We start from the raw sequence: 55819 nt of genomic DNA, 5'->3' as shown, positions 1-55819 counted from the left end.
AAATTATGAAGAAATGAATGATAGAAAGAAGTATCTAGGTGAAATAATAATTTATGGAAGTAGGATTTTGACAAAATAGGAGGAAATGCAACAAAACAAAATAAAACCATCAACAAAACATGAAGTGCAAGTATTTTAAATAGGTGAATTCTACGGTACAGTCACCCAAATGATTTTTCCAATAAAATCAAACATTTTAAATCAGTTTGTGGAAAACCGGCTTTAAAAGTCTAAATAAAATGGAATTTATTAAAGGACCAACAGGGAAGTGTATTTTACAACCCTTTATTTTATGTCCAAACTATCAAGATATTACACTAGTTAAAGCACAAATTAGATGGTGTGATACAACGGCTGAATATTTTTTAGACAAATATTTATATGAAAGCCATGAAAATATAGATCATTTTTTATATAATGAATATAAAGGATTAGCTCAAGATTTAAGGAATAAACTTAAAGAATTAGCAAGATGAGTGAAGAAAACAATACACTCACAACTAGAGTCAAGGCTTTGCTTGACGAAACCAAGAAATTAAATGAGAGATTTGAAAAACAAATTTCTTTTCTCGAAACCTTACCTCAGATCTTTAAACAAAATAATTTATATACAAAAGATTATGAGCAAGGATTAGAAAGACCCCATGAAACCTGGGCAAATATAGAGAAAGATTTTCCGTGCTACAACAAAAATGAGAATCAGAAATATCCTCATATATATCATTCTTTTAATCCTCAGTTAAACAATATAACTGATATGATTAATTATATCATAAAAAATTGTTGTTGTAAGCAAAATCATTCTCCTCAACTTAAAGAAGGGGGGAAGAATAAGGAAAAAATTGAAGCATCTTTATTTACTAACTTTAAAAGATGAGTATAGAAGAAAACATAGAATATCAACTCGAAAAACTAGATCAACTTATGGCTACTTTAGACATAAGTGAAAAAGATTCCATTAAGGAAGAACCTGAATCTAAAGATCTAGAAGATATTATCTACGACTTTAGTTCCGATGATGATTCAAAAGACGACGGAAATTTCGTTAAAATAGAACAATTAGAAATGGGCGAAAGCTCAAGAACAAAAAGAGGACCCTCTTATAATTGGAATACAGAATTCCATAGAGAATTTTCTCAAGCTAAATTCCAAAGAATTCCTATGAGTTATGTTCCCAAACATAGTGTAAATGATGGAAGTGGAATTCTAAACATTGATTGTGTTGACAATCTAGCTCAAGCTATAAGAAGTTGGTATAATAAAAACATTATCCAAATACAGCTAGATAGTGATTTAAAAAATCTAACTCCAAAACAGATTTTTAATTATCTTTTGTGTAGAACAGAAGGTAATGCATATAAATTTTTAGCTGAGAAACCTGACGAGGAACAAACTGCAGAAAATAGTATTGGAATGATTAATAAAGTCTTTGAATGGCTTTTAAATGAGTTTAAAGGATGGCAAGATACGGTAGACTCAAATGTCGCTTTTAATGCCGAAAAATTATGGAGAATAATGAATCTATCCATATGTAATCCTTGTTACATAGAAAATTATATTTGTGAATTCTCACAATTATATTATGATCTAAACAAAGACACTAGAGAAAACCAAAAGGTTGTCGAATTATTTTACCAAAAATTACCTATGGCAATGTCCCAAATAATCCAAACTGAATTTAACAGTGCAGTATCTTCAGGAAAGGTTAAAGATACTTTAGGAGCTAGAATTTCTATCCTTAGAAATTGGATGCAAGAACAATGCCTAAAGAAACAATCAAAAAGAGATGCACGAATAGGATTGTGCTGTGATAGAATCCAAGGTAGAATTGGAGCATATGGTTGTGAAAAAACTAGGAGAAAAAGAAAATACCCTAGAAGAAAGAAATTTAAGAAATTTTCCTATGACAAAAAGAAACATAGGAAGAAAAGATTCTATAGAAAAAAGAGGGAGTATCCTAGAAAAAATAAAACCTGTCCTAAAGGTAAAAAATCATGCACATGCTGGTTATGTCATGAAACAGGACATTATGCGAATGAATGTCCAAAGAAAGTTTCTAAAGAAAAGAAACAAGTTTTAAACATGATCTATAGAATAGGTTATGAACCAGTAGAATCAGATTCAGATTCAGATTGGGAGCAACAAAGTTTCTATGAACTCTGCACAGATTCCGAAGATGAGCAAAACCAAAATTTTGAGTAAAGGAAACCCTAGTGCTACCTTTATCAAAATAAAACTTCGTAAGAAGGAAATTTTAGCCTATTTAGATACAGGCGCAACATTATGTTTTGGAAAACGAAACATATCAAAAAATTGGGAAAGATTAGGAAAACCCAAAGAAATAATTGTTGCAGATAAGTCAAAACATCAAATATGGTTTGTTTTGAGAGATATCTCAATTACTATAGAAGGTCATGAATTCTTCATACCAACAATTTATCTCCATGATTCAGGATTAGATTTAATCATTGGAAATAACTTTTTAAAATTATATGCACCGTTTGTGCAAAATGTTAAAACTATTTCTTTACTTTGGAAAAATTTAGCAAACCCCAAAGAAAAGACAAAAGTTATAACAACAAAAATTATAACTAGAAATGAGATTATTCAATTAATTTCTGAAAACCTTATAAACCTAAAGAGTATTTGGGAGGATAGAAAATTATTTTTAAATCTTGAAGAAATAGAACAAAAACTTGATGCTGTATGTTCAGAAGATCCTTTGGATAATCTGAAAAACACAAATCATGAACTTGTTACTATCAAATTACGAGATCCTAATAAGGAGATTAATGTAAAATACAAAATGCCTTATTCAGTTCAAGATAAAATAGAATTTCAAAAGGATATAAAAGAACTTCAAGAAAAGAAGTTAATTACTCCATCTGCAAGTCCACATTCAGCACCCGCTTTTTATGTGACAAATCACAATGAAATAAAAAGAGGAAAAGCTAGAATGGTGATAAATTATAAGAAACTCAATGATGCTACAATCGGAGATTCTTATAAATTACCACGAAAGGATTATATTTTGCAAAAAATAAAAGGATGTGATTGGTTTTCATCTTTTGATGCAAAATCAGGATACTATCAAATCAGACTTTCAGAAGAAACTAAGCCTTTAACAGCTTTTTCATGTCCACAAGGTCATTACCAATGGAATGTCCTTCCGTTTGGACTAAAACAAGCACCATCTATATACCAAAGATTTATGGATAATGCTCTTAGAGGATTAGAACATATATGTTTGGCATATATTGATGATATTTTAGTTTTTACAAAAGGAACTAAAGAACAACATCTTAAAGATGTAGAAATTGTTTTAAACAGAATTTCAGAAAAGGGAATTGTTATTTCAAAAAAGAAATCACAATTAGCCAAAAAGGAAATCGAGTATTTAGGCCTTATTTTTAAAGAAAATGGCACCCTCGATTTATCCCCACATGTTCAGGAAAAGATTCAAGCTTTCCCTGATGAATTGAAAGATCGAAAACAAATTCAAAGATTCTTAGGATGTTTGAATTATATTGCCAATGAAGGATTTTTCAAAAATTTGGCAACTGAAAGAAAGATTTTACAGAAAAAGATATCTGAGAAGGTTCCATGGTCATGGACTGAACAAGATACTCTAACTGTAAAAACTATTAAAAGAAAAATTAAAGTTTTACCCAGCTTATACAATCCAACAGAAAATGATTTTTTAATTGTTGAGATTGATGCTGATAAAACAACCTGGGCAGGTTGTATGAGAGCTCTACCTAATGGTAAAGCGATACTGAATCTTGATGATTCGGGAAACTATGTTGATGATGTAACCCATCAACAAGGAATGAAAGATGTTGGAGTAACCCAGTATGCTAAGTCTAGTAGCTCGAAAGAGAAATTGGACAAACTATCTGATTCATCAGAAAAATTAGTATCAAAAGATACTAAGATTGATTATTCTTATGAAAATATTAAAAATAAGATAAAAGATGAAGATCTTTTACTTTGTAAATACGTTTCAGGATCATTTACAGATACCGAAACAAGATATCCGATTCATGAATTAGAAACATTGAGTTGTGTTAAAGTTTTAACAAAATGGCAAATGGAATTAATTCCAACCAGATTTTTATTAAGAACAGATTCCAAATATGTAACCGGATTTTGGAAATATGACCTTCGTGTCAATTATAAATATGGAAGACTTGTAAGATGGCAGATGAAACTTCAACCGTTTCACCCATATATTGAATATATAAAATCTGAAAAGAATTGCTTTGCAGATGCATTGACAAGAGAATGGAAGCAGCTATAAAGACATTACAGAATTCTCTCAGGCAAAAGCAGGAGCAAATTGCCTCTGCAAAAAATCGTCTAGAAACTCTTCTTTCTGAAGACGGGGAGATGATATTAACAATTCAAAACCTTGAAAAACTGTGCAAAAAAGAAACATCAACAGTTTCAGAATCCAAAAATACTGAAAACTGGGATCTGCTAGGGCAAGATTCTGGAAAATTCAACTACTATGTAAAATATTCAGCTCCAAAAGAGTCAAATATCCCAATTGAGTCAATAGAACCAAAAGGATGGAAATCTTCAACAACCCCAGCAACTGTCCTTGCAGATTTACCAAAAACATCTTGGGCTGATAAAGTCGAAGAAGATGAAAGAAAAAATGGAAAAGAAAAAGAATCCATTGATCAACAAACAAGCCAAAAGATTGACAGTCAACTTGGAGGCAAAAAGAAAGCTTATGTGATTTTTGATGGACCTATGAAAGGTATCTACCAAAATTGGGAAACCACAAAGTTACATACAAATGGCAAAAATGTCAGATACAAAGGATACGAGACCCTTGAAGAAGCAAAAACAGCCTACAACGCTGTCTACAAGGAAGTCGCAATTGCAAGCAACATTGTCCAACCATCAAAAATGGAAACCAAGAAGAAAATATCTGTAGATAGAATCATCTATGGAGAAAGTAAATTTGTTAAAGAAGTCACCATTGGAGACTACTACAAAAACTGGAGATGGTTAACCAACTACTCAGAAGAATTAAAAACAGAATGTTTTTATCCTAGCAACAACGGGATAGAGGTAAAAGCCGTAACAGTCCCAGGCGTAGGCAAAGAGTTAGTCAGGTCATTCTATGATTGTGGAATGATTAAAACAATGTATCTTCAAGAAGATGCAGGAAGAAAAATCCATGAACTAGAACTTCTTCCAAAAGATATAGGCGAAATCGCTTATAAGTTCAACAATAGCTTCGCAAAAGGTAAAGAGTTCTTTTTATCTTTTACTTCAACCTATCCATGGTTTGAAGATGATGAAGTTATTAAAGCCAGACACTTAATCAAGATTGGCATTTCAAATCATTCATATCCAACAAATGATGGAAGAGATGTAGATCCAAGACCAGAATGTTTTCTGCATCAAATGGAGAAATTCTACGACACTCTCATCAGATTTGGAGTAAAATTACCAAACTTCAGGGTAATTACTGCAAAGGAAAGCTTTCTAGTCTATAGTGACTCAAGAAAGCAAGCAAGAGAAGAACACCTTCAGCAAATTCTAAAGTTCGAAGAAAACTTTAGCGGGCTTGAAGCAGACTTGGGCCGTTTACCCGACCCAATCCAACAAGAGTGTTGCCGACACTTTCAAAAATACAAAGGACACCAATGCAAGTGGTGCGCAAAGGACATGAATAACGTGGCAGACAAAGAATCATTGTATGACAGTGACGTTTCACCAAACAACGAAGAAAATGTAGAAAATTAGTGGGCATGGGACCCATTTAGAGATAAGCCTTATCTCTAAGGCAATTATGTAACCTATTTTCTTTTTCTTTCTGTCATGTCATTTCTTTTCCGTGTGCTGTAAAGGAAAGGGACGTTGTGCCAACTATGAAGGCCAACTTGTGAGTCTCTCATCCTATAAATAAGGGCCTCGAAGCTCATTTGTATTCACCATGTTTTAAAGCAATATAAGTTATATCGTTTGATATGAGCTTGCCTCTTAGTTTTTAGAACTAGTGGTCCTATAGTGGTAAAACACTATAGCTGAGAATTCTTGAGGTAATACTCTGGAGGAATTCGCCCTGAGTTGGGAAAAACTCAACACAAGCAGAAAAAACTGCTGAAGAAGATCAGATTGCTGAAGCAAAACAACCCATATTTCTGAAGAAAAATCAGGTATGAATTTATCAAGAATTACTATAAAATATGTCTGAAGTTTCATATTTTGAAGGAACATCTAGTTATCATGCTGATAGCATAATAGATAATAAAATCGAAGAAGCAGATTTGTCTTTAACTGCTGAAGAAAATTTTAAAAGAAAGTTTAGTAAACTTAAGGAACTTCTGTCAAGAAAAAATATTCTAAAATTCGGAATAATGGTAGGAGAGGAAGCAATTCCAATCGAAACAACTAATGGAAAAATAGTTATATCAACTATAGATAAACAACAAATCGATAAAAGACTTGGAAAATTTTCTGAGAACGAAAGAAAAAAGATTGGTTATATTCATATATCAACCATTCAAATTCTAATCAAAAGTACCTTCATGAAAGGTATTGATTCACCTCTAGAAATAGCTCTAGAAGATTCTAGAATTAGAAATAAGAAACAAGCAGTAATTGCAAAAGGAAAATGCAATCTAAAATATGGAAAGATAAAATTTGATATAAATTTACAGATGGGATTATCCCTAAAAGATATAGATTTAAATAAATCTATAGTTTTTCATTATAAACTAAAAGATTCAACATTTATGAAAGAGGGTAATCATCCTTTTACAATTTACTACAGAATTAATTATGCTTTGAGTAATTCACATCATAGCATAGAATTCATAGGGAAAGAAACAATTCATATTGATGAATTATTTACACCATTAATTACTTTGGAAACACCAATATTTAAAGATATCACAAGAAATAGTTTTTCTTTGATAGAAGCAGAAAAGAATATGTTTGAAGAAACAGAAAAACCATTGTTTAGAAGCCAAAGTCTTCGAATAACATCACCAAACAGAGATCAAAAGGATTTTAATAAATCATTAAGTTCTCGAACTATATTTGAAGATGATGTCTCATCCTCAAATAACACTTCATTCGAACCCCCTAGGAAGGATTTCGAAATAAGCAGAGAAAAAGAGCTTAAGGATCTGCATGATTCTATAAAAACTCTATCAATACAGGTTAATAAGATTAATCAAAGACTATAAAAAGTCAAAATGCCTGGATTAAATCTAAAAACAGAGTTACAACTTTATAAGCAAAAACTAGAAGAAATAATTTCTGAAATAAATTATCAAAATACAAGAATTATGTTAAAACAAATTCTTTTTGCTTCACAAGATTTAATAATCTACCATGTAGATTCTATTTCTAAGTTATTAGAAGAAATAGAAGATTTGAATACTCTTACAAGTATTCAGCAGGAAAAAGCAAAAATGCTTTTAGAACCCTTTCAAGGTCTAGAAAAAATCGAAAAAAATGTTAAAACAAATAAAAACTGATCAAATGTTAGAACAAGAAAACCTCCGCTGGAGAATTAACAACTAGATATGCCTGGATTAGATCTTATAACAGAATTAAGACTCTTCAAGAAAAGGCTAGAAGACATAGTCTCTGAAATAGAATTGTATTATGAAAGAATTGTCTTTAAACAAACTCTTTACAATTCTAGAGAATTTGTTATATATCATATAGAATATATTGAAGATCTATTAAAAGATACAGAAGATTTAGAAAATCTTACTCAGATACAAAAACAAAGAGCTAAAACACTCTTAAAACCTTTTCAAGGATTATTTAAAATCGAACAAATGTTAAAAGAAGTTCGAGAAAATTCCGCAGAAAACCCCAATCCAAACCTGGTATCAGAGCCGGAAACACAATCCTAAGGGATAAACATGAAAATAAAAATAAAAAAGAAATTAAAAAATATTTTTTATATAAAACAAAAGCTTTTTAAAATCGTTTTTCCAAATAACCGATTTAAAAAGACATCCACGTGGCACTCTCCCATTAAGCCACATAAGCGACTTTTCCAGAAAAGTCATAAAAACAACTGCACCATAGCAGTCCCCTTTTAAATAATAGGAATCTAATATCAATACTTTGATTTATACAACAGTAGATCCAAGCTGCACAATACTAAACTATACATATGCTTCGAAATATGCACTTGAGCTATAATAAGTGGTCGAATCAGAATGTAAAAATGGAAACATAAAGAGAGAAATAGTACTAAGTTGTCAACTTTCAATGTGATGAAAAGTTTCTTCTTAATTTATAGTACATACTGAAATTAAAGTGATTTCATCAGGCCAGGAAATTGTAAAGCTAGTTATAAAAATAGAGATATTCCCATCATCAAAATTTGAAGCGAGCATAGATGAAAATATTGTTTGGTGTGTTCAGTTCGTTAACTTGATTGATTGGTATAGAGACACTTATGTAGATCTGTTGGAAAATATAAGAGAAAAGCAATAGAAATTATCAAACCCTCGTTGAGGTCCAGAAATAATGCAAAATAAAAAAAGGGGCGTACCAACGAAGTCGACAAATAGAATAATCAAGGCTGAGATGACGTTGGATTGGAGACCGGAATGATGATTCAGTGTAGCATAATCAAACTGGGTGTGGTCTAGCATGAAGAAATGAAGGGTGTGTTTGTGACAAAGGATCTAATGGCGCGACATTCATGAGGATGGATCGACGTTGAACGAAGGGCGAGACGACATTGAAAGGGAAGAACGATTCATGATGGTCATACGCAGCTGAATGAAAATTTGAAAATTGTTGATCTAAGAGAGTGTGGCTTTTGATTTAGGAGGATGGATTCTTTGGTTTGTTCTCGCATGGCTGTAACTATATTCTGCAGAGAGATGAGTCCAAGAGGGAGGGACCATTTCTTCTCATTTTGACAACTTCACCTCTCAGTGTTTTTTTTTTCTTTCCAAATTCAACCTCTCTTCTCTCTTCTCTGCTACCACTCCATCTGTATCCTTCCCCTAATTCTCATATCTTTCATTTCTTTCTTTTCTTATTTCAATTCACCAAATATTCTTATTCAGCAACATATATAAATGAGTGAGGGAGCATTTCCAAATTATTTATGTAGTTGCTCTTAGGGTGAACATGAGTCTGTTAGAACAACTTATTTGAATTTACCATGTCATAAGCACTTGTGAGATTAATTGAGAGAGCTTATGTATACATGCAATTTATAACATACTCATAGACTCTCCATAATAACTTATGTGTATGTTTGAGTCCATTTTTGAGGAGGCAAAAATCGATTCTAGAGGTGTAGAATTGATTGGCTGGTTGATTGGTTGTTTGATCAGCTGATGAAAGCAGTCTTCATTTATTTTTTACTTGTCCTTGTAGAAAAAACAATTGTAATATGTCTGATATGGCTCTTTCTATCAGCACAGTGTTGGGTAAAGGTTTGGATTGCAGTGGTACTATTTTTCGAGTATTGCAGTTATAGTCTAATGGTGATTCAACGCTCTTTGCTTGTGTTTTACAGAGTATTTGGAAACAACGCAACAATAGGGTTTTGGAATGATGTTATGGATGCTCGATGCTTGGTTTTAGAACGAGCATCATCCTTATTATTTGAATGGGAGGAAGCTCGAGAAACTAGGGTAAGCCAAAAATCTGTTACGAACCATGAGAATAAAGTTGGTATCGGAATATGTATTAGGGATGAGGATAGACGGAATGGCATAATACTAAGTGTGATCTGCACGTGGGAGAGACCTTGGGCTTGTTGTCGGCTCTTCAGTGGGTTCATGAACTAAGCTTAGGACCTATAGATTTTGTGGTAGATTCAAATAAAGTGGTTGATAGTGTTGCTTCCAATAAGCATGAATATGCGACAAAATTTGGTTAGCATTATAGGACCTATAGATTTTGTGGTAGATTCAAATAAAGTGGTTGATAGTGTTGCTTCCAATAAGCATGAATATGCGACAAAATTTGGTTAGCATTATATATGAATGTAAAACTTTGCTTAGTTATTTTTATGAAAACTCTAGTGTTGAGTTTGTGCGGTAGCCAAGTAAATGCGGTTGCCCATGAGTTAGCTAACACTGTCACATTCGGAGCTAGCTTCTACATCTTGGTTAATCCACCAAATTGTAATGAACACTTTTATTAATGCAATGACAAAAAATTTCTTCGATAGAAAATAACTTGCTATAACAGGTTAATTCAAACTTGTAACATTACGAATGAAAGTTGCAAAAATAGGTCAATCAATTCACGAGGTCCAACAAATAACCTGGAATCATATTAAAGTTGGGGACCCCTAGACCAAAGTCCCGGATACACCATTGTTTGATTTTCTAACCAAACTATTATGTTTTATTATTATTTCTTAGATTTCACATTTAATTAGTAGCATTTTATTATAATATTTTATATTTATATAATTTTCATAGTTACATATTTTTTCTTTCATCTCAGGTTATGTATTTGTTTTGTATTTGTTTTAAAAGTAAAAAAATCTATAGTTTATCTCTTTTTTTTTTGTTTAAAATTCTTTTAGCAAAATTAGTTATAAAGTTCTAAAAAGTTGTTACTAATTACTTGTCAATTTTTTTTTTTTTGAAGAATACTAATTACTTGCCAATTGCCACTAGGTCTACGAACAAAAAAACTTGTAGATTTTTTTTTTTTTACAATTAAAAAAACCTATAAACTATAAACTTGTTAATCATATCATGTTTGGAGATTGAGGTACTTCTTAGTAATGCTTTCGTTTGTAACTTTGTTTGCGTTTAGGGCTGTAATGCATGGTAACGAATTAAAGTCTAAAGTCTCACACTACAACATATAATTGAGATCTAGTAACAATTTTAACTAATCATGAAAAATGTTCTTTCAACAAACAAAAAAAAAAAAAAACTAAATCAAGAAAAATGTTAAAGATTAAAGTACATATAAACAATTTATAGATAAAGTACATGTTACTAAAGAGCTTCAGTAACAATTTATAGTATTTTTTAAAGAGTAACAGTTTATAGTACTATTAGTAACGGGTGAGCATAGCTCAGTTGATTGCCGGGGTTCAAACCCCGACCACTACCGGAAAAAAAATGTTACATATTTATATTACATATTTATACTTTTGTAACACTTTTTGCATGACCAGTAACAATAAAATATTGTGAAATTTATAATTTTCGAAAAGATGCAAAAACTGTCGAAAAGTAATCTAGACTTTCAAACTTGCACTTCCTTAGACTTCATTCATTTTTAAATTATCCAACAATATGTGAAGATCAAACTTCATTCTAGATTTGCAACCCCAAACATAATGGAAATGAACTATGCAACACAATTTCTATTACAAACTAAAACTATTACAAGTTTTCATCCAATAAAGCATGTAAAGTTAAGAAGAATAATGTATAAGAAACCTTCATTATGTAGGTATCAAAACTATATATCTAGGTACAAATGTAACCCAAAAAAAATCTATATATCTAGGTTCTGTTTTAATTTCCATTATGAAATATGCATTGATAAGACTAGTTTCACAAACTGCTCATCAAAGAACAGTATTCCCTTTGAATAATTTTCACCGAGGAAAATAAATATTGTACGAGCAAGTTATGGTCTCTGGAGATGAAAAAAGAACTCAATTGTAGACCATGTATTTGGAAGTTTCACCCTTTGATGACTCTATTCACTGCATCAAGTATTTCTCTTTTACAATCTTCCTTCGAGCACAGATAGCATACAAACCTATTTCAGTGCAAACACTCCTTGAAAGAACAAAAAGTTTGTATATTGCCGAGAAAAGAAAGCAAGTTGCAAAAATTCCTCAAAACCAGAACACATTTTGCCTAGAAAAGATATATAAGCCAGAATACTTAAATACTTACAAAAGATTGATGGTCAGAAGGTAAAAGCTAAATTAAAAACTGTCTAGTTAAGATGTTCTTACCAATGGAGTTTGGGAAAAGCCGGGATTGGAGCTCAAAACGGATATCCCTTTCCCAGTTTATGGTTCTTGTGTGTATCTTGAATATTTTTGTCCTGCTCTAAATTAGGAAGGCCAAATTAAACTTGATGATCTAATCTCCGAGGCCGCAATAGTGCTGGATGTCTGGCCGAAAAATAGTGCACAAAAAGCCATTAGCTATATGGTCAATCATACCATGAAACAAAAGTGTACAGGGACCACACCGAAAGAGAACACGTAACAAAACTGCAACATAGATCACTGGACCCTCTTCTACATGACAGAAAAATCTATAATTGCTGAGCCAAACAAACGATAGGCTGCACTTTACCTCTACCTCTGCTATCACAATCTGCATCACCGGTTCTGCTGCAATTTTGGGCAGAATTCAAACTTTCCCACATTGATTGTATCTGGTTGCAGATTTGAGCCGCAATTGACTGTTATTGGTTAAAGTGTTTTGTGTTTTGCCATATATACCATGAATAAGAATCAAAACACGACTAACATGAGAACTAAATAATAAAAACATGAGAATAAACCTTTCAATTTTTAATTGAAACACAGCATGCTAGTGTAATATAGTTCTATTAGCTGAAAACAAATCTCAAATCAATTTTATCAAAAACAAAACCATATCAATTAAGAGAGGCAACAACAACCAATCATTTCATGCCACGTGGCACCAATACCAATATTTGTCCAAAGTGCAGGGACCAATACCAATATTTTTACAAAGTGCAGGGACCAATGCCAAACAAAAAAAAGTGCAGGGATCAATGCCAATATTTTTACAAAGTGCAGGGACCAATGCCAAACAAAAAAAAGTGCAGGGACCAATGCCAAAATCTGTTGAAAGTGCAGGGACCAATTACACATTTAAACCTTAAATATATAAGCATTTATAGACTATGAGAATAAAAGGAAACATGCATTTCATTTATAATTTTTGGATTGAATTCCCAGGTATGTTAGATATGAGGACGGTGGTCAACTAACTGAAGATGTAAGGAGAATGACGTACAGTGTGGTGCTTTTCTATGAAGTAAAGAAAACACACACATCTATGTTCAACACACTTTTGCAAGTCTCTTATTTGATGGGAAACTAACTGATGGACAAGAAAGAACTATGAATATTTGAAATACTGTGATTATCATAACTTAAAACCATGGCACTGAGCATGTAATAAGTGGTCTATCAAGAAAATGTACCATGCAAGCTGCTCACGGCCGGGTAATGCAAGAAGTAAGAAGGCATTTCAGGCCAAAATTGTTGGATAGACTCGACGAAGTTGTTGTACTTGAAATGCCTTCTTACTTCTTACTGAAAGGAATTGAATTGATAGTGACACATGCAGCATATGATTTTATACTTACTGAAAGTTATGATGCGGTAGGTGGTGTTACATTATATCTATCATTTTGTTATAGGATACCCCAGAAAATATAGTAAGTGGCTAACAATACTAACTACTTATGTGTGGTGCTAAACTAATTTGAAGGTGTATAGAGAAGAAGGGGGTGACAATGACATAGCTGTCTAGGATGCTCATATGGGAAGAAATTATTGAGAATGCAATGGTTTATATAAATGTTGGTAAGTAAAGTAACTTGGAATACCATATAGAAAATAATGTATGGATTGTTAATGGTGAAACTGGCGTAAAGTCAGGTATTTTGATTCATATACCAAAAAGTGAGGTTTTTTAGGCAGTCGAGAAAAGTAAAATAGAGGAAATACATGATGATGAAATGGAAGAGTGAATTTAGTGTAACTGTAATGAAGTTTTTATTGTGGATATAATTATTCGTATTTAACTTTGTGTTGTTTCCTTCTAAGAGGGTGTGATGGAATGGATTTGGTGTAGTTTAAGTTTTATCAATCTAAAAGGGAAACTCAAATTAAATTGGTTTTCTTTTCTTGACATGTTAGTAGTTAGTTGTTAAATTAATTTTACTCATTTGTCTGGATTTGAATCCAAAACTCCAGCTCTTTATCCCTTAGTTGAAACCAGTTGAGCTACCCAACCTCCTCCATGTTAGTGGGATTTGTATTTTCAAGACAAAAGTTTCTTTTATGCATTCCTTAAACAATGTCAATGGACACGTGTTAGCAAAACCCTTTATTTTATTAGTAAAAAATAGGTTTGATTGCAATATTGATCCCACTATTTTCATCGATTTGAGGAATTAGTCCTCCACTTAAAATCACCAAGTTACGGTCCCTCCATCAGATTTTTTTATTACATTTTTTTAATTAAAATTGATGTTTTGACATATTTTAATGAGGTGACATACGACATGATGATAGCAAATTGTCAATACTCATGAAGTACAAAAATCTCATGGAGGAATGACGTAACTAATGATTTTAAAAAAGGTTAGACCACTCACTACAAGAAAACTGCGTTTTAGCGTCGGCCTAAATCCCACTCTAAGTGGGTGAAAACCGACGCTAACACTGGTTTAGAGTCGGATTAGCGCCGGTGTCGGGGGCAGGCTAAAAAACTCGAAGCAAATGGATAGCGTCCGCTGTTTGACCTCCGAGACTAGGCTAGCGTCGGTTAAGCCGAGTTAAAATCCGACTCTACAGTGATCCGAGGCTAATAATTCCAACATCTGAAAAGTCAACCAAATCATGTAGAGTGAGCTAAACCGACGCTAAATGATTCATTTAGAGTCGCACACGCAAACTCTAAAGTCAACATTTAAGTAGTCAACGAAATTTTATAGAGTCGGCCACTCCGATGCTAAAGTCAATTTTCAAAAGTCTATAAAAATTCATAGAGTCGGTTTGGCCGACGCTAAATGATTTACAGAAAATTTGAATATTTCGTTGACTTTATTCCCTCATTGTAATAATAAACCAGTTAACACATCAGAGCTAACACCATTATCCAACAATTGTAATATCATAAAATCAAATGTCTGTTGGAGCACTTAGGAAGAGAATTTTTTATCACAAAAATAACACATGCTAGGGAAACTTTTTATACTCACATTTTTCTGTTTTGCATTTCAGCACTGGAAACTCTTTATATTCACGTTTTTCTGTTTGTCGGTAAAAGGTGCAGTGCTAGGGGTTTGAACAAATGTTTACTACATACACAATCATAATCCTAAATCAAAGATATCAAGTGATTATTTGAGCAGATGTAATTTCAAACAACTACATTAATCTAACAGAAAGTTAAATAATGTACATAATGAAGACATGACATATCGTATTGCATAAAGACACATATCGTATTGCATAAAGACAGAAATCTTAGAAATAGTCACACATGTAACTTGTAAGAATCCACATTTTCATTTGTTGGTTTTCAATTTGCAGTATCCACACAGTCCTGTAGTTCATGTTCCATTCGAAAGAACAGAGATTAAAAGATAGGACCTACCTTTGGTTCCAATTTGCAATGTATTAAGATTTTCTTTTTTACTTGCTTTCACCAGAGACAATGTAGAAAGCTTTTCTTTATTACTTGTTTTCCCCAACCTGAAATAATAATTGCAGTTATTAGAATGATTTTTTAGCAAATATTAAAAGCAAATATGATAAGAAGGATAAACTAGCTATGGACCGAAATTTAAATGCTCCGAAATATATCGACATTACAATGATACACTACTATTCGCTCATGACTGAACCAAAATAACATAACCGAAACATGCTCACACAAACTTAGAGAGATTCGTTCAGACCATATATAGATTGATAAGAGAGTTTCCGATAGTTGAATGAATGGAAGTGGTATGGTCATAGCATCTATTTATACTAGTTTTAAAAATTGATGAGACAAAAGGATTTTGTCGTGGCATCCCTCAATTGATCCAAGAGAAAAGCATAGAAGGAGGTGTTAATACTTGTTGATTGGTGAGTCAATTTATAAATTATTTAATATTATAAACTGAACTGATTTTCTGATAACTGAGTTAATCCTCAACTCCACTACTGACGAGGAGCTAGAGAGGAATAACTTATCTTAACTGATTTTCTTACAATGGTAATATTTCTGATTATGATAATAAAGACGAAGTGAAACTTGTCTTTAACTTGTAATTAATCTGATAATTCTAATATTTTCCTGTGTCTAATCACACTAACCTATTCAGGTTCTAGACATATCGTTGTCATATGTCATTCCTAAAAGGCTGTAAGATTTTCCCCATATCCTGATAAAACTAACTTCGACTAATTAAGCCGAAATTCCATAATTAAAGTTCCTTATCTAATATGTTTCCCATGAATTGCTTTTATGCATATATCTAATATGTTTCTTGTTCATATCTGAATACTCTAGCCTCGACTATCTAAGTCAAGATTTTTCACTAGGAACATCCCACTTTCTAAGGGTTAATGTCTACCCAGTCATAATGTATTTATACAGAAATAACTCTCTCAAATGCAAGAACATTGATTTCGTGTATAATGCTTGATTCATGCCCTTTTAAAATGTGTTTTGGAATCAAAAGATGAGTCCGTATTTATTTCAAAGTTTCCGGAGTCAAATGTAGTGAAAAACAATGCACTTTTTATGCTTAAGGTGGCTAATCGATTACCATATATGGCTAATCGATTAGCCTAGTTGAAAAATGGTTCTTGCACTGCCTTTCCTACAGAACTCACATTTATAATTTTCTTTTCATTTCAAAACCAACAGAAAACAACTTATAGGCATGGAAATCAAACATGTAACATCCAAACAATATATTGCATTCATTTGGGAAAATAACTAATCATGCATAACAACCTAAATTCATGTTATCTCACACATTCACACATAAAATAACCGCAAAGGTGGGAACTAACTAAAGGAACTCACCTCAATAGCAATATCGTCTCGCCCAAGAGTTTCCACGGTTCAAAGTTCCGCCAAGTTTCTTATTTTCTTCCAAGATTCCTAGAGACCCAATCAAAACCTTTACAATCAGCTCCTTTAAACTCTCCTAAGCCTCCATGAATCAGAGCAACATGAGACGACAATCCCCACCTTCCGAACATCACACTACCGTTCCGTATAGCTCACTTACGCCAAAACCCGCAGGATACACCCTGCAATTTCCAGTAACAGTACCTTCGACTTCAAACGTGTTTTCTGAACTCATTATTAATCGTAACGATGTCGAATTTGTACCGAAATCGAAGGGAATTGAGTCAGCATTCTAAAAATTCAACAATCACTCCAATCAGGTCCACACAGCAAGAGGTATGGCCCAAATACGAAAACCTGTCCATACGAAATTTTAACTAACATTTCATAAAACTCAACCGTAACCAATTTAACAATAGCGATTAATTTCAACAACAACACCAATCCAAAATCTCACAACAACAGTCCATTTTAAGGTTGTTAGATAACTATTTCATCCCAATATCACCAACATCAATCCAACTCTATAAATTTCAAATTCAAGCTTAATAGAGAACTTACCTCAAGAGTAGCTTTCACTTTATGTCAAAAGCCCCAAATCATTAAATCTCCAAAAATATTTTAAGTTGTTTCAAGTTTCTAGCATTCCTTCAAAGCTTCTGGTCCTTCACCAATCTTTTACTTCAGCCCCTATTAATCCATCACACACATTTCTTGAGCATTCAATCCCAATAATCCAATTTACAATGAATGATCATGTAGTTGACATATGGGCTAAAAATACCCATTTACGTGATCATATAATCAGATATCTAAATCCAACAAAGTTTTATAATTAACAAACAAACTTTACTAGCAACTCACCTTCACTTGAAAGTTCAAGGAAACCCTTTGAAAGAAACTCCCAATTTTACCCTTTTTTCCAAAACCTCATTGTTTCTTATAATTCTTCTTGTTTCAGCTCCATACCCAACTTTAGTTTCTAAACTTTCCTGCTGTCTCTTTGCTTCTAATGCCAATCCAAACCACAATTTCTTAGCTAAACACATATGCAAAACCATTATCAAGCTTTGTGTATCAAATCTCCCAAAAGATAGTGTGGAAAAGGGGATACAGCCAAGGCTAAGGGAAAGAGGAACCAAGTACTTTAGCGTGATTAAATGTTACAAGAATCATGAATTTGTAAATGCATGTTGGTTTGATCTTGGAGGATTGGTTTTTTTTTTTGGTTACATCTTGGAGGATTGGTGAGGTAAGTGGATTTTTGGTGGTTTGGAATGGATAGCCGAGAGAGAAAAAGGAGAAGGAGGGAGTATGTTTACGTGAGGGAAAAAGAAGGAAGGAAAATATCTTGATTGCTTAGTCCTTTGAATAGGTCACGTAAACAAAATATAGCCCTTGGATCAACTTAAATAACATGTGCTTCTAATTTAAGCCATTCATTCTTACTACTCACAATCATATTAAATTAATATCATATCAAGATATTTTAGATATTCTCTCTTCTATGCCACCTCATTAGCTTGGTCCTAAAAAGTCTAATGTACAATTTGTCATTTTGCCCTTCAAGGGAAAACACACAATTATCATTCTTTAATTCATAACCACTTAATCCCTCAAGTCCGTTAAGGTAGTGTGTGAGATATTTACCAAATATCGTCACGCATTTCTAAATAAATAGTTAATCCTTCGAAAATTATTTTCATCTGTTTAACTGATACAACAATCTATTTAAAATTACGCGGGATATTACAGTTCTTGAAACGTGACTAATTTTTTTCAAGGCTTTGAAGCATTACAATTAACTCACCATGTAGTTACATACTTGGAAGTAATTCTAGTATCTATTATAATTAATGAACGAGGCAAACAAATAAAATTCTAAGTTCTATAGTGGTAAAACTAGCAAGGCCAAAACATATTTAGCATTATCAAGAACACAATACACTTAAACCAAAACACGAAAAATAGAAACAAGTAGGCAGCCTATTTAAGTTCACAAGTTTAAGAATCTTACAATTTCAAGCTCTCTAGCTGTTCATATGCTTAAACCTGAGCACATAGCAGCAAGAGTCACAACTTTAAAATGTGTTCTCCATAAAAGGCACAAAAAGTTCATACATTTTCACAAAACCATCTAGGATAATTATTTAACTAGCCTAAACTCAAATCTGGTATACAAACAGGGAGCCTAACTTACACTCCTTTGGCTAATATATAAATCTTACAAGGGAAATTGGTTGTGTTTGTGCTTGTGCCTAACTCACACTCTTGTAATTAGTTGTGCTTGGCTATCAAACCTTGTTTAACAATACTACTTTTTTAAAAAAAAAAAAAAAAAAAAAGTGGAACCACATAAATTATCACCATTCAAAACAATACTTATCATCACTAATTTCAAAACCTGTTTACTAGATCTGACAACAATACTTCCTTGCTTGTTATGAAGATCATTGTACAGAAGACATCCATTAAGAAACACTCATCATATGAGGAGCAAGAGACTTGTAAACAAGCCTTTACTAAAATAACATGTGACCACACAAACAAATTGGACTTTACTACTTTAGATAAATTAAATCATGGTAAAAATATCAGATTGAAATTTGCTACTTTTATAACTCGTCTGTGCTCATCTTTAACAAAACAGATGGCAGACTGTAACATTCAGTAATTGTAGTCGGAGAGGAAGAAGGCAAGGAAATCAAACAGTATGGATTAACAAGTAAAAAAAGCTACTGCCATATTACCTTTTCCAAATACAAGGTTGGGAATTAAATCATCTCCTATAGTAGTAGCATGTTCAACAAGAGTGTGACAATTAAGTAAACATTAAGGCAACACAAGTAAAACTAATGAGGCGGTACCTGTGTTTTGTGTACTTTAAGTAGCATTTCATCAAGCTCATCGACACACCTGAATAGGAAGTGATAAAACATTGCGAAGTTTTGACACAATTAAATTGAATTCAAACAATTTAATGATGAAAACTTGACCATACGGAACAGACCTGACGCCGTACTTATCTTCTAAGAAGAGTGTGAATCAGTAGAGAGTTTTGAAGAGAAGAGATCTTTCCCATCAATCATCACCATATGAAGATTGAAACCGGAAACTGAAACAAATTGTGATTCGATTGATGAATGTGAAGAGATAAATGAACATAAATGATTGATTGAGATACCTACATCTTCAATTGTATAAGCTAACTAAATCCAAGTTATATCAATTTCCAATAGAACTACTTGCTAATGTGTCTCAAAGCTATCCTACAATAACAAAGCAATGATGAAAACAAATTAAACCAAGAGAGTACAAAGCAAAATAAACAACAAAAACCAAAACACACCAGCTTAGATGAAATTAACCCAATAATAAGAGAGCACAAAAAACAAAAAGAAAAGCTTCAAAACAAAAGTGTAGAAAATGTTTTATTGTCACTATTTCTATTTCATATTTTCCATAATAGCTAAGTACCAAAGTGTAAAAAAGGACCACCAAAATAGAGATTGCATACGGCCTACCCAAAATCAACACGAATATTATCAATTAGTCATTCATAATTGCCAAACTTCATTCACAACGGATCTAATTTAAAATAAAAAATAAAATAATAAAAATTTGTATACTGTTAAATGATGTTGCAATGGTTAAAAATCAAATTCTGGGTATGTACCAATCTATTATACCTTTCACTTCTAAAAAATTAATAAAAATCAAAACTCTTAAATAAAAAAATAGACTATAAATACAATAATATCCTCAAATATACAAGTAGCATTAAGAACTCCAAAAAAGTATTTAAAATTATTATTATTTTCAAATTAAATAGATAAAATTGAAGTCCAAGAGATTTATCGAAGGAAATGAGAAAGTGAAAGGAAAGGGAACGAATCAAAGATAGAAGAAAGAATGAACTTCTATAGACAATGAAAAAGCCCTAAATCCCAAACCCCTTTGATATAAACCCTAGAAATTGAACAATAATTACCAGAGACAAACATAGAGACAAGAGACATTGAGTAGCACAACCATGGTGAGGGAGGAGAGCCGTTGGTGGTGATGCAGCGGAATGGATGAGGAAGGATGACGAGATCCGAGTGTGAGAAGAAGAGATGGAAACTGAGGGTAATTGCGTTTTTTTCTTTTCTTTTGAACTATGAGGGAAATTGAGTTGAGTCACGTATATATTATTAAAACGTTAATTAAAATATAAAATACTGTGCTGAGTTATATACCTTTTTTTTGTGTGGTAATTAGGATTTATATATTATTACAAATGAAATCAACACAAATAAAAAGCTTGCCGTAGTGGTAAAAGAGTGAACAAGCCTTGAGGGATCAAGGTTCGATCCCCGCCCATAAGATTTTTTCTAAACCCATAAGATTTTTTCTAAACACATACTATTTTTCTAAAAAATTTAATAAAAAACGGATCAAAACTTAGAGTCGGATGGGCCGATGATAAGTATATAAAAATGGTTTAAAAGAAGTACCATCAATGTTTTAGCAATATAGAGTCGGCCTAGCCGAGGCTATATATTTTTCTAGAAAAAAGGAAAAATAACAAGGGTTTAGCGTAAGCTAAACCGACTCTAAGCCGACGCAAGTAGCGTCGGTGTCGGGGGCCGACGCTAATTTTCGACTCTAAAAAGCAGTTTTCTTGTAGTGACTTCTCTGAATGAGAAAAAAATAGAGGGACCAAAACTGTAATTAAGCATAAAAAATAGAAAAATTTAGATACATATGTATATATTGACATATTATGAGTAAAAAAATTGTAAAAAAATAAAAAATTTAACTATTGAATATTTTTCTCTCAAAAAAAACTATTGAATATTTGTATATTTACATACTACGAAAATTTGTTTTTAGTTTTTCATGAACTAAATTAAGTCTTATTTTTTCTCAAAGACTAAAACTAATTCACTCTAAAAATGAACCCTCTCAAATTTGGAAGTAAACAAATAAATAGATAACGAACAATCAAAAGGACTATATAAAAAATGTAAATGCATAAAGAATGATATGAAGGCATGTTTTTTCATATTCTTTTCTCTCAACATCCTGCAGCTTTAGTCACCCTGCTGACAACAACAATCCAAAGCCTTTAACAATGATTATACAAGGGGTTTAACTGAAGGGTAACTTAGCACAACTTCTTTGGTTGTACACTATTATTTTCTTACTTTAGGGTGGTTTAATATCTGTCTTGATTTACAGTTATTTTGAACCATAATAGTGATATGACATTTATTGAGGACTTTTATGGTGGTATTAACTCTGGTGAGCATGATCATCCTATTGTGCAGTGTTAAGAGTCCCACATCGGTTAAGAGTTGGCCTGACAATTTGTTTATAAGTGGGGGCAATCCTCACCTCACAAGCCGGTTTTGTGGGGTTGTGTTAGGCCCAACCACGATTTCTAAGATGGTATCAGAGCCTCTTTCACGATTCTTTGGGCCACCTGTTATCAGGTTTCCGTTATCGGGCCACCCGTCATTTATGTTCACGCTTCAGATGTGCAATCCTGAGCGTGAGGGGGTTATCGGGCCACCCGTCATTTATGTTCACGCTTCAGATGTGCAATCCTGAGCGTGAGGGGGTGTGTTAAGAGTCCCACATCGGTTAGGAGTTCACGCTTGCGTGAGGGGGTTATCGGGCCACCCGTCATTTATGTTCACGCTTCAGATGTGCAATCCTGAGCGTGAGGGGGTGTGTTAAGAGTCCCACATCGGTTAGGAGTTCACGCTTCAGATGTACAATCCTGAGCGTGAGGGGGTGTGTTAAGATTCTCACATCGATTAGGAGTTGGCCTGACAATTTGTTTATAAGTGGGGGGCAATCCTCACCTCACAAACCGGTTTTGTGGGGTTGTGTTAGGCCCAACCACGATTTCTAGCTTCAGATTTCAGATGTGCAATCCTGAGCGTGAGGGGGTGTGTTAAGAGTCCCACATTGGTTAGGAGTTGGCCTGACAATTTGTTTATAAGTGGGGGCAATCCTCACCTCACAAGCGGTTTTGTGGTGTTGTGTTAGGCCCAACCACGATTTTTAAGATGCAGATGTAGTAGTTTTGATAAATCAGATCATACTAGTGTCCTAAATAGGTTGTGTGAAACTTGTGTATGACCGTAAAAGTGAGTTTTAATTTAATGTTATTCACAAACTTTTTTGTTTTGTTTTATAAATGCAAGAGAATCACACGCAATATATAACACAATAACAACAAGAAATTAGCTATAAAAAAACTGTAACAACTTTAAATATAACCAAAAGAACTTGTATCATGGAGGTATAGATTCATTTGCATTATTGATATGGAAACCATTTTCAAATTACCCTTTTCATAGGAATATTTTTCAAATTAGTCTAAATCTTTAAGAATGTTGAATAAATTAAGCATAAATTAGGCATGAAATCATCTCAAAATAATAACGGTCAATAAGAAAAAAGAAAGAGATCAAGTAAACTTATAGGTAGTTAATATTGTTGTAATTTGTTGTCGGTAGCCACTAATATTGTTGTAATTTGATGTCGATAGCAACTAAATGAGTTAGAACTCGACATCAACAAACTAAGACCTTGTTTTTTCTGGTATTGCCTGCAAGGTTGATTATCTGGTTGATAAGATCCCTTTCTTGATCCTTCAAAAAAAAAAAAGATCCCTTTCTTGAAATTGGTTCTTTGCTAAACCCTCTTTGCACCGCTATTCTCTTTTATGAGTGGTCGGTGGAGCCAATTCTTTGTTTGCGCCAGTAGTGTTTTGGCATAGAGTTGGATCTGATTTGTGCTTTGTGGTTTTTAATTTTCTTTGGTATTGTAGCCAATAAAAAAAAAGACTAGGCCAAAAAAAAAAGAAAAAAGAAGAAGCTATGTATGCTTGTACGTAAACCTGAGACTGTTCTCAAATATGAATCATACAAAGGTAAACATAAAAAAATTGTTCTTGTAACAGGAAAGTGATACCATGAAGAATTGGAAGAGAGGAATATGTCTTGCTGTGCGTTTTAGTAGTTTTTTTTTTTTTTTATAAGAGTAGTGCCACTTGTGAGTTTGTTAGTTGTTCCTAGGGAGGAGGAATAAGTCACACAAATGAGGTTCTTTGTTGTTACTAACAAGGAGGAGGAATAAGTCACACTAATGAGTTTGTTTGTTGTTACTCCTATTAAGGAGGAAGAATAAGTCACACTAATAGATTGGGAGACCTTTTAACAAATGATTGATTGTTTGTAAATGATAACATGAAGTGTGTAACATAAGTTCAATAAATTGAATTGAATTTTACTGCTTACTAACCATGTAGGTTTTCAAAAGACTTCTTTCCTTTATTGTCTTGAATTGAAAATTGATAAAAATAGGTGAAGTAGACTTCATCACAGCTTACACGTTTAAGGAAAACATTAAGATAGAGTTTAGGTATTTTACACAGACTTTTTGTCTCAATGAAAGGTTGGTCTCGAGTGTGATATTTTTTTTTTGAAGGAGAGTGTGATATTGTATACCTAAATATTTCACATCCAAATAAAAAATAACTTACTTTTGCTATATTAATAACACACAAAATTACATGTGTAAAGTTAAATGTGTACTTAAGAAGTAAACATTAATATGACATTGGAAATATAATGAAAACAATTATTTACAATTCAAAATATAATGAATACATTATATCCGGTTTCATAGTCATGTAGAATATTAGAGACTAACAAAGTAAGCTTAATGTTAACTTTGTTCATGATTGGAAGCTAATAAGTTGTTAGCAATAGCATCATTTTTAAAATACATATATATAAGCATTTTGGCTAGGATATGTAGTGGATGAAAAGTTAAAAAAACTAGTGTAATTGTGATCAAATCAAAGAGCTTGTTTCCTTGCACAATATTTTGCACTGCATAACAGTTAACTTAATGTTTAACTGACATCAACTAAATAGAAAAATAAATTATGATAGAATGTTCACCTAAGACTTTACAAAAGTTTTCTAGTACCATTATCAAGATAGATTATCACTACTACAGAAATGACATTTCACATCAGTGGAAATCGACTTTTCACATCGGGTCCCAGCCGATGTAACTAAAGGTGATGTTGAATGTCCGTAACATTTCACATCGGGTAATGAACCGTTGTGATAAGTCGTTTTCCACATCGGGCAGTAATCCACTGATTTGATATGTGATTATTAAATACTAAAGAAGAGTTTTTCACATCGGCTGTACTATTGTAACTGATGTCAGATAAGTATAATTCACATCAGCTATAAGATTCACCGATGTGAATTTAAGTTCCATATATTATTCAAATTCATATTTCACATCAGCTAACATTCCCACCGATGTGAAAAATACTGATATAGTATTATCAATATTGAGTAGCTTACTGCTGTAACAAATCTGCAACAAATCAGAACCCATAGCAGATAAATCATTAGAAAACAGGTTTCATGCTTTGTAGACAAGTGGTTGTACAAATATCATTTCTCATCTACAAATGCTTCGTCAGCCTAAGGCTTCGGCAACTTCCCACACCATTGAAGAGAATATTAGAAGAACAAGACTACGTATACTAAGGTTACAAGATTGACGTAACTATAATAGATTGTGCCCTATCAGAGAATTAATTGTCTAATTCAACAGGCAATAGTCAACATTCACTTAAATGTTGGAAAAAAATGAATCCGGGCATCCAGGTTGTCTGTGTGCGCAACAGGACATGTAAACTATACACATTATCCCAAACTAATTAATTACCGTGATAATTGAATCATAAAATGAAACCAAAATCTAAAAAATAAGATCTGCAACAGATTTATCATTTTCATAATAGGACCACTTTCACATATTGCAGTCTCTGCATAGTACATACCAAAATCTATCACAGCTCTATTAAAATTCTACCCTTTTACATAGGCAGTTTAAGTCGATTGAATACTTACAATTTTATTCACAGTACTTAAAATTCTACCCTTTCACATAGATTTTTGCCATGCCGACATTATCCACTTCTCATGGTGTTTTGGCGGAGATTTGACAATATCCAGTTACAAGAATGCTATAAAAATGAAAACACAATCACTAAATAGCTTATTTATATCAAAATGAAAAAAAATGCTAATTAGCTTAATATAGCAACATGCAGCAAAAATAAAACAATTACTATCTAGCTTATTAAAAGCTTCTCAGCTTAATTCAAAATTTCTCCAATTTTGTCAAAAAATAAATTTAACAATTAGTAAGTATCTTATTAAAAACTTACTATAGCTTGTGAAGAGAGAAATTAGTGAGAGTGTTTAAGAAGAGAGAAATAAATGAGAAATATAGTAGATTTGATGATGTGTTTGATATAAGAGAAAGAAGGCGAAGCAATTGGGTGACATAAAATTGATGACATTGATGACATTGACCAATCACAATGTCACAATCCTTGTGAAAGAGAGAGAAAAAAGCCACATATGACATTGTGGTTGGCCAATGTCACCAATTCTATGTCACCCTAGTTTGTCAACCAAAAAAAAAAAGAGAAAGAAGTGTGATTATTTTTGAAAAGACAAAAGTACCCTATAACTTAAAAACTATAATACATTATTGTATTGTTTAAATTTTATTTTTATTTTTATCAAAATCCGTTATTTTTATTACTAGTACATTTAAAAAGTAATAATTTATGTAATTAAACTATTTTTCAATTTAATTAATACATTTCTCTAGTAATGTATTTTAGATTGTATTAGTCTCTTTTAATATATATGTTAGATTTTATACAAACCAGTACTGGTGGGCTTTTTTTTTTAATTGAAGTTACTTGCATGTATAAATAAATAATAAATAATACTAAATATATAGAAACAAAGCGATAGAGTTAAAACTGAGAAAGAATAAAGAGGGACCTTACCTGAGGTATATTGTGCAGAAGAGGATCCAGCTCCAAGAATTAAAGAACAAACAAAATTGTCTGTGGCCCTTGTAGTCATAGAGGGGTCTTACCCTTTGAACTAGAAACTCCTAAAACCATAAAAAACCACCCAAAAAAAAATGTTAGTTTAAAACCACTATTGTTAATTTGTTTGGTACTATGTGATGAAATTTAGGACCTTTGAGAGAAGTATCCTTGCTCCAACGTGTTTGTTATCCCAAGCAAATGTGTTGTCAAATTATGCTACTCCTAGGATTTGACCATTAACTTGAATAACTTGAATGTAATTTAGGTACATTGGATTCTTTGTAGCTTTGTGTAACCAAGCAGCAGCCCCACAACAACTCATCCTAACAAGTCAGTAGAAACCCATCAATCAAAAGTACTATAATTTTGAGTATATATGGCTCAAAAAAAAAAATCTACTAACACATAACTATATGATTTTCCCTGCAATGATAGGTTTTTCATATTTTTGGGCTCATGACTTTGTTTATGTTGGGAGCAACAGAGTTGAGACTCAATACAACAACACTTGCATCGTTTACCTCCTTAACAAATAGGATCATGTTGGGATGTTAGATGCATTTGTGGAGCTGAGCGCTAAAACTATAAGGTTCAATAATATCTTTGTGAATGGAGTGTGTCCAAAGTTGTGACATCACAGGTATACTATGTTTAAGGATCAATAACTTTGGACTACAATAAATTTGTTGTTAAGAGTAATATGTAACTTTATTTTTGTCAATGCAACACTTTCTAATTTTTTTTTTTTGGTTACAACACTTTCTGATTTTTTTGAATATACTGTGATATTTTTATTTTATCAACATATTTTCGCAGTCAAATTGATATCCAATCCCCCCTTTTCTGGTTGTTTTGAAACTGTTTTTAGTTTTATATAATCTGAACCGTTGAAATTGTACCTCTAACAACTCTATACAACAGGGAAAATCATATAGTTATGTACCTCTAACACATATAGTAAGTAGGTAGTTTTCAAATTATCACTTGATAACATAATCAAAGAATGAAAGAGAGTAAATTAATAAATTCAATGAAATTTAAAGTGATAACCCAGGACTTGCTATAGTCCCCTTTATTTACTCACAAGTTTTCTAATATGCTTAGAAATGGGTCAAAAACTGACGTCGGTGGGTCAAATTCTCCGTATGAACACAAATCCTTGTTCTCCCTCTTCTATCCTTGTTTGTCGAAAACCTCCCAACCCACCCCTGCAATCCTTATTGCATGCAAATCTACCAAACCATAGACTTAATCCACACCCCTCAAATTTGATTTCAGATTCTCAAAGTATGCCATGAATTATGCCATTGACTGTGATGTTCCTTTACCGTCTCACTCTTCTCTTTTTTGTTTTCCCTTCTCACGTCTCTACTGTTGTGTTTTTCTCCATATCACTTTCCATTGTATATAGTACTCTGTTATTATTTTATTATTAATAGCTTTCTAACAACTAGTTGGATTAGGCTTCTTGTTGAAATGATCCATTCATTTTCTCACCTATAAAAGTTGATGCATATATATATATTTATATATACACACACACACACACATATATACACACACACACATATATATATATGCTAACTATTTTAATTCTAAAATTATACTTACAATTTTGAGGGTGATGACAATTAAACCTGTCACACTTTGAAAGCAAATGCAACCTCCACAACCTCCAAAACAAACAAGAATACACTATTCATTTAACTCTACAAAGAAACAACCTTACATGCATCTTTCCCTCAACAAAGCTAACACAACAAGAAAATTGCAAATCAAGAAAACCAAAACACGTATAAAAAATACCCAATCTCAAATCAACAGTTGATATGCAACTCATTTCATAGGAGTCAAAACAGAATCCACTGACAAAGAATGGGTGACTTATGCTTACCACAAGTAGATAGATATGAAACCAGGATCTTATTATCAAAAAAAAAAAAAAAAATGAAGCACATAAGACATCATTTTACCAACACAATTCAATGTCCCAAGTCTTTATACTGCCTAATTGTCCTAAAAAGTACAACATATGACAATACCAGGAAGGAGCAGGATTCAAAATAAGTAATACCTTAAACACTAGGCCGATCGAAACACCAACCTCGAAGAGAAAAATCAGCATTACAAAATCTGTGAGTGTCACGCCAATAATGGGTCATCTCTCTTCTTCTGTAACTGCAAGTAGAACTCTACGATACTTTCACCGGTTTCATTTGAGTTATAGTTCTGCAAGTTGTACGCGGCTGAACAGCTGGTGTACACACATATCACCACCTTCCCTTGGATTCATCCAATCCTTCAACCTACAAATAGTTCAAAGCAAACATTTACACTAAAATCAATACAACATAAAATCAAATCAATAAAACAGTGTCAAGTTTCAATAACTTATCTAATCATGGTTGAAAAAATTGAACACCGAACTGATTTTTACACTAAAATTTATTGTTCAAATCACTTTACACTAAAACATAAACCAAATTACATTGAACTCAATTGTGAATAAAAAATTAGAGTTTTATTATGAACTCAAATCATTTTTTTATTTTGTCACGAACACTTCATATATATAAATTGTGAATAAAAAATTAGAGTTTTGACATGGATAAAAAAGGAAAAGAAAACATCAGTTTGAAACAACATGACATATGACACATCAAATGTAGAACAAGAGGAGTAACATGAAAATTACCTCAACCAGTTGATCGAATTTAGATTTGAGTAAATTGATTTTGCGGTCACAATAATCCTTTCCTTCAGGTATCGTTTTCTGTATTCAGCATCAACACAAAATTTAAATTTAAATTAAACAAACTAAATTCCTTAACCCTGAAAAATGAATACATGATACAGATTTAACTATTCGTAGAATTAAATGTATAAGATAAAGTTGTAAAGTGAACCTCGGCGAAATAACCAGTTCTGATATCGACGAGAACGTGAAAAGCGGGAACGTAGAGAGAACCTCAATGAAATAACGAGTTCAGATCTTGACGAGAATCAAGAACGTAGAGAGAAGTGGTGAAAGGAATAAGGATTTTACTAGCGGAGAACGGCGAGAGAGATCTGAAATCGAGGGTTTGGATTTTGGTTTGGATTTTTCGAATCACAAAAGGAGAAAGTGTTAACGCTATGTTTGAGAACAAATCGATGGCTTTCTGTGAGAAGGAATCATCGTTGAAATGCTAGATCTGACGTGCAAAACGATGGAGATGGGGTTTCTGTGAGAAATACGTGTTTTCAGAGAAGGGGAAAAATAAAAATTAGTAAAGTAAAACGCCTTTTCCCCACATGTGGTAGGTCACTGATGTGGGATGTAATTGACCAAAATAATAAAATTGCCACCGTGTTGTTTTTTCCCTTCATCTATTTTTCCCACTGATGTGAATACCCTTTGTAAAATTCATAGTAATTACAAAATTGCCACCGCGTTATCTTGCACATCAGGTATGTTATTGCCTGATGTGAAATCCCTGATGTGAAATGTCTATTTTCTTGTATATCAGCATATTATAACATTTATTAACTGTATACACAAGTTGTCTAAAGCATACACATAAATCTTGTGTATGTTTCTTCAAAAAAAAAAAAATCTTGTGTATGTACACAAGCTGTATAACTTTTATGTGTATGCTTTAGATAGCTTGTATACAATTTATAACACATCCATAGACTCTCCATAATAACTTATGTGTATGCTTCATTCCATTTTTTATGGACCCAAAATCTATTATAGAGGTTTAGAATTGATTTTGACATATTTAGATGTTTTTGAGGAGAAATGATTATTCCTCACAAATTGATTATTACCTGAAACTAGAATTTGTAAGTTTTGACTTGAAAATTGAATTTTTCTTCAAAACTAATTTTACCACAACAAAATCAATTTTTAATGAATTGATTTTACTTACAAGTTTGTTAAATCTAAAATGGCTTATGTTTGGATGCACTTAGTCAAAGCGAGTTGAACAGTAAATTTTAGTATCAAAATGATGTTTAGACTCAATACTTTAATAGTAGCTCCAAGTTAGCATCAATTTCGAGCGCAAAATCAATTATGCCCAAGAGCAACTAAACACGTCAAAATTCAATTGTAAGTCTCTATAATTAGCTCTGACTGCTCCAAATGTGGAACCAACCATAGTTAGTCGAAACTAATTTTACAGAACCAATTCATTCAAAATCAAATTGATCCACAATCCCTTCTTTCCCTGTTTTTTGTTAAGGAGACTTCACCCCAATCACCTGTTTGGATATGTACGAATAGGCCTTTGTTTCCTTCGATTTCATTGTATCTTATTTTATATATATGATAAAATTATAGAGGGCACAACTTTTTTTTAAGAATCATTCGCGTAATAGAGAGAAAAATGAAAATGAATCTGCAAAAGAATATACACTTATATAGAAGGGAAAAAAATGCAACATTCTCTAGTTTTTTTTTTCTTTTCAAAATAACTCAATTAAGAGAATCCCATTTTAATTTAGTACACGGAATAAGACTCAAAATCTTGTCGAGACAGATACAAAAGATGCTACATATGAAAATACTATCACTATTTTTGAACATTAATTCACTCAACAAAATTTTTTGAACATTAATTCACTCAACAAAATGAACTTTGCAACAAACATATGTTACAATATTTTGCAACAAAAACACACAACTTAAACTTTGTTTCCTTTTTGTGAGTTTAAATGTAATTAAGAAAGCTAGAAAAAATATTCAATACTTGTATAAAACATAACTAATACATTTTTAAAAAACAACAAAAATTTATTAGATAAGGGAATCAAAGTACAAAGAATACTTAACCCACAAGACGGGAAAAGTACAAAGGATACTCGACCCACCCAAAAGAAAAACCCTTAACTAAATCACGATAAAATACAAATCAAAGGATGCTAGCTGCATCAAAGGAGCAGAAATTCAGCAGTAATTAAACATAGAACATAGCATGAAATTACAGTGACCGAAGATAATATGTCATTATTATTGTCAGGAATGACATAGAGAAACATGATACACACATAAGAGAACCAACCAAAGAACCAAAGAAAATGGCATATCCACCACATAATCTTTCCTATGGTGCTTCGACTTATCTGAATCGGATAACGAACAAGTGCTTTCTTGAACATAATGCAGAAGAGGGTGGTGATAATGTAAAATGATAATGATGATGTTGCGTATGTCTTGAACTCTGATGTGCGAATGTCATAAGAGAAGGGAACCATGCACAATCCAAGTGAGAAGACTAACATTTTGTGCATGAGATCATCCATGTCCTTAGAGAAGTTGTTATCTTGTGACTTGGGCACCTGCAATGCAACCAATAAAATAACAAAAGCAAGATATATTATACTACCATTTGATGACCAACAAAAAATACATTCGAGAACAAAACTATAGGATCTGTTAGTTTTTTATAGTTGTTGGTAGTTAGTTATTAGTTTGTGACTCACTAGTTAGTTACATCTTTGTCTCAGTGTTTTACATTGTATATATATACATTTCGGGAAATCCTAGTTCTCGCGAACGATATTCTTCCCGAAATTTTCCAGACACAGCTATCAAGCTTTAACTGCATTATTTATTTGTTCACTCCCTATTTTTCAGCAACACCACCGTGTATTGTGGCAAACACTGAATTGTGATTGGCTACTCTTTATTCTTGAAAAAATCGGGATACTCTCTTTCTAGAGATATAGCACCGCTCATACATTTCTCTGTGTAGTTTATAAATTAATGAAATCATTCTTCATTTCATCAATAAAAACTAATTAGTTGTTTGTGAAAAATCTATCCAAAACGTAGAAGTTTGAGAGTCTGGGAATATCGACCATAGTTTGTGCTTTCCGAATCCTTAATGTGACCAAACATACAAGTTCTAAGCTATTTTGCAGTAAACAAAATGACATTCACATTCCTACACTTTCTAAGCTAAGTTGCTGAAGTGAAATATATATCGAGTGGTATATAAGGATGACTCATATAACCAATATGTGGCTTCTCTTAACTTATAAAGCATTACACTAAGAGTCTAAGACATAGACACCATAATGAATTAAGAAAATAGAAGTGATTGAATACAACAATATTTATCAATGTTGTGTCTGTGACACACCTTCAATTTAAACTATAATACTGAAGCTACATAAGTTCTATTGCATTGACCCCTCTAATCGAAGGCATGTATGTCTGGCATTTGTCCGTGTTTGACACCAAATACAACTCCGGTACAATAATTATGTTCAATTAATTCGTTGATATTGACCCTCTAGTGTCAACATCGTATTAAGTGTCGGTGTTAGTGTTTCATACAACTCTTATCTCATCGTTAACATCGCCATGAAATTGTAACTTGAACTACCTAACATAGAAAAGTCTAGTGAAGTGTGTCATGTTCTTCCCTTTTTCAAGGCAGTAAAATTTAAATATGAATAATTGGTGACAAAGAAAAATGAATGAGGAAACCCTGAAAGATTACCTCCCTCTTGTTATTGGTAACAGAGATCGGGTATCCAAGCATCAAGTAATCAAGCTCAGCATGATAGTACTTAAATCCAGCCTACAAAATAAATAAAAATAAAATTAATCGTACATCGAGTAACATATAAAAGGGATGATTCATATAACCAAATCACTTACGTAAATGTTTTTAACTTTTAAAGCACGGAAATAAACACAAACATAAAAATAGAAACTAGTTATAAGTAGTCACCGATATTAAAAATTTAAAAAATATTAATGATTGAATATAACAACCTTATTTATCAATGTGGTATATTGGTGTTGGACATCGAACACAAGTTCAATGTGCTACATGAGTTATGTAACTCTGACACCACCGATTGAATGTGAGGAGTGTGCGGTGTTTGATATGTGTTCGTGTCTGATATCGATACAACATTGACACATATAATTATATTAAATTAGTTAATTTTCTTAAAATGTCGTCAATATCAACATGTCGGTGTCGGTATTTCATATAACTCTTAACTCGAGGTGAATATTGATGTGAAGTTTTAGGTTTCCCTTTTCACCAAACATGCAAGTTTTAAGTTATGTTATGTTGCAGTAAATTAAAAAATATGTATACCTTAACAGCAGAATCAACGAGATTTGAATGCTGGATGGGCAAATTGATCCGTATTTCCTTCATTCCCTGATTTGAATGAATCAAATTAAATTAAATGGGGGAGTATTTAATAATAATAATAATGACGACGATTATGATATAAGTAGTAATTAACTTATTCACCTGTTGCTTCCAATGGGAAATAGAATCTTCCAATTTGGAAGAAAAGAAAGCAGAATCCATAGGCTTCTGAACATTTAGAACAACACTTCCAAATCCATCTTCTTCCACACTAATTTCTTCTTCCATTTGCTTTGGCTGAGACATATTGTAACTTTTTCAAATAAACCTTTCTAAGATTATTTATCAGACAATTTTTCTAAACAACACTTCCTTCGAAAAAGTTTTTATTGTGTCTAAAGGTGGATAAATTGTTTTTTGTTTTCTTGATTTTAACGGGTAAACATCCACATTAGTTTTCCCCCACATTAGTTTCATTTGAACGGGTAAACCTCTAAATTATTAGTTTCATTTGAACGGGAAAACCTCCACATTAGTTTCATTTGAACGGGTAAACCAATGGTCTATTTGATTTAATTTTTGGAAGATAAAAGATTTAGGATCAATTAAAAATACTACTGTACCAGAAAAAATAATCAATTTTACTTGATTTGATATTTTATACTACTAGTTCTAGTACGAGACACCACTAGAAATCCGTCTAACTTTTGTAGGAGAATCTGGTAGATATATTTTTGTTCTTACCCACCACTAGATATCATCGTCACATCAACTTGACACAAATATATATATATATATATATATATAGAAGACATATACTATGAGAATGACTATTTTACATGAGAATGATGAGAATGATTATCAATCATTAGATTAAAAATAAATGGTTGTGATTAAAAAGTCACATATATGCCTCCCCTTATTCTATTAATTCTCATGAACCTAATTCATCTTCTTCAACCCTGATTTCAACTGTTCACTCTCCGCCATCTATGTTTACATCGCCTTCGGTTTCAATTGAGAGTAAATGATTTACACGGCTTCTACTTTCTTTTGTTAATTCTCTTAGACTCATCACCTTCACTTTTTTCTTTCTTTGTTTCACCTTCTGCTCAAGATAACCCCACATCAATTTTAACAATTGAAATATTGGTCTATCTATATTTCTCAATTGAAATATTGGTTTGTGTATTTGAATGAAATTGATTTCATGTTTTCCATTGTCTCAATTTCATTAGGTTAAATCCAATTTCATGAATTGGGGATTCTTTATATTTTGCAGATTTCAATTGAATTAGTAATTTAATAAAAAAAAATGAAATATATGTCGTGAACAGAAGCTATTTTGATGGAAGTAAATTGGGGATTCTCAAGTAAATTTCATGAATTGGGAATTCTTCGTAACCAAATCATGATGGATGTTCAAGCTATTTATATTGATGATGGACAATGAAATATATGTCATGACTTTTCTTTTAAGAAGAATTGTTATTTTTAATTGGATGGTATTACTATGGAGTCATGAGGATGAAGGGATGGTGGATTGGAGAAGATGAAAGAATGAGTTTATGAAAAATGATAGAATAGGAAGAGATACAAGTGTTTTAAAATGGGGCTTTTTAATCTCAATCATTTATTTTTAATCTAATGATTGATAATCATTCTCATCATTCTCATATAAAATAGTCATTCTCATAGTATATGTCCTCTATATATATATATATATATATATATATATATATATATATATATATATATATATATATATATATATATATATATATAAGAACATCAGCACAAATATTTATAATTATTGTGTGTTAACCCTCCGATTTCTAGGGAAGGAGGTATGATAATTTAGAGTTCGGTCATACAATAATTACAGTCTGACCATGAGTTGTTCCACTAAAATCAAACTGGGATAGAGATATACTTGATAATACTTTCGTTACCTTTGAAATCCCTTTGTTATATGAAATTTAAGACAAGACGGAAGGGCAATAAATCTTCCAAGGACAATAAATCTTTCCACCACCTCGAGGCAAATGAAGGTCAATAGGTTTCCCCTACATCCACTAAATTACAAATATTTTCGCCATATTTCTCTTTGAGCACCATTTACAACAACAAATTATCGCATTCGATGATTCCCCGCCTCCATTTGGCTAAAAGACTCAAATTCACGAATTTCGCGTCTTTCACTCCTAATCTCACTCACCCTTGGGATGACAAACTTTCCTCCAACTTACCCCAACAAATTTTACGCCCACCCCATACTCCTCCCTAAAGGAATTCTCTTTGAGTCTTAATAGTTCTCTTCAATCCCTTTCCCGACATTTTAAAAAAGGACAAATAGAAAATGGGTACCGAATTCAACACCGAGTTTAGAAGCACAATCCTCCCACCAAGACTCACATATTTGTTTCTCCAACCATTCAACCCCCTCCGAAGTTTTCTCTAAACAAGTGGAAAGATTTCTTCGGTTTGGTCCTAGCAGAAGACCCAAATAAATAAAAAGGGATTGTGCCCACCTTAGAATGCAAAAAATTAGACGTCATTTCCATAAAGGTGGTTGGGATGTTAAATCCAATCAAACAAGTTTTGAGAAAGTTACCTTTCAAACCTGATGTCATCTTAAAACCTCTTAACAAAACTTCAAAGTTCAAATATATTTCACTGCTGCTTCTCGAATACAAAGTGTATCATCAACATATTGAAAATGTGAGATCACCATTCCACGGCTTCTAATGTCAAAGCCCTTGAACAAATTATGATTCACCGCATTTGACATCAATCCACTAAAACATTCGGTTACAAGAAGGAACAAAAAAGGTATTAAGGGATCCTTTTGTTTGAGTCATCTGCTTGCATTTTGATGGTCAGCTATTATTGTTTGTGGCTGAGGTGTAGTTTGTGTGCCCGACCGACATGATGTGAAGCTTATACAAGCATCAAGTAATCTTTCTCTCAGCGTGGTGATACAAAAATCCAGCCAACAGAATATTCAAAACAAAAAAGAGCTGCTAGGATTGACATATTCAATCCTTTCTAAGCTATATGATGCACAGATGATTACATTATATATTCAGTAAGAAATATAAATGAGTGAGGGAACCATGCATATCCATATTATTTATGTAGTTTCTCTTAACTAAGTTTAAATACAAGTCTGTTTGGAATAACTGATGTTTGTAATTTTGCATCAAACAAGATAAGTATTTGTATCGTCTCCACAAGGATTAGTGCGATATCAAGGATAGTTTAACATCAAATATCATTCCAAGTATTAAGAGTGCTTGTTTGTTTGAATTGTAACTAGCTAAACTAAATTGGAAAAAGTAAAATAGATATAAATAAGGATTGAAACTTGTTAGGAGTAGAGTTCCTTAACCAAGCGTCACACATAACCTAATGATCCATACGAATTCTAGCTTTATAACCAAAATTATCACAATCAATTCTACACTATCCTTCGTGTCCAAAGCGATATAATTAACTCTAAGGTATCGTTTAAACATTCGTGTCCAAATCCCTTAAACGATCACAAAGACGATAGGATCACTTAATCGACCGTGTCCAGCCTGACTAAATATCCTAAAGCATTAAACTCTTGATTATGGTGATTATCAAAGATTAACAAAGATGTCAAGTAAGTTAACCTAAGATATATTGCTACTCTAGCTCTAGATTCAAGAGTTCGTGTCCAAATCATCTTGAATCTCATTGAAAGCATTAACAACAAGAATAACAACAATATTGAATATAAATTGCTAGAACCATATGTAAGCTTAAATCAAAGGATTACATGTTAGCAAGGATCAAGTACCTCTCATCCCAACAAAGGATATTTAGCTACACATCATCATGGAAGCCTTGCAAGGATGGATTGAAAAGGAAGGATTCATTACACCTTGTGATGTCTCAAGAAAGGAAGAAGAATCCAACTTCCAAAATCACTCTCACTCTATATGCTCTCTAGCCCTATTTCTCCCTCTAAGAATGCAGAAAATATCTATAAAAATAGTCTATATCTCAAAAGAGAGGTAAAAGTTCTATTTAAATGGGCTGAGTTTAACAACTTGCGCTAATAGCGAAATATACGCTATTAGCGAAGTAGGTCGGCCTAAATGGTGGCCAATGAGATTCTGCCACGTTGGTCCTTGTGCCCTGCTTTGCCCAAATTACGCTAATAGCGCAGTCCTCTGGAGCAATTACGCTAATAGCGTAACTGTCGCTAATAGCGACTTTCTTCAAAACTTCTTCTTGGCTTCGCCCCAGATACGCTATTAGCGTATCTCTCTGGAGATTTTTCGCTAATAGCGTATTTGTCGCTAATAGCGACGTTCTTCAAAACCAGCTTCTGCTAATTTGCACTTTTTCATGATTTTTGGTCTTTGCTCAGTGTCTTGGGGTAAATTCCTGCATAAAAAGGATAGAGTAAGATATATAAAGCGTAATAAGGCATTTAACGCTAATTTCTCGGCTTTTCCTTCAATAACTTGCAAAACAAGTAACAAAAAGTGTTTAAAATATAACATGAAATTAACACTTCTTGGCATTTATCAATAACTTAGTTGAATTTATCATGTCATAAGCACTTGTGAGATTGACCGAAAGAGCTTATGTATACATACAATTTATAACATATCTATAGCCTCTCCATAATAACTTATGTGTATGTTTGAGTCCATTTCGAAGGAGGCAAAATTAATTCTAAAAGTGTAGAATTGTTTTTGACATATTTGGATGTTTTCAGATTGATTCTAGAGGTCTAGAAATGATTATGCTTCCAGATTGATTATTACATTATACTAGAATTTGTAACTTTTGGTCACCAAAATTGATTTTGCCTCAGTATCTGATTTTGTCGTTACACAAATTGATTTTAATGAATTGATTTTACGTAAAAGTGAGTTGAATGTAAAATGATTTATGTTTTAATACATTTAAGTCAAACTAGGTTGAACAGTAAATTTCAGCGCCAAAATCACAATCAACTTCAATAGAAAATCAAGTATGCTCAAGAACAACTAAACATGTCAAAATTCAATTTTAAGCCTCTGGAATCAATTATGACTGCTCTAAATTTTAAGCCACTGGAATCAATTATGTTTTGATACACCAGGTGGAATGATCGGCAAACCTGAGCATAGAGAAATAACATCAACAGAATTAGGTTTTTCTTAATAAAAATGGAAATTAATTTAAGTATTTTTTAAATTAGATTAATACTAAATTCTGCCCTGTAAGTGTGAAGAATTTCGCTATAAATAAAAATGTATATTAAAATTTCACGGTAACCTAAAAAACTATATATATATATATATATATATATATATATATATATAACTATAACGTAACTTTCATGTTACTCCAAAATGTTGTTTGTTCAATTGCTATAATAAGTTATCGTGGTAACGACAGTGCTTTAGAAATTTTTAGAAAACGGTTTTTGTAAAATGTTTAAAAAACAAAATTAAATAACGCTTAAAATAACCTTTTATCTAAAATTAGTTTAAAATAATAGAAAGTGAGTTTTAGTCCAAATAGGAAAAAATGACTTTACCTCTCAAAAAAAGAAAAGTGACTTTGAATTCACTACATAGAACAAATAAAAATAGAATCAAGGAATTTAGATACAATAGATGGAAAACTTTCAACTATAATCGAATCCAGAAAATTTCACCGACCATGAACTCACCGGTGTGTGATTGAAACTTGTGATCACCCTCTTACAAATGACAACATTAGTGGTGTTTTTGATATGCTTCTTCGTGTTCTTCATACTTTCAGTTGAAGCAGACCAATTTCTTGTGTTTTCTTTACAATGGCCATTAACCTATTGTAGGCCTCCGGTTATTTGCAAGGATAAATTCATTCAAGAAAAGTTTACCGTAGGCAGCCTCGTGACAATTAACCCGAATTCTCCTCATGTTCCACGATTTTGCAAACCGGAAAATTTAACTGAAAAGATGGTAAATTTATAACGTTTATTTTTTGTATTCTTTCATGTTAGATTAAATAAAATAATTTGTTTATTTATATTCTTATTATTATTTGAACAGATTAGACCAATAAAGTATGATCTTGACTATTATTGGCCAAATTTAAATTTTGGTGAAGGAAATATTGTGTTTTGGGATCGTCAATGGCGAGAACATGGAACTTGCTCACCCTTTAAGCAACTCCCATATTTCGAACTTGCGATGAGGTTAATAAAAAGCATCTATCTTCAAGATGTACTTGAACAAAAGTATGACATTGTGCCAAGTAATACTATGTTATATGATACAAAGTATTTTTTAAATATCACAAGTAACCTTTCTACAATACCTCAAATTATATGCAGTGGCAATAGTCCACCCGAATTAAAAGAAATACGACTATGCTTGACAAAAAATGGAGACGGCGATTTTATCGATTGTCCATTTACCTATAAAACTAGAGGTTGTAGAAACTCTTTTAGATGGCCACTAATGTGACATGATGAGAAGTCTATTTTAGTACCTTTTAGAAAGAAAAAAAAATATTAATTTGGGTTCCTTAAGTGTTTTTTTTTATTATATATCAACAATAATATTTAGACGCCTCTAATTTTCTAACACGCATTTAAGACCTTATTTATATACACGAATAATAATATTAATTTGGGCCACATCTACTCAGTCCATACGAAGATAATTTCTTCACTCACAGTGCTAGTTGATTCAAATGAAAGGGGAGGGAGGGAGGGAGGGAGAGAGAGGGGGAGAGAGAGAGAGAGAGAGAGAGAGAGAGAGAGAGAGAGAGAGAGAGAGAGAGAGAGAGAGAGAGAGAGAGAGAGAGAGAGAGAGAGAGAGAGAGAGAGAGTGAGAGAGAGAGAGAGAGAGAGAGAGAGAGAGAGATTATGCTTCAGCACATGGTTCTATTTATAAAACCACTTGTGTGTGGTTATGGTGCATAAGGAGATCCTTATGCACCGTGCATAATTGCTTTCTACACCCAACATAATTGTTTTCTACACCTCAAGTGAAAGCTTAATTCTAATAAGTAGAGGTGTCAATAGAGCCCCAAATTTCAAAGCCCACTTAAAAAAGCTCCCACCAAGCCCACTAAATTAAAGCCCCATATTATAATTTTTTTCTTAACAATTTATTTATGCAAAATAGTTTATTCGAAATAGTTTATTTATGCAAAACAACTTATTAGAATGATTTTTTAAAAACCGCTTATTCAAAACAACTTATTTATGCAAAACAGCTTATTCCGATCTCATTTTAAAAAGCAACTTATTCAAAACAGCTTATTTATGCAAAACAGCTTATTCGAAACAACTTATTAGGATCACTTTTTTTAAAACCGCTTATTCAAAACAACTTATTTATGCAAAACAACTTATTTGTGCAAAACAGCTTGTTTATACAAAACAGCTTATTCCAATTTCATTTTAAAAAAACAACTTATACAAAACAACTTATTTATGCAAAACAACATATTTATGCAAAACAACTTATTCAAAACAGCTTATTTATGCAAAACAGCTTATTCGAAACAACTTATTTACACAAAATAGCTTATTTGTGCAAAACAGCTTATTCAAAACAACTTATTTATACAAAACAACTTATTTGTGCGAAACAGCTTATTCCGATTTCATTTTAAAAAACAACTTATTCAAAACACCTTATATATGCAAAACAACATATTTATGCAAAACAACTTATTCAAAATAGCTTATTTATGCAAAACAGCTTATTCGAAACAACTTATTTATACAAAATAGCTTATTTGTGCAAAACAGCTTATTCAAAACAACTTATTTATACAAAACAACTTATTTGTGCAAAACAGCTTATTCAAAACAGCTTATTTATACAAAACAACTTATTCCGATTTCATTTTAAAAAATAACTTATTCAAAACAACTTATTTATGCAAAACAACATATTTATGCAAAAACAACTTATTCAAAACAGCTTATTTATGCAAAACAGCTTATTTGAAACAACTTATTTATACAAAATAGCTTATTTGTGCAAAACAACTTAATCAAAACAACTTATTTATACAAAACAGCTTATTTGTGCAAAACAGCTTATTTATACAAAACAGCTTATTCTGATTTCATTTTAAAAAACAACTTATTCAAAACAACTTATATATGCAAAACAACATATTTACGCAAAACAACTTATTCAAAACAGCTTATTTATGCAAAACAGCTTATTCGAAACAACTTATTTATACAAAATAGCTTATTTGTGCAAAACAGCTTATTCAAAACAACTTATTTATACAAAACAACTTATTTGTGCAAAACAACTTATTTATACAAAACAACTTATTCCGATTTCATTTTAAAAAACAACTTATTCAAAACAACTTATATATGCAAAACAACATATTTATGCAAAACAACTTATTCAAAACAGCTTATTTATGCAAAACAGCTTATTCGAAACAACTTATTTATACAAAATAGCTTATTTGTGCAAAACAGCTTATTCAAAACAACTTATTTATACAAAACAGCTTATTTGTGCAAAACAGCTTATTCAAAACAGCTTATTTATACAAAACAGCTTATTCGAAACAACTTATTTATATAAAATAGCTTATTTGTGCAAAACAGCTTATTCCGATTTCATTTTAAAAAATAACTTATTCAAAACAACTTATTTATGCAAAACAACATATTTATGCAAAAACAACTTATTCAAAACAGCTTATTTATGCTAAACAGCTTATTTGAAACAACTTATTTATACAAAATAGCTTATTTGTGCAAAACAACTTAATCAAAACAACTTATTTATACAAAACAGCTTATTTGTGCAAAACAGCTTATTTATACAAAACAACTTATTCCGATTTCATTTTAAAAAACAACTTATTCAAAACAACTTATATATGCAAAACAACATATTTACGCAAAACAACTTATTCAAAACAGCTTATTTATGCAAAACAGCTTATTCGAAACAACTTATTTATACAAAATAGCTTATTTGTGCAAAACAGCTTATTCAAAACAACTTATTTATACAAAACAACTTATTTGTGCAAAACAACTTATTTATACAAAACAACTTATTCCGATTTCATTTTAAAAAACAACTTATTCAAAACAACTTATATATGCAAAACAACATATTTATGCAAAACAACTTATTCAAAACAGCTTATTTATGCAAAACAGCTTATTCGGAACAACTTATTTATACAAAATAGCTTATTTGTGCAAAACAGCTTATTCAAAACAACTTATTTATACAAAACAGCTTATTTGTGCAAAACAGCTTATTCAAAACAGCTTATTTATACAAAACAGCTTATTCGAAACAACTTATTTATATAAAATAGCTTATTTGTGCAAAACAGCTTATTCAAAACAACTTATTTATACAAAACAGCTTGTTTGTGCAAAACAGCTATTTTGCACAAAATAAGCTGTTTTGAATAAGCTTTTGATGAGTTAGAGAGTGAAATGAGTATGGATTATGAGTTTCTTTACTGGAACGTTGTTTAACATGTTATACACTGAAATTATTACTGAAACCATAATTATGGTTTAATGGTTTTGATAATCATGTATGTGGAACCAAGATAAATGTGTAATGATTTTTAATGAAATTATTATTGTTAGATGGTTTTGAATAATGATTAAGATGTTATACACTGAAATTATTACTGAAACCATAATTATGGTTTAATGGTTTTGATAGTCTTCTATGAGAAACCAAAATAATTGTCTAATGGTTTTGCTATGGCTATGGTTTCTGTGAGTTGGTTTCAAAACCATTTTGTTGTGGAAATGGTTTCCGTGAGTTGTACTCCAAAACCATTTTGCAGTGAAAATGGTTTCCGTGAGTAATGCTAACACCAGATCTGAACCGGATTGATCATAAACAACACAATTCATCACAACATTCTCAATAATTCATCAAATCCGAATTCCAGCTTATACCAACAGATTTCACATCGAATCATTTCCCAATTCCAGTGAAAATGGTTTTGTAATAAAAAAATTGTGATAAACATTTAAATCATTATTAAGTAACCACTTAATAGTACACACTTATAACCTAATGTGAATTAATCAATAAGTAACCACTTTTTTGTAAAGCCTCGTCATCTCTCTTTTATTTCTTACGTTGTAAAACGAATTTCTGACTTTGTCTAAATATAATCGCGCTTTAATGGTTTTAATAGACTTGTATGTGAAAGAAAAATAATTGTCAAATGCTAAATAAAATAAAAGAATAGTGAAAATTATTATTGACAAATGATTTTAAATAAAAACTATTACTGAAACCATAAGTGTGGTTTAATGGTTTTGATAGTGTTCTACACGAAACCAAACTAATTGTTTAATGGTTTTGCTATGGGTATGGTTTCTGTGAGTTGTACTCCAAAACCATTTTGCTGTGGAAATGGTTTATGTGAGTTGTACTCCAAAACCATTAGATGTACTTAATGGTTTTCTTTGATCCAACATGGTGCATATCACAATCAAAAATAAAAAACATATGGAATTTTCTAACCATAACAGAACATTTTCAAAACCATCAGATTCAGGCACCAACTTTGAATTCTTAGCAACAGAATCACAATTCTCAGAAAAATTCCCAATTTGATTTCGACAATTTCTCAAACCAAGTCCATCATCAATTTTCCCAAATTCAAATCAATCCCTAATCCCTCCAACTCATTACTCCCAATTCTCCTCCTCTTCAACGTCGTCCTTTCACAATCAACGTCGTCCTTTTTCTTCCAAAAATCAAGAATGCAAAGGAACTTGAAAATCTCCAGCAAACTTCATCACCAAACCAATCAAACCCATCATCTATATGTAGCCAAAATTGAAAATCATAGCAAGATTCGAATTCAAACACAAAATCATCGGTAGTAACAGTTGACAAATTCCTGAAAGGATGGGACCTGAGAATTGAACCAAAACAAGTGAATGAAATAAAAGTGAAGAAAATATGAATTTCAATCAAAACAGAACACAGTAACATACCTTTGATTTTCTCAATGCGTCTCTTGATTTCTTGTGAACAAGCTTCACAATACATGTGAACTTTAAGAATCACTATCATAACCTTAGGCTGCACCATATAATAAAATAAAAATGATAAAAATGATCCATCACAGATTCAGATAAATTTAAAAAGAAAAAAAATATTTAATTAAACTCTTCAGCTTTCTTTTCTTCCTCTGGCTTAGGTTTCTCTTTCTCTTCAATTTTTTTTCTCTTGTTCTGAAGGTGGTTTTTGGATCGAAGAAAGAAGCTCAACTTGTCTATGACTCTTCCTCTGAACTCTTTCAAGAACCTTCAATGGATCCGCTTTTCCTCCTTTAACAACAACCTTGTGAGATTTGCAATCAGTAACCACATCTTCATAATTATAAATCTACACGATTTCACGCATAGCGTTCCGCAATTCAAAATTGAAATCTCTACAAATTCACAATCACGCAAACTTGTCACGAATTACAATACACACATACCTCAGAAGAATAGGGATGATCTGCAATTCCGTTTGGGATCGGCGACCTAGGAATCAAATAAGCTGTTTGTGCAAAATAGCTTATTTTGTGCAAAATAGTTTATTTGCACAAATAAGTTGTTTTGTATAAATAAGTTGTTTTGAATAAGCTGTTTTGCCCAAATAAGCTATTTTATATAAATAAGTTGTTTCGAATAAGCAATTTTGTATAAATAAGCTGTTTTGAATAAGCTGTTTTGCACAAATACGCTGTTTTGTATAAATAAGTTGTTTCGAATAAGCTGTTTTGCATAAATAAACTCTTTTGAATAAGTTGTTTTGCATAAATATGTTGTTTTGCATAAATAAGTTGTTTTGAATAAGTTGTTTTTAAAATGAAATTGGAATAAGCTGTTTTGTATAAATAAGCTATTTTGAATAAGCTGTTTTGCACAAATAAGCTGTTTTGTATAAATAAGTTGTTTTGAATAAGCTGTTTTGCACAAATAAGCTCTTTTGTATAAATAAGTTGTTTCGAATAAGCTGTTTTGCATAAATAAGCTGTTTTGAATAAGTTGTTTTGCATAAATATGTTGTTTTGCATAAATAAGTTGTTTTGAATAAGTTGTTTTTTAAAATGAAATCGGAATAAGCTGTTTTGTATAAATAAGCTGTTTTGAATAAGCTGTTTTGAACAAATAAGCTGTTTTGCATAAATAAGCTGTTTTGAATAAGCGGTTTTAAAAAAAGTGATCCTAATAAGTTGTTTCGAATAAGCTGTTTTGCATAAATAAGCTATTTTGAATAAGTTGGTTTTTAAAATTAATCGGAATAAGCTGTTTTGTATAAATAAGTTGTTTTGAATAAGCTGTTTTGCACAAATAAGCTGTTTTGTATAAATAAGTTGTTTTGAATAAGCTGTTTTGCACAAATAAGCTCTTTTGTATAAATAAGTTGTTTCAAATAAGCTGTTTTGCATAAATAAGCTGTTTTGAATAAGTTGTTTTGCATAAATATGTTGTTTTGCATAAATAAGTTGTTTTTAAAATGAAATTGGAATAAGCTGTTTTGTATAAATAAGCTATTTTGAATAAGCTGTTTTGCACAAATAAGCTGTTTTGTATAAATAAGTTGTTTTGAATAAGCTGTTTTGCACAAATAAGCTCTTTTGTATAAATAAGTTGTTTCGAATAAGCTGTTTTGCATAAATAAGCTGTTTTGAATAAGTTGTTTTGCATAAATATGTTGTTTTGCATAAATAAGTTGTTTTGAATAAGTTGTTTTTTAAAATGAAATCGGAATAAGCTGTTTTGTATAAATAAGCTGTTTTGAATAAGCTGTTTTGAACAAATAAGCTGTTTTGCATAAATAAGCTGTTTTGAATAAGCGGTTTTAAAAAAAGTGATCCTAATAAGTTGTTTCGAATAAGCTGGTTTGCATAAATAAGCTATTTTGAATAAGTTGGTTTTTAAAATTAATCGGAATAAGCTGTTTTGTATAAATAAGTTGTTTTGAATAAGCTGTTTTGCACAAATAAGCTGTTTTGTATAAATAAGTTGTTTTGAATAAGCTGTTTTGCACAAATAAGCTCTTTTGTATAAATAAGTTGTTTCAAATAAGCTGTTTTGCATAAATAAGCTGTTTTGAATAAGTTGTTTTGCATAAATATGTTGTTTTGCATAAATAAGTTGTTTTGAATAAGTTGTTTTTAAAATGAAATCGGAATAAGTTGTTTTGTATAAATAAGCTGTTTTGAATAAGCTGTTTTGCACAAATAAGCTATTTTGTATAAATAAGTTGTTTCGAATAAGCTGTTTTGCATAAATAAGCTGTTTTGAATAAGTTGTTTTGCATAAATATGTTGTTTTGCATAAATAAGTTGTTTTGAATAAGTTGTTTTTTAAAATGAAATCGGAATAAGCTGTTTTGTATAAATAAGCTGTTTTGAATAAGCTGTTTTGAACAAATAAGCTGTTTTGCATAAATAAGCTGTTTTGAATAAGCGGTTTTAAAAAAAGTGATCCTAATAAGTTGTTTCGAATAAGCTGTTTTGCATAAATAAGCTATTTTGAATAAGTTGGTTTTTAAAATTAGTTGTTTTGCATAAATAAGTTGTTTTGAATAAGCGGTTTTTAAAAAATCATTCTAATAAGTTGTTTTGCATAAATAAACTATTTCGAATAAGCTATTTTGCATAAATAAATTGTTAAGAATAAAATTATAATATGGGGCTTTATTAGGCCCACAAATAAATAGATTTTATAGTGGACCCAAATAATTCTTTTCACTTGGGGTGTAGAAAGCAATTATGTTGGGTGTAGAAAGCAATTATGCACGGTGCATACTGCATAAGGATCTCCTTATGCATAATAACTTTTGCCGTCTGCATGGTCAACAATTCCACTTAAAAACATTGTACCATACGATGACAACAAATGATTGTGTTATAATTACTCCTTTGAAAATGTTTGATTATAGCCAAATGATTGTTTGAATGTTTGGTTTTGGAAAAGGTTTTAACATATAACAAAAATATCCAACGACTGTTGTTTCCATCACAAGATAGAATTTCCAGTCTCTGAGTCTCTATGTTGCTATGAAAATTAATGTTATAATTACTCCTTTGAAAAGGTTTGATTATAATCAAATAATTGTTTGATCTTGAAATGCTTGTATCCATCATCTTAATTAGCGTTCAAACATTCATACCCATGTTTGAATGATTCTAAACATATGATTATATGACCTTGTAAGGCTTATATCAATTGTCTCCTTATGTCACAATATATTAGAAAAAACAATAAGATAAAATTAGAAAATCTATAAAACATTGCATTTGTTTCCTTAATCTCAAGATTATGCTCACAAGAATTCGTGGTAGACAAAAAACAAAATAAATATAAGAACAAGACAAGTGTGGCTGAAGAGCCTTTCTTGGTGTCGGCCTGCAGATCCATCTATTCCATAACCTCCCAAACACGAAGCATGTAAGGGTAAAGTGCCTGAGTTATATAGCACGAACATAGGTCAAATGGATCATTTACTCGTGCTTCCACCAAGATCTATCACAAGAAACAAGATTTAAGGTCAATCATCAAATTACATGGAGTTGTATCTGCCAAGATCTATATTCAATCATGGACAATTACATGTGGTCTTTTTAGGAGTAACTTCACCAAAGGGTTTTAAAAAATTTCATTATTGAATAGGATGAGAAAGTACCTATGGCATTTTGCACAATTCTCAGTTTTCATATTTCGTTTATTCCGTGTGATTATCTTGAAGAGTAGGAAAAAAGCAATATGCGGCAGAGCAACAAATCCAAGGAAAATGGCGGCACTGTCAACATCACCAATGAACAACAACAACTTGAACTTGAACACAATTGACACCAATTATGTTCGCCGCAACATCCTCGCCGTGAAATCACTATCTCACCTCGAATCCCGCCTCAGACGTAAATCCGGTAACAATAACTCTCATATTGCTGATTTCTTCGACTCCGTCGCCGGCTCCAGTGTCGGTGGTGTTCTCGCCGCCTTACTCTTCACCCGTGGAAAAGATGTATTACCTCTGTTCACAGCCAATGAAGCTTTGAAGTTTCTGATCAACAACCGTAACAGAATTTCGCTGTGTTGATCTGGATCTGTTTTGAATAAGCAAAAAGATCTGATTTTAAATCTGATGGTTGCAACTGAGAACTTGTATTACATGATTGTTTCTGCAAATAATCTTAAATCATGAATTGATATAATAAGCAAAAAGATTTGATTTTAGTAAATTGCTTGTTTGATGAAAGTGTCGAACATGGATTTGAAAGAACAAAGAGGATCTGTTTTTCCTTTTTAATTGATTTTAACATAATTCTTACATTATCTGTCATAATGTTGTCATTTTCCTATTTAAGTAGATAGATTTAATCAATAACGCAGATCAGTGATGCTGTCATTTTGTTTTATGCTTCAGGATGAACTAAAAAAATCTGGAAGCAGATGGTGGAAATTTACAGAGTAAACATATTTTCGGAGGCTAGGAAACGAAGAAAGCATTTCGTAGAAGAAGTCTTGTTTCTTTTGTGATAGCCGTAAAGGTTCTGTGTCCTCGCTTAGGTTGAGGTTCTGTGATAGGATTTAAAACTCTAGGAGGTGGACACCGTAAAAGATTCTCACTCTTATAGTAGAAGCATGTCCTAATTATGGAAACACATGCATTTGAGAATTCACATGCTTTCGGGATCTTGATTTCAAGTGAATCCTACAAATTTCAACTCTGCATCTTAATAGTAAAAGACATTTTCAAGAACCGAAACTTCTAGCTATAATGTTATCGTCCGTAATTCCAGTGGCAATTAATTTCTTGGGTGATTTGGTTATTATGGTCACATTACAAACATGAATGTTGAACTAGTTGTTATTGAATGCAGTCTAGATTTGGCTTGAAACTTGTTCTATTATTTTTCAAACATATGATTCTTCTTCAATACAGACTTCTATTGTCAGCCTTCATTCTTTTACTTCTTAACTTTCTTCTACTCTTCTTGGTGATGCATTGGGAATTAGTTTCTTGAGAGCTTAATCATTTCTTTTTCTTTTTCTCTTTGAGTTCCCATTGATAAAAAGATATGAGAAAAAAAAATATAGTTTTTATGACGTGTGAATGTGTACTTCCAGAAACGAAAAGAAAAAACTCTTTTCTAATCAACGGGATACACTTTCAAATTCATGTGTAACTTATTTTCAACTTTTATATTAATTAAAACCTACTCAAACTGGTACTTGAAATTGTAGAAATACATTAGTCTATTTTCATATTATTAATACATTAAGTGATATTTGTAGGAACTAGAATAACATTAAGATAATTTGAAACTAAGTAAATTATAATGTGACATTAAGATGATATCATTTTTAAATATTGATAATTTTGAACTAGCTTGGTACTATTTTAAGAGCGAGCTAAAATATCTGCTTACTAAATATCTATATCTATAATATTTGAGTCTCTTATTTAAGAATTTTGAGTAATGAGAGGGTCATTGGTTCAACAAGAAAAAAGTATGCATGTCCGATCCAAGGGGCAGGCAAACTAGTTCTTTGTGTAGGGCCTCAAAAATCATGTTTTTTTTCGATTTAATCATGTTATATTGTTCAAAAAAATAAAGGGTGTGTTTGATATGTTAAAATGTAAATATGGGAAGGAATATATAACATAAGGTAGACCAACACAACACAAGACAAACATTTATTTTTTTTGTAGAAGGAGAAAAAGAAAAGAAAGGAAAAAGAAACTAGGCTACAACCTTAAGAACTGTACTCTAGAAGCATCAGCGAGAAGTAAATCTTCCAAGCCTGAATGGCACCATGTTTAGTTGGAAAATCTGCACATTCGTTACCCTCTCGAAGGGTGTGAGTCAACTGCACATTCCAAGGGAGATTAAGGAGATCCTTAACATTTCTGATGATAGTGGCATAAACATGCCAAGCATTGAGGGGGGCTTGAATTAAGTTTATAACATGGAGGAAATCAGAATAGCTAATCACATTTCGGTGCCCTTTCTCCCAAGTCAACTTCAAACCGTGCATGATCACAATGATATTGGACAAAATTTTGTCATATACAATGTTTGGTTGACAAAAGATTTTTTTGGTATTTTAGATAACTTGTACTTAAGATAAAAAGTTCATTTGTAAATTAGTGAGAGACAAAATTTTCAGTTTTTGTCTTGTAACTTATCTCAAGTTTGTCCAATCTCTAATATAGTTTTACAATCAAACAATCTACGATTGTAGTTGTCCTGTTGGTTTCTTGTTTTATAGCCAATCCAACGCACTCATAATGATGTTATGATTTTATGAGTAAGGGTAAATGTACTTATATATATAATATAGTGATTAACAAAAAAGAGTTAGAGTGCATATTATGAAAGGATCTGGGAAAATTATTATAACAGATTTAAGTGGAAGAAAAAGTAGAAGAACCATTATATAAAACATGCTAGCAAATGAAATAACTAAAGAGAAAGGAGTTAATGATTTTTGAAATTCCAAATCTCTAATTATTAAAAATTATATATGTCATCTACAAAAGCATGATAAGAGATTTTTCAAGTATCCTTCTTTACATTTTGGAAAGGAAAAAGCTTAATGGTACGATAGTTGGTCGACGAAAAGCAACGAATCCACTGCAGCCATAGGATTTTATACAATAACCATAAATATAGTTATAATTATTGACACTAGTGGAACGTGCTCGTACATCCACATTTTTACCGCGCTTATGTATATTTGTGTGTGCGAGCGTGCACGCGGGCGCGCGTGTTCAAGATCAAATATTGTTTGACAAATAAGATAAGTTCATTTTATAGTGTTTAAGGTTGTTCACATTTCAATGAAATTTAATTAATTATTCAAAAAAAAAAAGTTGAAACTTAATTAATTTTTTAATTTATAATTAAAATAATATTATAAAAGGATATATTTCTTTAATTAAAATAAAGAATGTATATATTTTAGTTTTGAGGATATTTTCATCGAAAAAAAAACAAAAGAAGAGATTCATTTCTTAAAGTTAAATCTCATTTATAAAATAAGTAACATACGCTTGCAAGAACATTTGCAGACAAAGACTTGTTTTAAACTTGCAAACTAGTAACATATGCTTATACTATCTTTGTTTTGGTTTTAGTACCTTTCATTTGGTCTAAGTTGAAATATGTCTTAAAATGGTTAGACATATATAATGACATACATAGACCATATTTATTCGTTTTAGAAAAATCTACCTTTTTCTTCATTTTAAGCGAAAAAGGAAACTCCGACATGAGAAGAGTCAGGAGAATAATACCGCCTCCAAAAAAAATACTAATAAAATTCATCACCTTAAACTTCGTCTTGGTGGGAGCAATCCAAGATTTGAATCCAGTTTCCTTCTTTTCCACATCGACGGGAGGTGGTGGAACAATCTCCACCTCAATGTCAGGAGGACAAATGATGGTGACTTTCATTGAAGTAGGAGAAACATTGTGGTGGGTGATCTGAGCCACCATTGAAGGAGAAGAGGTCACCGAGGCCGCCATTGAAGGAGAGGAGGTCACATGGGCCTCCATTGAAGGAGAGGAGGTGATCGGCGCCTCCGTAGAAGGAGAGGAGGTGACCAGCGCCTCCGTTGAAGGAGAGGATGGAGTGAGGGAAGGAGAGGGGGGGAATGGGGGAAGGAGAGGAGAGAATGAGGGAAGGAGTAGCCATTGAAGGGGAGGAGGGAATGAGTGTTTTGATAAGTTTAGATCACTAGATAATTTTTTATTAGTTTGATAATCGACAAGTTTTCATAAGGAGCATGTCCTAGTATATATAACCTTTTGAGTGTTGTACTTGTGTATGAAACCTAGACTACACTAAAAAAAATACTTAAGAGCATTAGGTGTGTCTTTCAACATTAGTGGATGGTTGCTGAAAAGGGAATGGTGTATGAGAGCTTACATGTGAAATTTGCAATGAGAACTTATATTTAGAGACAAAGGAAGTGTAATGTAATCAAAAATATTTTGGCTTTCTTAAGAACATTTATTAAAGATTTGAGAAAAGAGTTTTGTGTAAAAAAGATATTTAAGTTTCAATGTATTGAATACATTTTTAAGATAAAATTTTCTCTTTAAATTTCTTAACAAATGTCTTACGTGTATTATTAGTTCTCTTTGCACCCCTTCACAATTCCATAATTTCTTCAAAGAAAACAAATTTAAGCTTTATCCTATGGTTAAAGCTATGTATCATTGATTTGGTAGTAGGGAAAAAAAATAAAAAAATTTAAAATTTAAAAAGGGAATAAATGAATTTAAAGGTAGAGATATCTCCAATTGAAAAATATATCTTGACTGTATTTCTATGAGTCGGGTGTATAGATTTGTGTTTGCAAATTGTTACAAACATCTTGAAACATTAGAATATAATGTAGACTTAAATAGATCATGCAACATATAGTTTTTTTTTTTTATATAACAAAAATTTAAAGTGATGAAATTTGTCCCTAATTCAAAGCACATACGACTTTACAACTTTAAAAAGACAAATTAGATTTGCCTAAGAAAACAAGTTAGTATAACTCAATTTCTTATTATTTTTTCTTAATTAATAAATAATATTTAATTTGTTTGAAATGATTTAAGTTAGTAATATGACAAATTTCGTTAAATGTATGGAGTATCATAGTCACTCCCTATGTTCCATACCGAGTGAACTATTTGAAATTATATATTTTTTTTTTGTTAACTACCCGTTTCTAAGGGAAAGTGATTATGGTAATCCTACGTTTAGTTAGGAGATAAGTAAAGTCTGATAATTTTTTTTCCACTCATGAATTAAACTCATGTCCTTCCAATCGATTCTTAATGGTGGGAGATTGTTAACCATTATAAGCTCGACCATTTGGTTATTAGACCATTTCATTTAATAGAGAATGGGAAAAATGTATAAATAAAGGAGAGGAAATAACACTTGTACTAAATAATCTTTATCAAGTATTGATGTATTCATCAAGAGAATAATTTATATATTCTAATAACGTAGTTTTTTTTTATTACATATATGCATCTAATCAAATCACATCATAATGTCACTTGTGTATGTTAGTTTCTAAAATATCTCCATAAAAGTGTTATTCATGACATGTTTATCTTTTCATTCCTTATTTATTCATGGCATATCAGTCTCCACAATATCATTGATAAAGGGATTAGAAACTTATTCATGGCATATCAGTCTCCTCGATATCATTGATAAAGGGATTAGAAACTTCATTTGGTCTAATGATATTACTAGCTGACAACTTTTTATTGTTGTTTGGCATAAAGTTTGTTCTCTCATTTATGACTTATGAGGGTGTTCTCTCGACCTCATTAAAGTTAATATGGAAGTTTCGAGTGTGTTAAATTTACTCCCTCCATTTCAAAATGAGTGTCGCTTTAGCCAATTGCACACATATTAAGGAATGGAATAAAGTAGTCAAATATCATAGCAATTTTACTAAAATAACCTTACTTTATAAGAATAAGACAAACTTAAAGTTGTATTGAAAATTGTGTGAGAGATAAAAGTTTGAGTATTTATTGAGGGTAAAGAAGGAAAAAAATTAAAGTTGTATTGGAAATGTAAAGTGACATTCATTTTGAAACAAATTTTTTTGGCTAAAGTGACACTCATTTTCAAACGGAGAGAGTATTAGATAGTACTCCCTCCGTCCCGCAATAGATGACCCATTTGAAAATGTGCAATTTTGACCTAATTTAACTTACTATGACCGTATTTTTCTACTAATATACAAAGATAAATAATATCATATAAGATATCGTTAGATTCGTCTCGATGAGTATTTTCAAAATATCAAATTTTCATAATTTTTTCAAATATATTTTTCAAGATATTTAAGCTCAAAGTTATACATTAGCATGCGTAATAAGATCAACTGTGTCAAGTATTATGGGACGGAGGGACTACATGGCAATTCGTAAGCATGGCATCATTAATACTTTCACCAACTTTCAACTTAAGACAGTAAATGAGCATTGCCAATATAGACAATAGTTGATTTGGTTTTCTGCATGCATGATACTTAAAAATATAAGGACTTCTCATGTTGACAATGGACTTCCTTTGACTAACTAAAGTGATACCATAAAAAAGATGAATTGTGGGATATTTATTTATTCGAATTTGATTGCTTATTTTCTTGCTAAATCAATAGGCTGCAGGTTCATTATTTGCAATTCGTTTCTAGATATCTATTGTTTGAAACTTAATATTTTCATTACGCTATTTTTTCACTTTTTAAATCCTCTTATTACTCTAATATATACACTATTCTTCTACACCAATACCAAAACTTTATTGAGCACACTTTCTTTCAAAAAGTAAAAAAACTATTGAGCACACTTAGATAAGTCTAAAATCTTGTGTGTTCCATCGATATTTCAATTTTAACATACTCACAAAATTTTACATCAAATTTAAAATATGAATTATAAAGTATAAATATGTTACGATCAAATTTCACAACACGTGTTTTGGCTTTGATTTCAGATACTTGAAATTGTTATTGATACATTTCAATGGATCATCGATGTATTCTATTTATAATTTTTGGTTTCAAAGAAACTCGCAAACATTAAGTGAGGGAGAAAGGGGTATTGCGGTTTTTATTTAAAACTTGCACCTTCGGCATACCATGTCTTTGGAGTCTTACCATTTGAGCTACACTTACGAGGTTGACAATATAGTTAGTTTGGATGACTTGTAAGTTAGCATTGAAGTCTACTTAGTATATAAGTCACGTGGTTGATGGGATGTTGATTCGGTGCTAAACGTTCACGAAAGGATCTCGCCTTGGACACGATTCACTTGTTTATGAGATGTTGAAGGATGGTTTGTGGGATTTCTATAAGGATGTTGGTATGGGAGTTTG

At 31.7% G+C, this 55819-nt stretch overlaps 1 protein-coding gene and 4 long non-coding RNA genes across 11 annotated transcripts; 1 reads left to right on the top strand and 4 right to left on the bottom strand.

The window, feature by feature from the left end:
• Nucleotides 1-11410: 11410 nt before the first annotated feature.
• On the bottom strand, nt 11411-18182 carry LOC146925484 (uncharacterized). Of its 5 annotated transcripts, none has more exons than XR_015010521.1 (7): nt 17709-18182; nt 17406-17534; nt 16797-17201; nt 15372-15469; nt 12303-12411; nt 11954-12115; nt 11411-11852 (listed from the first exon to the last, which is right to left on the bottom strand). It is a non-coding gene; the product is annotated as an uncharacterized LOC146925484 (long non-coding RNA). The 5 variants fall into 5 exon arrangements; XR_015010523.1 differs by having other exon boundaries at nt 11411-11751; XR_015010522.1 differs by having other exon boundaries at nt 12309-12411.
• A 7450-nt stretch (nt 18183-25632) lies between these two features.
• LOC146925483 (uncharacterized) lies at nt 25633-30024 on the bottom strand. 2 transcript variants are annotated; one of them, XR_015010518.1, is made up of 7 exons: nt 29694-30024; nt 29483-29560; nt 28862-29093; nt 28399-28460; nt 26939-27110; nt 26740-26849; nt 25633-25899 (listed from the first exon to the last, which is right to left on the bottom strand). It is a non-coding gene; the product is annotated as an uncharacterized LOC146925483 (long non-coding RNA). The 2 variants fall into 2 exon arrangements; XR_015010519.1 differs by having other exon boundaries at nt 28892-29093.
• A 1671-nt stretch (nt 30025-31695) lies between these two features.
• Nucleotides 31696-34300, bottom strand: LOC146925482 (uncharacterized). The gene is made up of 5 exons (XM_085711982.1): nt 34056-34300; nt 33894-33959; nt 33282-33362; nt 31865-32112; nt 31696-31699 (listed from the first exon to the last, which is right to left on the bottom strand). Exons 1-5 carry the CDS (start codon nt 34197-34199, stop codon nt 31696-31698), a joined length of 543 nt encoding a protein of 180 aa, XP_085568108.1. The 5' UTR covers nt 34200-34300.
• A 9827-nt stretch (nt 34301-44127) lies between these two features.
• Nucleotides 44128-44985, bottom strand: LOC146925481 (uncharacterized). 2 transcript variants are annotated; one of them, XR_015010516.1, is made up of 2 exons: nt 44896-44985; nt 44128-44813 (listed from the first exon to the last, which is right to left on the bottom strand). It is a non-coding gene; the product is annotated as an uncharacterized LOC146925481 (long non-coding RNA). The 2 variants fall into 2 exon arrangements; XR_015010517.1 differs by having other exon boundaries at nt 44128-44718; nt 44896-44959.
• Nucleotides 44986-48235: 3250 nt separating this feature from the next.
• On the top strand, nt 48236-49869 carry LOC146925480 (uncharacterized). The gene is made up of 2 exons (XR_015011049.1): nt 48236-48928; nt 49331-49869. It is a non-coding gene; the product is annotated as an uncharacterized LOC146925480 (long non-coding RNA).
• Nucleotides 49870-55819: the final 5950 nt, after the last annotated feature.

This window comes from Medicago sativa, chromosome 5 (genome assembly GCF_051527215.1).
Source record: "Medicago sativa cultivar Bolivia chromosome 5, Bolivia_mono, whole genome shotgun sequence".
NCBI lineage: Eukaryota > Viridiplantae > Streptophyta > Magnoliopsida > Fabales > Fabaceae > Medicago > Medicago sativa.
This window is presented reverse-complemented; position numbering and strand designations above follow the sequence as displayed.

Excerpts from the sequence above, each read along its gene's own strand:
- LOC146925482 (XM_085711982.1), bottom strand. The coding sequence starts at position 34,199 with ATGTCTCAGCCAAAGCAAATGGAAGAAGAAATTAGTGTGGAAGAAGAT. Across the intron at positions 33,960-34,055 it reads TTTCCCATTGGAAGCAACAG|GGAATGAAGGAAATACGGAT; the intron begins GTGAATAAGTTA and ends CATTCAAATCAG. Across the intron at positions 33,363-33,893 it reads TCGTTGATTCTGCTGTTAAG|GCTGGATTTAAGTACTATCA; the intron begins GTATACATATTT and ends TTTATTTTGTAG.